This window comes from Eptatretus burgeri, chromosome 13 (genome assembly GCF_056783735.1).
Source record: "Eptatretus burgeri isolate ZD-2024b chromosome 13, Ebu_testis_v1, whole genome shotgun sequence".
In the NCBI taxonomy this organism is placed as follows: domain Eukaryota; kingdom Metazoa; phylum Chordata; class Myxini; order Myxiniformes; family Myxinidae; genus Eptatretus; species Eptatretus burgeri.
The window spans coordinates 75,378,351-75,450,439 of record NC_140973.1 but is presented as its reverse complement, the minus strand read 5'-3'; the positions used below and the strand labels follow the sequence as shown (position 1 = coordinate 75,450,439).

General features: G+C 45.7%; 3 protein-coding genes across 7 annotated transcripts in view; 1 reads left to right on the top strand and 2 right to left on the bottom strand.

The window, feature by feature from the left end:
• The window catches only part of LOC147014819 (prospero homeobox protein 1-like), a 159,647-nt gene extending 152,958 nt beyond the window's left edge, over positions 1-6,689 (bottom strand). Inside the window, exons 1-2 of the mRNA XM_085850616.1 lie at positions 6,128-6,689; positions 5,763-5,854 (exon numbers count right to left, since the gene is read on the bottom strand). The gene's annotated coding sequence lies outside the window, so the exon portion shown is untranslated. The remainder of the gene's footprint in view (positions 1-5,762; positions 5,855-6,127) is intronic.
• Positions 6,690-22,165: 15,476 nt separating this feature from the next.
• LOC147014818 (retinol dehydrogenase 12-like) lies at positions 22,166-44,847 on the bottom strand. Of its 4 annotated transcripts, XM_085853121.1 has the most exons (8): positions 44,679-44,784; positions 43,728-44,276; positions 40,788-40,906; positions 37,959-38,114; positions 32,606-32,710; positions 32,082-32,291; positions 25,980-26,169; positions 22,166-25,461 (listed from the first exon to the last, which is right to left on the bottom strand). In XM_085853121.1, the coding sequence occupies exons 2-8, from the start codon at positions 43,775-43,777 to the stop codon at positions 25,359-25,361; spliced, it is 933 nt and encodes a 310-aa protein (XP_085709247.1). In that variant the 5' UTR covers positions 43,778-44,276; positions 44,679-44,784; the 3' UTR covers positions 22,166-25,358. The 4 variants fall into 4 exon arrangements, with proteins under 4 accessions (XP_085709247.1, XP_085709246.1, XP_085709245.1 ...); XM_085853120.1 differs by lacking the exons at positions 25,980-26,169; positions 43,728-44,276 and adding an exon at positions 25,730-25,919 and having other exon boundaries at positions 44,679-44,847; XM_085853119.1 differs by lacking the exon at positions 43,728-44,276 and having other exon boundaries at positions 44,679-44,846.
• A 24,378-nt stretch (positions 44,848-69,225) lies between these two features.
• Positions 69,226-72,089, top strand: part of DUSP11 (dual specificity phosphatase 11) — a 34,924-nt gene continuing 32,060 nt past the window's right edge. For both annotated transcript variants that reach the window (XM_085853115.1, XM_085853114.1), the window contains exon 1: positions 69,226-69,517. In XM_085853115.1, the coding sequence (XP_085709241.1) occupies positions 69,366-69,517 (152 nt within the window). In that variant the 5' untranslated portion in view covers positions 69,226-69,365. The remainder of the gene's footprint in view (positions 69,518-72,089) is intronic.

The window sequence follows — 72,089 nt, the reverse complement described above, 5'->3', positions numbered from 1 at the left end:
CTCAACGGCTAGGATAAGTTAAAAAGAATGTTATTTCCTATTAATCATGTTTGGGAGGAGGAGGGCCGGGTGGGAGGTATATGTGCTGTGGAGGCCATTATATATCTTCTTCTTCTTCTTCTCCTCCTCTTTCCTTTATAAAGGGTGAGGTCCGATGGTACCACGCTTCTGCCCGGCCTTGACCACGATACTCCTCCAACCCCTCTGTCCTCAGCCAACTCTCTCCACTCTTCAACCACCCCTACCTTCTGGATATCCCTCCTCACACAATCCTCCCATCTCAACCGCAGTCGACCTCTTTTCCTCCGACCTTGCTCCCTCAATCTATCCGCTCTCTTTACCATTCTCTGTTTCCACATCCACACCAAGTGTCCAGCTCATCTCAGCCGGCATTTCACCAATCTCCCATCAAGCTCATCTGCACACCAATCTCCTCCACCAGTTTATCCATCCTCCTTCTATCCACCCTCTTTACTGACACAAACCTGCAGCCTCTGTTGTTGTGTCTGTCAGTGCCACCATCTCCAGACCGTAAAGGTAGGCCAGCATTACACATGACATCAGAATTTTCCATTTCAATTTTCTTGATATCTTTCTGTCTGCTATTATTTCCTCCACCCTCCTCCATGCATTTGCATCCACCTGAATCCACCTCTACACCTCTGCCTCAGAATTCCCATCCCCAGTCACTGTTCCTCCCAGATACTCAAACATATTTCTCTGTCTGATCTACTTCCCCTCTAACTTGATATTCATTTATTTTCTCTGCTGCCCAACCCACTGAGCAGTCTTCTCCATACTCATTTTCAGCCCATGCTTCCCAAATGCCTCTTTTCAATCCCCCAATACCTCCTGCATCTTCTGCCCACTCTTCACCACAACGGTCAGATCATCCGCGTGCAGCATCCTCTCCATACTACCCCACAACCTCACCTTCCTGCTTACCAGCTCCATCACAATGATGACCATGAGTTGGCTGAAAGCACTTCCCTGCCTCAAACCAATGTTCACGCTGAATTATTCAGACATCCCAGAGCCAACCAAGACTCTTCCTCTTTGTTCCCTTGTACATCTTTTCCACCAACCTAACTTCTGCTTCCGGTACTCCCATCCATCTCAGTGTCACCATCACCATCTCTCTCGGGACAGTGTTCTAGGTCTTCTCCAGGTCCACAAATCCCAATGCCATCTCACCTTGCATCTCCAACCTCTTCTTCACAGGCTGTTTCAGCTTGAACATCCCATTCAACATCCCCCTACCCTTTCTAAACCCCTGATGCTCTTCTCTGATCTCTGTCTCTACCCTCTTCCATATCCTCCCATACAAAATCCTCTCCAGCACCTTCATTGCATGACTGAGGAGCATAATACCCCTGTACTTCCCTGGATCTTGAACATCGCCTTTCCCCTTCCATATCGGCACAATTAACTGTCCTCCACTCCTCTGGAATTTAACCCTCTCTCATACATATGTTCAACAGCCTCTTTGTCCAACTGACTCCAACTTATTCTGCTGCAATTATCATTTCTGTACACACCTCATCAATGCCTGGCGCTCTTCCCTTCTTCATCATCTATAATGCTGTCCGCACTTCCTCCTCTGTCATCTCCACCAACTCCACTTTCCCCTCTCCATAACATGGTAGCTCCAACTCACTCGAGCTCACCGTTGCTTCCTTCCCGATTCAACAGCTCTTTGAAATACCCCCTTCATGTTCTTACCACTCTCATCCCTATCACAAGCCAATTTATATATCATCTTCCTCCTACCATCCTCTTCCAACTTGTTATAGACCTCCTCTTTCATCTTATTCCTCACCTTATCCACAAGTCCCCTTGCTGCTTTCTTATTCTTCCCATACAGGTGTAGCAACCCCACATATGGCTGCCTCCCCCTATCCTTGATCTTCTCCATGCTCTTCCAAACCTTCTTTTCACCAACTGCCTTTGTTCCTCATGTGTCCACCATAGCTGGTTTCTATCCCTAGATGATGCACCCTTTCCTGAAGTCCTGCCACAAAAAACTTCAACAATTCCCGTAAAAGCCTCTCCGTACTTCTTCCACTCCTACAAATGTTCCGCTTCTTCGCTGTCGCTCAAACCTACCCCTCAACCTGTCCTTGTACTCGATGACGACGTTTTTCCCTACACTTCCCCCAAACTTATAATCTTCTTCCCCTTGCTCTTAACCTCCCTCCTTTTCTCCATCCATACCACAAACACCACAGGCCTGTGCTGGGTGGTAACATGCTCTCCCACCACTGCCTCACAATCCTTAACCCTCTACAACTGCTGCTTCCTTACCACCACTAAGTCCAGTTCTGTTCTATGATGTCCACTGCTATAGGTAATCATGTGGCTTTCTCGCTTTTGAAAGAATGAACCAGCCCTGGCCATCTCATTTCTCGCCACTTGCTCCACCATCTCTTGACCCTCTCTGTTCCTTGCCCCCCAATCAAATTTACCAACACATTTCTCTTCACCTGACTCTCCTACTCCTTAATGCACATTAAAGTCCCCTGCAATGCACAGCATCATGTCCAGCTCAACCATTCCCATCAACCTCTCCAGTGCGTCTCTGAATTCCTGCTTCTCCGCCCAAGTCCTTCCCGTTTGTGGCCCATATACTGACATAACACAAACCATTTGCCTCTGTACCATCACCCATGCCATCACTATCCGTCCCTCCCATCTTTCCACTCTGACCACCTGCTTGCTGATCTCTTCCGATACAATTATTCCCACGCCATTACTCCTTCCATCTCCACCCACGTGCAACAGCTTGCATCTTCCCACCAACCTCCTCGCCCTGTCTCCTTTCTATTTGGTCTCCTGCACACACAACACTTCCAACCTCCTTCTCTGCATAATCTACAGCACCTCGACTCCTCTCTCTCTCCCCCCCCCCACCAATGAACCCACAATCAAGCTACCTAGCCGAACCTCGCTTCTGAACCACTGCCTACCTGGCAGAGCTAGTACCATCTTGATCAGTTCGGGACGGCCTGGTCATCAATCGGTAGTGCTGCCTGGGATGCTCTGCTGGACCCATGACCCTAAACTGTTCTCATAATCTTGTGTGCGCGCATGCACACACCCCACTTTCTCTCTCTCTCACTCCCTACCTTCCCCCATGCCTACCCCTTGGCTCTCCCACCACACTTGACTCCTCACCCCTATCCTCGAGGCACTCATCCCTACCCCCACTTCACTCACTCCCTCCCCTCTTTCTCCACTTCGTTATGTCTCACTCTTCCTAATAAATTTAATTTGTGCATATTCAGCTTACACCAAATAAATGCTTTTCACAAAAGTCAAATCAATTCTCTCACAAAATCTCCAAAAATTTTTTTTTACCTCAAAATTCACACTTCAAAATTAACTCAATGTCTCAGTTCGACGTTCATCACGCATGCAGAGTCCGAAAGCACAAATAGTATGAGCAGCATCAACTGTCAATTCACTCCACTGCACCGTGGGCCGAATCAAGCCCGTGCGCACAAATAGCACCCGCAGCACGACCCGCTGATCCTTTCCATCACACAGCAGGTGGAATCGAGCCCATGGGCACAACCAGCACCCGCTGACCCTCTCCACCACACAGCAGGTGGAATAAAGCCCACGGGCATAACCAGCACCCACAGCACGACCCGCTGATCCTCTCCACCACACAGCAGGTGGAATAAAGCCCATGAGCACAACCAGCACACGCAGGTCCTCTCCACCACACAGCAGGTGGAATAAAGCCCACGGGCACAACCTGCACACGCAGGACCTCTCCACCACACAGCAGGTGGAATAAAGCCCACGGGCACAACCTGCACACGCAGGACCTCTCCACCACACAGCAGGTGGAATAAAGCCCACGGGCACAACCAGCACACGCTGACCCTCTCCACCACACAGCAGGTGGAATAAAGCCCACGGGCACAACCAGCACACGCAGGACCTCTCCACCACACAGCAGGTGGAATAAAGCCCACGGGCACAACCAGCACACGCAGGTCCTCTCCACCACACAGCAGGTGGAATAAAGCCCACGGGCACAACCAGCACACGCAGGACCTCTCCACCACACAGCAGGTGGAATAAAGCCCACGGGCACAACCAGCACACGCTGACCCTCTCCACCACACAGCAGGTGGAATAAAGCCCACGGGCATAACCAGCACCCACAGCACGACCCGCTGATCCTCTCCACCACACAGCAGGTGGAATAAAGCCCATGGGCACAACCAGCACACGCAGGTCCTCTCCACCACACAGCAGGTGGAATAAAGCCCACGGGCACAACCAGCACCCGCAGCATGACCGCTGATCCTCTCCACCACACAGCAGGTGGAATAAAGCCCATGGGCACAACCAGCACACGCAGGTCCTCTCCACCACACAGCAGGTGGAATAAAGCCCACGGGCACAACCAGCACCCGCAGCATGACCGCTGATCCTCTCCACCACACAGCAGGTGGAATAAAGCCCATGGGCACAACCAGCACCCGCTGACACTCTCCACCACACAGCAGGTGGAATAAAGCCCACGGGCATAACCAGCACCCACAGCACGACCCGCTGATCCTTTCCATCACACAGCAGGTGGAATCGAGCCCATGGGCACAACCAGCACACGCAGGTCCTCTCCACCACACAGCAGGTGGAATAAAGCCCACGGGCACAACCAGCACCCGCAGCATGACCGCTGATCCTCTCCACCACACAGCAGGTGGAATAAAGCCCACGGGCACAACCAGCACCCGCTGATCCTCTCCACCACACAGCAGGTGGAATAAAGCCCATGGGCACAACCAACACCCGCTGATCCTCTCCACCACACAGCAGGTGGAATCGAGCCCATGGGCACAACCAGCACACACAGGTCCTCTCCACCACACAACAGGCTTAAACAAGCCCACAAGCAAAACTAGCACCCACAGCACGACCCGCTGATCTTCTCCACCACACAGCAGGCCAAAAAAACGAGTATATATATATATATATATATATATATATATATATATATATATATATATATATATATATATATATATATATATATATATATATACAAGCATGTAAAGCCCGTCAAAAATGCTGGGGCAAAGGCCATCCTACCCCCTCCCCCTCCCCCACCCCAAACACAGCACATTTGTAAATAATATAACTCCAATGCTTACGGATTTATTTTTGTTTTTAAAGTACTAGTGCGTGCCCGTAGGTGCGTGGCCGTGGGTCCAACCCCCCCCCCCCACCCCAAAAAACTTTCAAACCGCGTGCCAGAAACAACAAACACACAGGCCATTCCTTCGCTCTCATGTGCCATACGTGCGTGGCCGCACGTGCAAAATATATATATATATATATATATATATATATATATATATATATATATATATATATATATATATACACTTTAAAACCTCTTGTCAGAAACAACCACAGGCCGTTCCTTCGCTCTCGCATGCCCATACGTGCGTGGTTGTACGTGTGTGACCGTATGTGCGTGCAAAAAACTTTCAAACAACCACACAGGCCATTCCTTCGCTCTCATAAACGACGACTGGATTGGGGCATTGTGTTTATCTATAAGTGCGCATAAGAAATCGAGAAATTATTAGAAAACAGTAAGTCATCACTATCCAGAAGGAGTGCGTGCCCGTATGGAATGTTCACATCATTCCACGAATGATCGCTTATATTGAAGTAACAACTGCTGTGATACTTACACACACAGAGTTAATTAAAATCCAAATTAAAATCAAGTTTACCTCCCTGTCTTTGCTGGCCATGACATTCGCTGCCATTGACTATTGCCACTCCTATGCCACGATGAGGAGACAGGGTAGGATTTGTAGGAGACCTGAAAGTACAGTGTCATTAGGTATTCCATGTTCGAATTGTTTTAGTTTGAAAATAGTTTAAAAAAAATAGTTTGCAAAGCATACTACCAAATTGAGATGTATTTCGTTGGCAAGCATGGTGAGAAGAGCTGAATTCTTTAACACTTCCAAAGGCCACACCGTTTTGACAATTGGAAACAAAAAAAAGTTGTGCACTTTTTTTGATAAATTATGTTCAGAACAATTTTTCTTCAATAAATAAATAATAATAAAAATTGTCTCCATGTACACACCTTTATCTCGTAAGCACCTCTTCATAAACAACATTGCTGAGGAAACGGCGCTTCTTTGTTTCCTCATCCAGGGCAAGAATGCAGAGGCTGCTGAATCTGCCAACGTTTTGATAAATTATTAGTTTTAATGGTCAATTATTCAATTAGCGGCAACGTATTTTGCCTTTTCGCAAGGAAAAACACAAATAGAAGAGCAGAGAAAAAACCCGTAATGGCGAACGCGGCTCAGGTTCTCTTCCCCATCGGCCACGCCAACGCAGCGTGTCCTGTCATTGGTTGGTAAATAAATGGCCACAGCAACGTGTCCGGTCATTGGTTGGTAAATAAATGGCCATAACTTGGGAAGCACTTGTCAGATTAATATCAAACCTTGAAAAGGCACATCCTCAGGTCCCCATCAATATACCTGGCAAGTTTCAATTAGATCGGACCAGTGGTTGTCGAGAAACAGCGGTCACAGACACGCACACACAAACACACACACACACACACACACACACACACACACACACACACACACACACACACACATACACACACACACACACACACACACAAACACACACACACACATTGCTGGAATCATAGATAGATGTATGTACGAGATGTGTTCAAAAAGTATCCAACCTTAATTTTTCGTGCGTAAACAAATGAAGCTTGGGAGGCGTGGTTTGGTGCACGTATGTCGGCGATCCTAATCCATGAATATTATCCCGCCTGCAGAAGCTGTCAGTCGCCGACAGACCGCCGATGAGTGAGGAAGTGTAAGTGAGCGCCGTCGGATTTTGGTTTTTGACAAAATGATGGATCACTGTGGTCTCATCGCCAGTGATCACTGTGTTGAAGAAGTTGGGATCGCTGTTCACAGTCTCCAGCATGTCCTGTGCGATCTCCAAACGGAGTTGCTTCTGCTCGATCGTTAGCAGCTTTGGCACGAACTTCGCTGAGATTCTCCATAAGCCCAAATCCTGTCACAATGGAATGAACGGATCCAATGCTGACGCCCGCCTCGTCTGCAAGTTCTCTGATCGTGATTCGACGATCCTGCATCAGCAGGGTCCTCACTTGGTCAATGATGATCTCATTTCGGGATGTTGAGGGCCTACCGGAACGTGCTTCACTTTCCACTGATGAGCGACCATCTTTGAAGCGGTTGTACCACTCTTTTAGATGTGTGATGCCCATTGCTTCATTCCCAAAGGCCTGTTGAAACTTGCGGATCGTTTCCACTTTGGAACCGCGAAGCTTTACACAAAATTTGCTGCGGTCGCGTTGTTCGAGTTTTTCCTTCATTTTGTCAAAAACGAAAATCCAAAAACACGCACACTTACACTTCCTCACTCATCGGCGGTCTGTCGGCGACTGACAGCTTCTGCAGGTGGGAAAATATTCACGCATACGAATTAGGATCGCCTACATACCTGCACCAAACCACGCCTCCCTAGCTTCATTTGTTTACGCACAAAAAATTAAGGTTGGATACTTTTTGAACACACCTCGTATATATTGTTGTAGATTTCCGCCCGCCGGCGTGCGAACGACCGCGTCTAACCAATAGCGGTCGCTTCGCCCACCGAACGGAAAATCCAATCGCGGCTTTCCGGATCAACGCTGGAAACCAACCACATGTGTGTTTTTAACCACACCACAACCTTGTCCGCACTCTACCCGTGCGCTAACGGATCCGATCGCCAAATCTTCCATTTACCTAATTATTCGTGCGGGTAGGTTACCGAGAGATTGTACCTCAACGGGACCGCTTGGAAACGAAACGAAACGACCGCTTAAGCAGCTCGCTTCCTTTTGGGATAACCGAGCGGGGTATTATAGCGTGGTCCCGTTGGACCCGATCACTTTACCAGCTATTAAGAAACCAACTATTTATTCCGATCTCAATACGGCAGTTGAATAAGGGAATGGACGCAACGAACAGGTTTACATTCACACAAGGACATTTATTATAATAAAGCACGTATACAATTAAACAAGGCAAAACACGTATGCAATTATACAAGCAACAAAAGCACGACAAAAGAACTACGACTGTCTATACGAAATGCGATGCAAACATTTACAGCACACGAAGCACTTAACAATTTCCTACTTATTAGACGGGCCCACGGACACACGTACGCACATACCCAAGAAATGGTGGCAGAGGCCTTTAATAACGAGCTCCAGCTCGGAGGACAGGTGAGCTGAAACCCAGAACCTATCTCGAACCTCTCCACCTCGTGTGATCTTCAAGTTGTTCGGACCCGGGCTCCAGCGAGAGCGAGCTGGATCTAATCGCCGTGAGCCGCGATCCTTCCCGAGCTCCGCGAATCCTCCCACGCTTCTCAACACGTGCTGGTGAGACGAGGAACCGATCCGTCCCGTTGATGCGTCGCTTCCCCGAGGAACCACGTCCAAGAAGCGGTCGATGAGTCGCACGAAGCCGGGAACCAAAATGGAGAACAAAGAGCTCCACGGACCAAGAAGAAGAAGAAGCCACCAATCGCAGCTCGAGCCGAGCAACCGGATCAACTTTCTTCCAAAACAAAGCAGCTCGAAGCAAAAAGCTCTCCCGAGCCAAGCAGAAGCCGAAACTCACTGAACCACCAAAGCAAAAAGCCTCCAAAAAGCCTCCTCCCAAGCCAGGCCTCAGCCGAAGCTCACTGAGCCAGCCGAAGCAAAAAGCTTCCGAAGGCCTCAACTCTAACCCAAGCCAAGCAGGACCCAAAGGTTTGCTGAGCGACTACTCTCGGCCGAAGCAAAAAGCTCACTACTCGACTTCGCCCACGAACAAAGAAAATATCTCCTCTTATCCTTCTCCCGCCCTTCCCCCGCTCCCGGCGTGACTCATGACTCGTGCCCTCGTGCTCCATCCCCCGCTCAACCACGGTGGGAGGGAGTTGTTGACATCATGAGTCACGGGACGGCAGGGTTCTTCTTCCTCTTCGCAGAAGAGGGGGGGGGAGGGACGTCTCCATTGTTTTGTTCCCTAACTATTAAATCGATCCGCAGTGCATCTAATCGATTTCTGAACATTTAAACAATGGAAGGTGAGCTATCGAGAGAACAAGCACTTATCGACATAGCTGACTAAAGGAACCTGTATGTTGTGTGCAATCGAATTCCAAATTCGTAACACTACCCCCTCGACTTTTTACAGACTCGTCCCGATTCGTCAAATTTTCGTGTAACCAGCATGTGTAAGTTTTCCCCGAGTACGTTCGACCTTCGGATCCCTGAGTGCGACATTTCTTTATACGTCCCAAAAATAAATAACCTAATGCGCTACGCAACTAACTAAACAAGCTCTCACAGACTCATTCGGACAACTTAACTAAAATTGCCGGCGCTAAAACAAACATGCAGGTGAGGTTCCACGTATTTACAATTTTCACTCAACTTATCCATTACTTCACCATGGCCCAGGACTTGTGATCTGTGAAAGGGGGGAAGGTAAAAGTCGTTTCAAAGTCCATTGATGCAGGGGAATGGATGGAGATGGTCGCAAAACACAAATGAGCATGATGGATGCACGGGCTGCCTGCAGGGCAGTCCTTGCAAAACTGGATGGTCCTGGCGCACATGGTGATGGATGGACACAGGGGCAAACGCAAACAAGGGCTTGCAGGCATGGGGTCATGGCAGAGGCAGGCAAACTAGGCATGGCAATGAAGCTGGCCAGCCTCTGGTGTGGTTCCATCAGGTCTGGAGGGAGTGCAGTGGTGCCGGCCGCTCTGAAGGCGGGCACGGACCAAGCCTACTGTCTCCCCCCACTCTATCGCCTTTGCCTGTCTCTGTCCATACCCACTCCCTTAATTTGCCACACAACACAACAAAATTTATCCCCTATTTATTTTTATTATTTCCCTTTTAGAATTGTCTCCCTAACCCCCTTATCGTCATTGTCCGGCTGGCCTATCATGTCCACCTCGCCTACTCCCAACCCCTAAAATCCTTTTTAGAGGGGAATAGGGAGAAACTAGTGTCCTGTCTCGAGGCCCAATGAAGCCTCAGAATGGCCTCCTCAGAGTTCAGCAATCTACCCAGGGGAGTCCAGCGGCCTACAACGAGCGAAGGGATGGATGGTGCGAAGGGGTACATCTCCTATCTACCCTAACATTCATTAACCTGAAACTACCCCGGGGCTTTCCAAAAAACGCCTCACACTTTAAAACTATCGGTTATAAAAACCATGATTTCCGTCGCCTGTGTTGGTGTCCATGATAAATTTGGGCCTTGCCCTCAAATTTTCATTCGTGCCCTTGCACAAATTCCTGGCTGGGCAGCGTGGCTCAACTGGCAGGAACTCCCCCTCTGCCGAACTCTAACCATGGCACCCCCAGGCCCACAGGCTCCCTCCGAGCCTTGCTGCTCCCTTCAACGCGGGGGGTTGCCCTCTCTGGCATTGCCCCCCTCTGATGCCCACGTGGTGTGTCTATGCCCCGGGTCCCTTTCCGAGGGTCGCCTGTGCCCACGACACTGCCCCCGTGGCATTCTGGCGCTACAGGTCCCGTTTCCGACGGGTCGCCCGTGCCCACTACACTATCCCGGCCCCTCTTGGGCCCTTGGCCTAATCTGGCCGACTAGTCCGGTGCCCGGGGTGCCCACTAAACAAAACTCACCTTTCCACAGCCACGCTCCCAGCCAGTCCATGAACTCTTGCACCCCTACAAACGGGTTTCGTGCCTTCTCTCGACATCAACAAAACGACCTCCTGTTAGTAAATTTGAATAACCCACGAGCTAACACTAAACTGACCCGGGGTCACTTGGATGGGAATCACTCCTCCCCCCAATCAGTCATCGCACCATGCGTACCACATTCGCTCCACTCACACACTTGGGCCCACTGTCCCACACTCATTCCTCACACACTTTCCATTTCGCAACTCACACCAACACTCTATACTGCCATCCTCTAACTAAATCCGCTGACTAACTCGTGCTCCCTCGTCATCACTTAAAACTCATGCACGTTCCATTTACTCTACGTTGCTAAGCTACGTTTCCACTACACATTTCCACTTTGTCCATGTCTCCGAAAATCCAACAATTCCCATTTCCTAAATCTAAACTGAAATCCCTCTAACTCATCCATTCCACGGGCTCCATGAGGCCTTGTCCTGCCCTATGAAGCCAGTCTAACTGTCGCTAAACCCATCCCCCTAACTAGTAGTTCCTCTGCCCCCTAACAGGGGGTCTTCCCCCCCCCTGCTTGGGGCTCGTGTCCACTCGAAGTGGTGAGGTTTGCTTTTCTATTTTTTTATTTTTCAATGCGCCCACCAGCGCGGCAACTCGCAACCTGCGCTCTTTTCCGTGACGTCATGGCAGCTGCTCACGCTTCGCGCACTTCGTCCCTTCTTGGACAGTAACATCCAGCAGGGATTCCCTTCTGCCGGATTTCAACCATGCAGCCACGACGTCACTGCGCATCCCAAAGCAAGCCCCGCGTTCGAGGGGTTCCCCACGCGAGCATATGTGCTCTGCCTGTCCGTAATCCGCGCCACGGAATCCCCGATGACGTCACTCGCACCCCGAACCTGCATTATTTCTCGCACAAGCTGGGGTACGCATAACGCATCGGGGGACCCCCTTCGCACGCTCTGCGAATAGAACGTGCAGGGCAGGCCACATGGAGCTTTACACACACGCTCGCTTGGAGAACCCGTCCGATCCGAATTCCCATTTCCAGCCTAACTTCTGTCCGTCCCGTGGGATCGGCTTGTATCCACGAGGACGTTTTCGGACCGGATTTCACTCGCGCAGACGCGCACGTGGCGGCCTTGTGCGTAGCACAGCACGGACCCCGCGCGAGCTGATGTGCAAACCCGGAACGGTGCTCAAAACAGCTACGGCCACTACCCGGCTTTTGTCCCTCATCTGTCGCAGCCGTCGTCACCATTCAACACGCACACTCCTGCGTGCCACGACGCTCACACACCTCACCATTACACTAGGACATGTGGTTGCGGTCTCCCGCATGCTAACCGCCATCTCCCTCTCATACCGCCACCTCACACACGCGGTCTCTCTCACACACACCATACTACTCACACACGCAGTTCCTGTCACACCCGGTGTTTCATACACACGCGGTGTTTCATCCCACACCATGCGTGCTGGAAACCACGCATTTCGGCACACTCGCAAACACACATTTCGACACCACACACACCGGAACAACCACGCTGGGAATTAGCACCACCACAAGGGGTCCCAGGGTTTCCATAAGCCCCAAGCTCCGCATGCACCCTTTCGCCTCATTCATCCACTCCACCTCGCAAAGCTCGACCGGACCCACCTGGTCGTGATCTGCTTCAAGGGGGCACATTCCCTCCCCTCGTTCCTGAAGGAGGCTATCCAGCTGCTTGTACCGGGTCACGACACCTTCCCCGAGCTCCCCCTCATAGTCCCTCGCTACGTGTGTGTGTGTGTGTGTGTGTGTGTGTGTGTGTGTGTGTGTGTGTGTGTGTGTGTGTGTGTGTGTGTGTGTGTGTGTGTGTGTGTGTGTGTGTGTGTTCGTTTTTAGTTTCTTCCACCCCGTCCAATTCATCCTCTATCTCCGGTGTCTCTGTTTCCGTGACTATTTTCGTTCCCGTCACCTTGTTCGTTTCCTTCGTCTCCACTATTATTTCTGCCGTCGTCACCTCGTGTCTCGTCTTCCTCGTTTCGGTCTCCCCTTTTAATTTATCCCTCTCCGTCACTCTCTCTGCCGTTACGAGTCTCGTCCAACACGTCTCCCGTATTATTTTGTCCTCCACCGCGGGGCCGACACAGTCCACACTCCCCCTCAGCTCACTCGCTCCAGCACGTGGCGTCACCATTTTGAGCTCCACTGCCCGCGTTTCGCTCCTCGCAATTGCCACGATTGTCTTTTGCCCAGCCTGGAGATCCAGCCCCATGCGCTGCATTTCACCCCGCATTTCTTTCATTTCGTTTTTCATCTCTTCCTTCATGCCATCCATTTTGCTTTATATATTTGTCTCCATTTTTCCCATCAACGCCTCGAGAATGTCTCTTACGTCAAATAACCACGTGGCAGTCGATTCGCCATTATCGGGCGCGGATCTGCCGGGGACTGAGGAGGGATTTTGACGGAGGAGGGGAGGGGGGTGTCATACACCGCGGCCCCCGCCACTGCGCCCATTGCGGACTCTGCATTTGTTGGTGGGGGGTGTTAAACCTGCATAATGGGCATGGTTCTGTACGGTCATTTCGCCCTGAGCCATGATTTCTAACATTTCTATATTCATTACCCCCTGCTCCCGTTCGCCTTGAACTGCCATCTTGCGTTTCGGAAATAATTTAAACTCAGAATTTAATGGAACCAGATCCGGTTCCGTTAATTTAGTGTGGTGGGGATGAATCTGTATCCCACTCCTGACACCAGTGTTGTAGTTTTCCGCCCACCGGCGTGCGAACGACCGCGTCAAACCAATAGCGGTCGCTTCGCTCACCGAACGGACAATCCAGTCGCGGCTTTCCGGATCAACGCCGGAAACCAGCCACGGGTGTGTTTTTAGCCACACCACAACCTTGTCCGCACTCTACCCGCACTACAGGGTCCAATCGCCAAATCTTCGATTTACCTTATTATTCGCGCGGGTAGGTTACCGAAAGATTGTACCTCAACGGGACCGCTTTGAAACGAGCCGCTTAAGCAGCTCGCTTCCTTTTGGGATAACGGAGCGGGGTATTATCGCGCGGTCCCGTTGGACTCGATCACTTTACCGGCTGTTAAGAAACCAACTATTTATTCCGATCTCAATACGGTAGTTGAATAAGGGAATAACGCAACGACCAGCTTTGCATTCACACAAGGACATTTATTATAATAAAGCACATATGCAATTAAACAAAGCAAGCCTGGTGTTGGCGCAGTGGTTAGGGCAGTGGCTTGGGACCCAAAAGGTCCTGAGTTCAAGCCCCGTTGGGCCACTGAATTAATACACCAGGGGGTTGACTCAGCCTGTCATCCTTCCGAGATCGGTGAAATGAGTACCAGTATACTGGGCCGGTGTATAGCCTGGTTAAAATAGGTGTACCATATCCCTGTGTCGTAAGAGGCGACCAGGGTTGCGTCAGGAAGGGCATCCGGTGTAAAACATGTGCCAAATCACTATGCGGATCATACGGATGATCCGCTGTGGCGACTGCAATCGGGAGCAGCCGGAAGAAGAAGACGAAGAAGAAGAAGAAGAAGAAGAAGAAGCAATTAAACAAAGCAAAACACGTATGCAATTATACAAGCAACAAAAGCACGACAAAAGAACTACGACCGTCTATACGAAATGCGATGCAAACATTTACAGCACACGAAGCACAAAATTTCCTACTTATTAGACGGGCCCATGGACACACGTACGTACACACACACACCCAATAAATGGTGGCAGAGGCCTTTAATATCTGGCTCCAGCTCGGAGGACAGATGAGCTGAAACCCAGAACCTATCAAGGAACCTCTCCACCTCGTGTGGTCTTCAAGTTGTTCGGACCCGGGCTCCAGCGAGAGCGAGCTGGATCTAATCGCCGTGATCCTTCGCGAGCTCCCGCGAATCCGCCCGCGCTTCTCAACACGTGCTGGTGAGACGAGGTGCCGATCCTTCCTGTCGATGCGTCGCTTCCCCGAGGAAACACCTCGAAGAAGAGGTCGATGAGTAACACCAAGCCGAGAACCAAGATGGAGAACAAAGAGCTCCACGAACCAAGAAGAAGAAGAAGCCACCAATCGCAGCTCGAGCCGAGCAACCGGCTCAACTTTCTTCCAAAACAAAGCAGCTAGAAGCAAAAAGCTCTCCCGAGCCAAGCAGAAGCCGAAGCTCACTGAACCACCAAAGCAAAAAGCCTCCTCCCAAGCCAGGCCTCAGCCGAAGCTCACTGAGCCAGCCGAAGCAAAAAGCTTCCGAAGGCCTCAACCCTAACCCAAGCCAAGCAGGACCCAAAGGTTTGCTGAGCGACTACTCTCTGCCGAAGCAAAAAGCTCACTACTCGACTTCGCCCACAAACAAAGAAAAGATCTCCTCTTATCCTTCTCCCGCCCTTCCCCCACTCCCGGCGTGACTCATGACTCATGCCCTCGTGCTCCATCCCCCGCTCAACCATGGGTGGGAGGGAGTTGTTGACATCATGAGTCACGGGACGGCAGGGTTCTTCTTCCTCTTCACAGATGAGGGGGGGGGAGGGACGTCTCCATTGTTTCGTTCCCTAACTATTAAATCGATCCGCAGCGCATCTAATCGATTTCTGAACATTTAAACAATGGAAGGTGAGCTATCTAGGGAACAAGCACTTATCGACATAGCTGACTAAAGGAACCTGTATGTTGTGTGCAATCGAATTCCAAATTCATAACGTATGTATGTATGTATGTATGTATGTATGTATGTATGTATGTATGTATGTATGTATGTATATATATATATATATATATATATATATTTATAAATAATGGAAAAATTACGGGCCCAGGCTGGGAATCAAACCCAAGTCCTCCGGCAAATCATACCAGTGCTCTGTCAACTGAGCTATCTGGGCGACAACGCCCGAGTTGTCGCCCAGACGGCAGAGCACTGGTACAGTTTGCCAGAGGACCTGGGTTCGATTCCCTGCCTGGGCCCGTAATTTTTCCACATATATTTATGATGTTCTATCCTGCTCATTTCTAATCATCTCCGCACATTATCCAATCCAGCCAACATGCCTATATTCCGAATGACAGCAAAACATGTATTGACGCCTGCAAACTATCCCAGTGTGAGTTATCAGCTCGTCCTCGACTTACGATTTTTCTTACTACCGAAACCATTCTACGTGCAATGTGCCGGTATCAGGTATGCGCCTTCGTGTTCAGACTGGAGGATGCTACTTACTGCCCTCAACATCACAGTTAGAAACGTAGTCCTGGGTTCCACATGCTTACCTTCAATGCCTCGACCTCCAACAAACTCGTGCCTACCTCACACAGAGCGCTATACCATCCAAGAAAGTCACAAACATCAAGGATATGAAGTGGGATCTGTGTCACTACAATTTCCAGGAACAATTTACAAGTTGTACATCGCAACGATTCGTTGTCACCATGCCGCGAATGCGTCGTCATCCTGCTTCAGTCATCGAAGGACTGCTGCCATCCACATTTGCTTTCAAAATCCTACATGACATCAACTGAAGCACATGTTCATGAGGTATTTCTATGCCTAAGACCTTGACCAGTCAGCAGAAGTTGTCACCTCTGCCCCTCACTATGATGTCTACCTCCACATTGTTGAGCCGTCTACAGCCTCCTACCCCTGCTTCCCCCTTCAAACACTGTTGGTATTTCATTCACGGCTGATCTCATGACAATTCACCGTCAACTGATACTGGTCATCTGCGAGACAGTGACTTCCTACACAGTCGCGTGTATCGTCGATGATGAACGTGCAGACATCTTGACTTGGGCTCGAACTCAGCTCTACATGCGTATCCGAACGATCGATGGTCCTGCAGTTAAAATCAGGATCAACCCAGGCCCTGGATTTACTGCCATCGCGAAAAAGAGACTGAAGAGAGTTTTTTGATTCATGTTCTGAATTGTGTCCAAAATACAACATTCAATTGAAATTAAGTTGTTCCTCGATCATGAAGTGACATTTTTAGATAGACAGAAGTGAACCAATTGCTTCACCCCACTTTTTGCTTCGCGAGTGTGGGGGAAGACACAACTACAACGACACTCAGTCGGGTGCATCCTTCCGCCAGGCTGAACAGTTTACGTTTTTGTATCCCACCGATAGGCCGGATCTGCATCCAGACCATTCGTCCTCGTCACACACCAAATTCCAATCAGCTTGTTCTGGTTACCTACCTAACTCATCCAATCAAGTTGTCATAACCCATCCATAACTTTTTGAAATATCATGCTTTGACTTTCCTGAATATCGTTTTTGGCCCCATCTCTTAATGGTCACCAAAATTTCATCAGTTCATCCTTTTCGCACACCCAACCTGTCCACCATGTTTCATCCAAATCCATCCACAACTTTTTTGAGATATCCTGCTTACAGATAAACAAACAGACAGACAGACAAACAGGGGTGAAAACATAACCTTTGTCCATCTGTGGCAGCAGAGGAAATATCTCAGCCCTTAAATCTGTAATCGGGTCGGTGAGTAATGTGGCGTTTGTGTGCTAGAGCAAGTTGGTGCTGGTTGGAAGATCATGGGAACAAGGCCAGCTGGGGAAGGAAAAGGATTTTTAGAAGATAGTTTTGAGCCAACCGTGTTCTGTTGGTTTCTTGCTTTTCCATCCACTGACTGAACAAGGGAGGAGACAAAATGGTCCACATACATGGATGACTAATTGTCCACCTGAAAGTATTGCTGACAACTCTCCAAAAGTGAAAAATGGTCACTTCTGAAGCAATTCCCTGACGGTCTCAAATCATCAAATCACAGCTTTGAGCCACTCTAAACTCGCAAAAATTTAAACCAAGGTTTACTCAATTGAACCTCAAAGTTACGGATTGTTTAAATAACCAGCTTGCTCAGAGCATGTGCTTGTGGAAACACCACGACAGAGAAGACACAGACAAACCTGACTCCCAACACATCGAACACTGTGCAACGAATGCCCTCTCTCGGTTATGGTGGGCACTGATCCCAACTGAATCCCTTTCATTGCGATCCAAGAAATCGGATCTTCCACAACACCATTCACATACACGTTTCTTCTCTGCTCCACTCATGTCTGTGTGACCATTACAAAATGCCCTTTTGGGTGGTGGTACATGATCATTGTGACAATACACTGTGGAGATCGCTCCCTGGATAAATTTCTCCCGAACTAAATAAATCTTTCTTGTGAATGGTTAGTCCACTCACGAATCCAATGAAATGTAGGGACTGGAAAAACAACTTTGCAAATAACAGATACAAGAAGGGGAAATTTGGCCCATTATGCCTTTGCTTTATCAGCACCATATTAAGTCAATGCCAGTTTGTCCACTTAATTTAATGAGAAAAGGAGTAGGGGGAGGGGTGAGAGGGGGGAGTAACATGAGGGTGTTATTTATTTGGGAGGGGGATGGGGCAGGGTGAAGATGGAGTAAAACTACGAATTAACAAACTGACAACAGATTAACTTTTTCACGAGACCCTCACAATCACTACACACGTATACAATCACCCATCTATAACCAAACTTCCGATCACGGGGGGGGGGGGGGGGTTCATATGGATGTACATATCCACAAAGTTAAGTTACATTTGTATTCAGTCCTTTTCACCTTAATTATACATTTTTCATACTCACTTAGCCTATGATGTTTTAGACTCAGCTGTGTTATTACAATGTTTACCCTGCGCATGCAAAGCGAAAAAGTGGGCTGAAGCAATTAGTGAATGTGTGTCCGTTTGTCTGTCTGTCTTATTCTTTATGACTGACAGTTTATGATCGAGGAATAATTTATTTAAATTGAATGTTATATTTTGAACCCCAATCGGAACATGAATAGGAATACAAGTTTGCCGTTTATCAGTACTTTGGCTCTGAATTACTCCCAGACGTGCATGTGCAGAGAGGAGTGAGATGATGTTTTTACTTTGTCTGCCTGACAGTCAAACAAAATAAAAATAATAATTCGAAACAGGAACTTACTGTTTTTAAGGATGTTATAAAGGACACAAACAACAGGCACGAAGAATTAATGTAACATACGAGATAGGTTGATAGAATAGACGCTGGGTAAAACGGCGGTAAAACCCTGATTAATTTATTTATATGACTTTGAAGCTCTTTTAACTTTTTTAAAATTTAATTCTATACTTGAACACTGTAGAATATAAATCACCTTCATAATACTTCCAAGAACCATGCAATATCGATACATAGCATGAGAGGGTGTGGCGTGTGAGAGGGTACAGTATCGGGGGTGAAGAAACAGTTGCTGATGTGGCTATGCGGTGAGGTGGTAGTGAGAACAGGCAGTAATGAGGGGGAAGTGAGGGCAGGAAGTGGTGAGGGGTAGTGAGTGCAGCTAGTGGTGAGAGTGCAGCAATGCACATGGAAGGAATGAGGCCAAGGAGACAGTTTTTGTTGACATTGAAAATACTAAATGCAGTATGTTGATTCTTCTTGACACTAGTACTAGATAAGAAGGATTGCTGACATAGAATCGTGTGCAGTTTCGAAGGAGAAGCAGTTAGGGATAGTGAAGGAAGGTTTAATGACATCGTATCGGGTCAAGGTAGGAAGACATTGGTTGTGGTACACCTTGTTGGTGACTTATTGTTATTACCTAAGATTAGGAAATGGAATATAATTTATGAGCAAAGCCATAGATGTCAACCTCTGGTTGGAAGAATGGTGCAGGAAGAAAGGTTTTGCATTCAGGAAGCAGTGCAAATCATTTTGGGGGCAAAGGGATCCACTGGTGTTTCCAGGTTTAAGGAGAAAGGACTTTATACATGACAAAAGAGATGCTTATGAAGGGATAAGCACATGTTTAAGAGAATAGCATGGTTGCATAAAGCATTCTTAAGGAAATATTTAAGGATGAACTTAAATATTTCTTCAAGCTTCCCCTTAAGGACATCTTTAATTTGAGGACTGTTGCATATCCAAATATTGCTCAATTTTCCTCAAAACCTTCCTTAACTTAAACACCAACCTTTGGGTTCCCAAATTGTGCTCTACATGGAAATTGGTGACGAATAGGACGATTATGGCCACACAAGACGTCGCGAACATGTTTTCAGAGACCTCCTCAACCCGCTTGACATCTATGATGATACTTCTCTAATCTAAAAACACGTACTAAAAGAATAACTAGAATTACACAAAGGATCTTTGATCCGTAATTGGGCCGTTCAGTGTCGGGGATAATATCGCACGTCAGACTTGAAGCCATGGCCAGGAGAAATCACATACGAGGCCCCAATATGTAAGACTAAGTAATAAACAATCCATATACAGTTCACATATAATACGATGGCAAGAAAAATCACAGGCAATGGGAAACATCATTCATGTGTATAGACTCAGTTAAGCACCTGTATTAGCTAAAGATCATTGTGGCAAAGCTAGCGAGCGGCCTACCGAGAGGCCAAACAAGTTGAGGCAGCTCGGGTCCATTAGTCTGTGGGGGATGCGATAAGCATAAGATGCCTCAAGGACGTGGGGTTCCTCAAATTTTTCCAGTTAAGTGTTAAACAACAGTTGTGACTGTTTAAAAATGTAATCATACATGAGACAAGATTGACTGAATAGTTTGTTTGTGGTTGTAATAATTTTTATTTCCAGTAGGTTTTGCCCCTGAAACGCCACGATAAGCTATTTATACACTTTAACAGAGTTTCACAAAGGCGGAAAACCCCCTTGGGGGAGGGGGGCAAATGAACACGCTATAATCTCCGTCGTGTGACCCTTAATCCATGTGGCAAGTTTGGTTGAGATTGGATAAGCTGAAGAGTTGTAACATAATGTGACTTCAGAGGGGGGGGGAGATATCGTTTTATTCGGGGAAGGGGGGCGGCCCATGACAAACAACTTGTGCGGAAGGCCTGGTTGTTTTAGGTCGGACTTTGTGATTGTTCCTGTTGTAGTCGGCTGGTCGTACACGCCTTGAAAAAAGGCCATAAAACCAAATCGAGACATTATTTCCTCAAGAGGAAAGTCTGTAGGGATTGAAACCCCTACAAAGTAATGACCGAATGTATCGCAGTCAGACAGACAAACGGACAGACAGCAAATTGTGTGTTTTGTATGATCTATTAGCTGCCACTACCTTTCCAAACAAGCATCAGATGCTTCTAATTTATCATTCCATTCATCAACGACTCTCGGAGCGAGACATCTTTACTGGTGTTTCTTTTCTATTTTTCTTCTTCTGTCTTGTCCTTTTATATTTTCTTTTTGAACAACTTTTATATAACAGCATGAGTTTATGTTTTCAGCATCTATGCCAGTGGTCTTCACTATTTTTAGAAGGGGGCCACTCTTGCCAATACGGCATCAGTGTGAGAGCCGCCATACTGCCTGCAGGACTTCGTGATGGCTGCTATTAGGCCCCACCCCACGTACTCTTCTTCGTTGTGGTTACTTGGGCTGCAAGCATAATTGTTTGTGCACTGTTGAAAAAAAACTGTAAACTGTTGTTTACACAGTCACACACGTACTTGCAAATCTTCAATTTCACCAATAACAAATGGACACTTATCAAATGAAATATAGTACAGTGCTGTATTATAATTTTATTGAAATATATTTTCTCCTCCTCCTCCTTCGTGTGCAGCACAAGGCTGTGAATAGCATCATTGGCTGAGGGTGGGGCTGTGCCGCTGATACAATGCCCCGACTACCAGCACACTGGTAACTTGTTTCGCCAACCTCGGAAGGATGACAGGTTGAGTAAACCCCACCTGGAGTGAATTCAAGGAAAGACAGGGGCTCAAACTCAGGACCCTAAGATCCCAAGCCAGCCACCCTCACCGCTAAACCAAAACCAGGCTGACAAAATATTTTTGAAAAGGTAAAACCTTTTGGAATGGTGGAAAGCAAAATTGTATTTACTCGCGGGAAATCCTGCCCAACGGGTGAGAGTACTCTACTCAGCCCATCCTCACTGGGCAATGTGCTGCAGAATGTTTTTGGAAATGCACTTTATAATTTTTGAAATACATTTTATTGATCACAACATGTCGTACTCCATGCGAACGCATTCGAAGATTGCAACACACTCTTGTGACGTCAATTGTGATGACGTTTTCTGCTGACACGAACGGCACCAGTGGCAACAAAATATGTTCATTAAACACTTCATCATATATCATATTTAATTATTTTCATTCTTAACGGTTTGTCTCTGAGCCCATCTTGGCTGACCTTCGAAGACACAAAGAACAACGCTGGGAAAAACAGGCACACCCAATTGGTCAGTGCCATAACCAATCGACGAGTGAATATTGTTGACATAGCTACAGCCACACAACTTCTATTTATTGATAGTAGATACTAAAAAATTGAATTCAGCACAAATGTGTTGATGGATATGCCACCACCTGTGGTAGATGTCAACCCCCTGTTACGTTTTATCTCAAATCAAAGGACACATTAAAAATTAAAGTCACATGAGCGAGAGCACAAGAGAGAAAAGAGATAAGTAGAGGAGAAACAACCATCAGATACTTCTAATTCAAGTTATGGTCTGCAGAGTTAATCTGAAATGGCACATGGCAGTTGACCTATTGAACCCAAGATTGAATCAGTTCATCTTTGTCGTACAGTGCATACTTGTGCACTAAGTTTGGTTGAAATCCTTTCATGGTTCTAAAGTTATCGTGGTTACTAAAAAAGCCTGATAATTATCGATGCATGGACGGACAACTCAAAAACATTATACCTCCAGCCTTCGGAGGAATAAAAACTTTAATATAACCATCACAATGAAAATCTTCTATACAATGAAAAAAATCATTACAATGAAAATCACTTTCTCAAGGAATCCATACAATAAAGCAGGACTGTCTGTATGTCTATTTGTTTGTCCATCCACAAACTACTCCCTCAGTTTTGGGACGAGCCCCGCCAAACTTTCTGTGGAACCTTTTGGGGTCCCAGCGTGTCCTAAGGTGCATGGCAGAAACATTCACTAATTCGGTCACATCTCAATACAATTGAGATTTTGCATTTCCACGCAAATGACACCGATTTTTCTCCACGTGTAAACACATTCACAGCTTCGGCAATTTCTCAATGTAATTGAGATTCTCGGTTTCCACCCGTGAGATGCCGCAATTTTTCACGTGTAAACACATTTGCAGTTTCGCCATTGACTGATTATGGAAACATTACCCACCTTCTGGTGGGGTCAGCTGCAGTAAGTTTTTTGCCCAAGTTATTCATGAACTGGCTGTCCATGCCTAACGTTCGACTGTCTCGCTCAACAGTCAACTCATTAATCTCGCTTAAAGAGAAGAAGCTATTGTAAGTAATCGTTTGTGTGTGTTGCAGTGAGTCCACATGCAAGTAAACTTTCATAAACCGTATTTTTCGGTGTATAAACTGCGGCCGTGTATTCACGGCACTCGTTTTTCACCCTCAAAATAAATTAATATATTAATAATTTTATTTTCTGATCTCGATCTAAATACGTTTGAACATTAACTTTTTTTGTTCCGAGAAAAAGGAAGAAAAGGGATTCATACGGGTATGATACATATTTATTGTGGATTTGTGGTCCTGAAAAAGGGCCGTTTGGGTTTGATGAAGCTTTTCAGCTAAACCCGAGGAAATCCTCGTCAATGCTTTCCTCGTCGAAGACGGCATGCAAGTCCTTGTCCAAATCAGGGTAAAGGAAGTCCCCGTCACTGTCCACGTCGTTGTCATCATCATTTGCAGCTTCCTCCTCCCAAATGATGTTGTCCTCTGTGCCGTCCACGTTGTTGGAGATGCAGCATTTCAGAATTGCTCGCTTGTTGATGTCCGACGGTATCTCCTCCCACACCTTGACGATCCACCCGCAAATCATCGGAAGGTCGACCTTTTTCATCCGCCCAATGAACGCCGGTAGTCTCCCAATGAACATAATGCTCAGCCAACGTAGCGATGGTAGTAATGGTGAAAGTTCAACCAAGATGCATGTGGCCAATGCTCCTCGGAATCCGGGTCGAAAATCCCGGCGGGAAACACGTTACGAAATGTTGATTTTTCAACTGATGAAAATACCAAGTCCGGGAAATAGGAAAGGTTGTCTGTGGTGATTCCACCTAGATGCAGCTAATGTTCCTCGAAACCTGGGTTGAATACAAAGGCCTACAAAGTAGGAAAGTTCGTCTGGTCGACGTGAGTAATTCACAGGAAGCAAGTTAGGAACCGTTGAGAGAAACGAGGGAAAACAAAGAGAACCAGGAAGAACGAAGAGAATTAAAGGAAGCCAAAAAGAACCGAGCGGCACTGGTACTTCTTAAAGCTTCACCATCCCACGCAGCTCCTCGCTCTTGTGATTCTTCTTCTTCCTGTTAAATCTATTTCCTGCCCTCGTATAGAAAAGTACTCTGGGTTGATTGGTTGATCCTAGTTTTAAACCATGCCCCGCTATCCAGCATTTGCTCGCATAGCATCAGCATGTAAGGAATAAGCTTGGTGGATTAATTCTGCCTGCATCGGATGTTCATGTAGAAAATGATACATGTAAAAAGAATCACCCTTACAAGTCCCTTGTCTATCCACCCCTTCTGCTGCGCACGAACAATGACGCCGACTGGAAAGTTGTCTTTGTGTCGTGTCTTCCTCTTGAACACGGCATAAGAGGGAAGCTTGCCACGCAAGCTTATTTGAGGTAGGTGCTTTGTTATTGGACTCTATTGTGAATAATTATTTTGATGCGAGACCAGGTGTTCTTTTGTGTTTAATGGTGTTTTCAGAGCCACGAGGCTCTACATAAGCCATGCCCCTAAACTCCCAGTGTCTCTGGGTGTCACTTTATTTAATTTCCGCATACAGTTCATAAAATGCTGTACAAACTCTTAACCTGAACCGATTTTCAAAATTTAAAGGGTGGAATTGAGCTTAATAGCAGTTCTGACTGCTGCAAAAGTGTTCATTTGGAATACAATTGAAATTCAGCATTGATCATTTTTGAGACTGATATTCTATACCCGTATAATTAACCGCACCTGCAACTTTTACCTTTTTTGCCAATTAAAAAAAGTGCGGTTTATACACCGGAAAATATGGTAGTTCCCTCCCCTTTTGAACCTCTCCCCCCACTACTCCCCCCCCACCTCCGCTCCCCCTCCCCCCGCTCTCTTCTGCCCAATCCTGCATGAAAGGGCTGTCAAGACAAATACCCTGGTCAGGCTGTGCATTGTTATATGCTCTGTTGTGCTAACGGATGTTTTACTTTTCAAAGATAGAATGGCAGCAAACTTGGAAAAAAAAATTGCTTGTTTCTTAATCACAATGGACTTGATATGCGACACAAATATAAATCGGACATCGAAAAGGGTAAACGAGATGCTTGCAAAACAAATCGACTGATTGTGTTCGGAATATCTTTGAGCAATGGTTTAATATTTTAAACAATCTAAGTAAAAATATAATATTGATATGCATACATATATTAAAATAAAATTGTAAAAAAATCAAACAATGATTTCAGCAAACGCAAATTATTGCAAACCTTATTCTAAACTCCAGAGCACATTTTCACCTGGACCCTCAGGACACCCTCCAATGATTGCCTGGAAATTTTTAGCTTAGTCCCACTGAATGCTCAGCTGACGGCAGCTCATGTCCCAGAGGCGAGAAGCAGCTTGTTGGTCGTTGGCACAGCTTCCCACTGCAGTTGGGACGCAATCGCTGAAACACAAAATGCAGGATGTCAGCTCAAGGTGAAACCACCGTCAGGGTAGTGACCAGACTTTCCTGACAACTTGTCCGAGTAGCAAATCACTTAGGTGTCTAAAAACGGCAATTCAATATCTGGAAAATGCTCAATGTTCCAAGCAGATATCCCCAGTTCTGCTGAGATAAAGTAACGGCTTGGTAACGACAATTTTGCATTCTGTCCAACAAACCAAATCCCACATCCATCATTTAGCAATCAGCCCCAAGACCCAGGCAGCACCTGAAATACAGGCCTGAAACAGTGTTCAGCTCCTCTGCCACGGCACAGTGGATGCTTGTCTGGGCTCCCTGTTTGGAGTTCTTAAAAATGAAATACAGGAAGTATATACAAATCCTGGATGCACTGTTGTGGCGCGTCAACTTGGTTCGTACCACACCAGGGTGCAGCGAGTTGGCTGTAACTCCTGAACCTGCCAAGGATACACACATACATAGAGCAAACTCGCCCACAAATTTATCGAGCCAAACACCTGAAATAAATTCCCGAGACAGTGGCGAGTTCCGGTGCAACGGCGCAGAAGATGGTTGTCTGGGCGCCTTCTGCGGGGGTCTTAAGGCAAAAAGCTACGGAGGGCGCGAGAGTTTGGAAAATGGGAACATGTCGAATCATCTCCGTTTGTACAACGCCAGGGTGCAGACAATTTGCCGTCACATCAGAACCTGCCAGAGGGAAGGTGGTACGCACACAAACATGCATACCAATCATATGGGAACCAATTACAAAAATTTCTGAACTGCATACAGCCACCCGCACACACCAAAACTAACAGGCCAAATTAACATCACCATATTCAAATGACAGGTCACAAGAGTAGCTTCTCACTTGCCTCATCTTTCCCTGCAAGGTACAATGAAACACAAGTATTGTATCCTCATAGGTAATTGCATGCACACAAATGAAAGTGAGTTACTCACAACATTGATCCTCGTTTATCTCTACCTGATGTTGACGATTACCACTTTGAAAACAATAACCGTGAATCTTTTCTGTGGAGCACTTTTTTTTTTAAATCAGCGTGTTTCACACTTGACCTTCTCAACATTGCTGCCAATAAATTATACAACCTCATTCTCCAAATATCACAATTCCTACAACTCAATTTTTGAAGATCATTCAGCACCTAATGGGCTTGAACTCAACACTATGTAAAATAATCAATTGACTGACAAAACGTGTCAGGAAGGGCGTTTCATTCATGTAATAGTTTTGTCTGGAAAATAAGCGTAACTTCTTAATGATGTCAAAGGTGGCTTCATTACGTCATAATTGCATACGTCAAACGATTTATCCGTTCAGTTTGAAAATTTTTTAAGGGTCATCTAGGAAATTATATGGGAGGGAAAAAACAACAACAAAAAATTTATCAGTCAAGTTGTGCAGCAGCCATATTTTTTATGTTGGCAGAGGCATATCTGGTGACATCACGACGTCAAAGAGTGCCCTTTTAGTGACTTCCACCACTGAAGATGAAGGAGGTTATGTTTTCACCCCTTTCTGTCTGTCTGTGTGTGTGCAGGATACCTCAAAAAGTTGTGGATGGATCCGGATGAAATTTGGTGGACAGGTTGGGTTAGGTGTGTGACAAGGACGAAACAATTAGATTTTTGTGAAGATCCGGTCCAGATCCAGCTACTATAATTTTTAAGTGATTCGTCACCATTGAGAGGTAGGGCCAAAAACGATATGCAGCATGATATCTCAAAAAGTGGTGGACGGATTCGGACAAAACTTGGTAGACATGTTGAGTGTGTGACAAGGAAGAATCGATTAAATTTTGGTGAAGATCCAAATCCGGATCCGGACAAGAGATAGACGGCCAGGTGTTCCAATTTTTCATTTCATTTCGTGACCTGAAAATCGGGTGGGCGTCAAATTGGTATGATAATATGGAAAAAAAAATATGAAATAATGTTCATGACTTTTCACAAGTGAGATTCTTGTACGTTAGCCTGTAATATAATGTTGAAATTTAGAATTTTATTTCCAAAATCTCTGTTTAGCCTCGAACGCATTTTGATGTATTGACCAATGAGGATCGCGCAACGAACATTGTCTGGTTGCTAGTAAACAATATGGCGGTCTCCAGTAGCAGCGACGACGAGTGTTGGAGCGAGAAACGCTGTTATATGTGCATTTATCCGGCCAAAAGATCAAGTTTAATACCTTTTCCTGACAGAACATGGCCGCGATATTTGCAATTTGTTCTTTCGTGGCAGAATTTAGAAGGTGATCAAGCTGAAATTGCGAGAAATTTCGTGAAGAACCACGCTGACGAATTCGACGAACATGGCAACAGTACAGTACCAATACTGGCTATAGCTATACCGCAAGATGCAGCATTTCATCAAGTGTGTTATTCACGATTTACCGACAAACAACGAGCGAGCAGGGTGCAAAGCAGCATGAAAAAGAGAGAAGAAAATGCAGCCAATACTGGTAGGTTGAATAACTTGAATAATAAATCATGACAATGCTTCAAAACTTAGTTTGATTTTTTTTTTGTGAGGTATATTTAACGTAAACTTATTTTGTGTGTAGTCTTGAACGATTTTGAACTTGAAGGAACTGTCCAATATTTATGCAAGGAGGTATGAAACAAATACATTTTTAAAAGGAAGTCTGAGGAAGGGGGGAAGGAATCTAGTCCTGCTAACCATGACTCGAGGTCGAGACATCTTTTAACTGTACTGACATTTTCTTGATGGATCTCGAGTCCTCCATTATCAGTACACAGACATCCACTGTACATTTATTTTAAGAAGTGAAGAGTTCAAGCATCAAAAATAATACACATACCTCTTGTGTAATGATCTGAAAGATGCTGTAGATCTTCTCTACACAGTCTAGAAGCACCACAAGAGAGTGCATTTCAACATACCAAATTCAAGGGATGAAAAATTAGATTTTTTCTGAGTACAATTTTGCCAAGTCTGCCAGGCAATATTGAGGTGAACTGTCATGTTTATCTCAAACATCATGAGGTGTGAAGCAGTACGTGCTGTGGGATTATAATTATCCACGACCGCCTGCTAAACCCTCTTCACTGTTTCCCAGCTAAAGCATTGGAGCCCAAAAAAACCACCCATGTTTGGTGCTATTTCTTATTTGTGCAGCAGATATTAATACACTTCCCTGTAACTCAGCATACAGCTGAGTTACAGTTACTGGAACTAGGGGGTGAGGGGGGAATACCAAGTAAATGCCGCAACAATTATAATGTCTTTATTTTCTTAAAGTAGGTCCTGTATTTAGAAGGTACAAATTATTTTGTGTACAGTATTTGTACGTAGCCTGACAGATGTTGAATGGACTGTCCAATATTTATGCATGGGCCTAGGGGCCGAGGTGATACAAATAAATTAAAGAAAAAAGAAAATCTGAGGGGGAACCGAACATTATTTTTGGGCGTTTACCATGTTGACTTTGATGATAAGAATGATGATAAAGACTCCAGATCTGAAGCTGAGGAAGACTCTAATGCTGAAGAGGATGAAATAACTGCACTATTTGTTTGATGTTTTGGACAAGGTTCAAGATGACCAAGCCGAAGAGACAAATTGTGGCTATCTCGAGTCTTTAAAACAACATTTTTACTACTTTTTGGGGGTCTGAATTAATAAATATTGCTGCCAAGACCAATGTGAACATGACATCATATAGTTTGTGTTGTTTTTTACTGTGTAAATGGGTTTTTCAAATGTAACATACACCTGGTGTATATTGGTGTTTTGGGGCAGCGGTTCTCGGTAACGTACCACGATATCGCTTGTGAAAAAAATAGGATGTTTTGGGGGTCATAAGGCTTCATCCCACACCCTTCTTGCCCAATCCCTAGGTTCAGGTCATGAAATCAAAAAAACAAATAGATATCCACCCGATGGCCCACGGTCTAAGAATTATTTAATTTTTAAAGTCATTCTTCACCGTTGAGAGATGGGGCCAAAAACTATATATAGCATGATATTTCAAAAATGTAATGGGCCCGATATGTTCTCATGGATGAGGCATTGCGTGGCAGAGGTATGCACTCTATTGAGTGTCTTTGTAGGTTTTTTGTAGTCAAGGCACACCGAGAGCTAGTGCACTGAATGGATCAAGACGTAACAGACAAAAACAGGATGCAAAACACACATGCATGGGGTAGACAAGATGGTTGCAGAGGATGCATAGAGTGGACAAGATGAATACAAGCACTCTGTACGATGGAGGATTCCCAGTTGGCAGCTGGCTTTGGAGGCCAAATTAAAATGTGGTTTGCCTAAGAAAGATCATGGCTGATAGTGAGACCCAGGAGTTTGAATGACTGAATTTCCTCAAGAGGATTGTTAAGAAAGTAGATAGGAGGGTTTGCCAGACAGTCCTTTGAGGGGGAGAGGGAGAGAGGGAGAGAGGGAGAGGGGGGGGAGAGGGGAGAGGGGGAGAGGGGGAGAGGGGGAGAGGGGGAGAGGGGGAGAGGGGGAGAGGGGGAGAGGGGGAGAGGGGAGAGGGGAGAGGGGGGAGGAGAGGAGAGGAGAGGAGAGGAGAGGAGAGGAGAGGAGAGGAGAGGAGAGGAGAGGAGAGGAGAGGAGAGGAGAGGAGAGAGAGAGAGAAAAGAGAGGGAGAGAGGGGAAAGAGAGGGAGAGAGGGGAAAGAGAGGGAGAGAGGGGAAAGAGAGGAAAGAGAGGGGAAAGAGAGGAAAGAGAGGATTGTTGAGAAAGTAGATGGGGGGGGGGTTCTAAACGGTCCTTTGGAGAGACATCGTGAGAGTGTGAGATTTGTCAGGATTGAAAGACATATTCCAAGTGTTTGACCAGCTTGTGGTTTTCAGCCTGCCTGTCTGAAGGATGAAGGACATCACGGCAGAGGGTGGAGACATCAGCAAATACTGTAGATAAAGAGGATTTTCCAGTCAGAGAGATCATTTATGAAGATCAGGAATAGGACTGAGCCCAGAATACTGCCCTGGGGGCACTCCAGCCTTGACAGGGAGAGGCTATGAAATGATTCCATCGAGTGCCACACGTTGGCTTTGAGAATATAAGAAGTCAGTCAGCCATGTGTGGAGTTGGCCTTGAATTCCATAGGCAGAGAGTTTGGAGAGTAAGGCAAGATGACAGACTGTATCAAAAGCATGAGATATGTCCAGAGAGACAGCCCTGATCTCATGACTGATGTTAAGGGCCTCCACCCATTATTGGATGAGTAGAAGCAGCACGTCCAAGGTGGAGTGACCAGGTCTAAAACCAAATTGGTGATCTGAATGAGGTTGATGGAGAAAAGGTAGGATTCATATCAACTGCGATGATGGATTCCATGCCCTTGCCATTGATTGGAAGTAAGCTGATAAGTCTGTCGTTGAGTAGATCAGTTTTTGCACCTTTTATGTAATGCAGTGATGGTGAATTAACAAGCAGATGGAAGATGACCTCACGCAAATTACAGGGTGAAAGGGGCAGAGACGATGTGCAAGAGCAGCAGAGCAGGTTTTTAGGACATGTGAGCTGATGCCGGCCAGTCCAGTAGCAGAGTGAGAGTCGATGGTTGAAATAACCTTCTCCTCCACCTCATGTGCAAAATAAACAGAGTCCATGAGCAGTTAGGTGCGACAAGGAAGGAGGGTATGGAGAGTGAGAGGATTGGGGACACAACATTTGGAAGTATACACAGAATTGAGGTATTCAGTTTTCTCATGAGTGGAGTCAACTGTGGTGCCATTTGAAGAGGGAAGGGATGCTAGGTGAGCATACACTAGTGAGCATACAATTTATATTCCATGCGTTTAAGCAGCTTTTGATTTTTTCAAGGTCTGAAGAAAGGGAAAAGGATGCAGCCTACCTATCTGAAGAATGGGGGATGTCACAGCAGAGGGTGGAGTCAGCAGCAAATATATAAAGGAGATTTTCCAGAAAGTCAGAGATAATTGATGATTAATGAGCTTTTGCTTCGTTACAATTTACCAGAAAACGTCACGATGTCATGCATACCACTCACAGATGCAGCGCTGAAAATACACATTCAATGAGCAGATAATTGAAGACCATGGGGAATAAGGAACACCCACTGAAGATTTAAGATTTAAATAAAGACTGAAGAAGATTTAAGAACAGCCTGGTCGTGATCTTTGGCAACCTCTAAGGATTCTCAAAATCTGATACATCCATGCATTTAGATTTGTGACCTTTAGCAAAAAGTCAAAGAGTATCCCTTAAAAAAAATGGCACTTCATTTGGATTTGAGGTACGACAAAGTGTGTTGCCTCTGGCTTTCAAAATAAAAACCAATGCAAATTGCGATAATACAGGAAATATACAAAGACCAGGAAGAAAAGAATAATGTACAATTAGTCTGGGCCAAAATGACGATCAGATTTTCCACGTGCCACCTTGGAGAAGAAAAATCGCACCCATGTCCAAAGGAAGCAGTGAAGTTTGGCATTTTTAATATGAAATAGACAAAGCCTAGAAACGAACGAAACATGGTGGTTTAGAAAGGTTCTTCTTCGTTTTTGAAGGATTGACAGATGGAGGGACACCAAATATTGAAGCAGTTTCACCGCTTAAAAGGGTATCGTCATGACAGATCTGCTCCTTACCGTGGAGACGCCGTGCCAGCTCACGCGTAAACAGCACGTTGGCGAGCTTGCTCTGACAGTACGCGCTGTTTCCGTTGTAGCCTTTCTCGCTCTGCAAGTCATCAAAGTTTATGTGGCCCCATTTGTGCATGATTGAAGACACATTGACAATTCTTGCTGGTGCAGAGCGCTTTAAGAGGTCCAGCAGCAGGTATGTCAGTAGAAAATGACCTGCAATGGATATTTTTCCCCCATTTACACAATATAAATTATTTGTTTACAAAATATATCTGGAATACAACACAAGGCCTAGAAAGAACAGGAAAGCAACAAATAAGAGAGATGAGACCCAGGCAATGCTTTTTAGTTACTCAGCTTCTGTGTTCACAGAGTGAAATAAATAAATCAAGCACATATTTAAACAAAAGTAAGAAATTGATGAAAAACAAACAAACAAACAAAAAAAACATCAAGAGATATCAGTATTAATTTTATGATCAGCGTTAACTATTAAACAAGCTTCTCCAATACTAACTTAAACCTACCAAAATGGTTCACACCGATCTGCATCTCAAAACCATCCTCGGTCTTCCAGTAAGGACACGCCATCACCCCAGCATTGTTAATCAAGATGTGCAGTGCAGACTCCTCTGGAAATAAAATGTAATCACTTAGTCAAGTTGGTTAAATATAGAAAATATTAAGTCCAGAAAGACAACGTGCCCAATTTCCAGTGCGCAATCCAAATTTTTGGTGTTACATAGACCGACTTTGAAGACAGATAATTCCTTCAGCTTGGCAATGAGCAGCTGTCCATAAAGTACAAGGCCTTCTTTTGAAGCAACATGGAACTTGTTTTTCCACTGTGGACAGAACTTTCAGCACGATGGTGGAATCTAAGGCCTTGAGCATAACTGGGTATCCGCCGCTGTGAAGTAAAATGGCAAAACCTACTACTTACTCGCCGAACACCAGTTGGTAGATTATCAAACTCCGTTCACATTTGTGCCAACTTTTCTCATCCCACTGCTCTCTCTATCCTTGTGTCCTATTCCATCTCCACCAGGTAAACCAATGTTTATCTGACAATTGACTCTGAGAAACTTGTCCTCCCACACTGTGCTCCCTTATCATCCCAACTGACATGTCTCAGCGATCTTTTGTTCCTCTATTTGGAAAACTCCACTCAGTCATGCTTTCACCAGCACCTTGTGCCCAATCGTACATCCAACGAAGATACCTTTTATTCCGCATTACTCGTCATCCCTTCATGTTTGTCAGATAATTTTCATAGTCGGCTGTTCATCATCTTTAACGCAGCCAACAAAATAATAACTAGAGCAAAGTCTATGGTTTACCATCGCAATTCCCCATGCTTCCCACCGAAAGCAAAGTTGGAACATGGCAAAAGGTTCCACCAGGATTGACCCAATGTCAAATTTTGAGTTAAAAATAATTTTCCATTTTGACCCCTGTGACCCCAAGTCCCCACCCCATGGGGCATGAACCATAAGGCATCCAAAAAATTGTTAGGTATTTCATGCGTCCCCCAATGGTGATTGCATATACAAAGTTTCAATAGAATGTGTTTGTGCCCGTAATTGCATTTTTCGGTATTTGACCTTTTGACCGCATCCCAGGTGGCAGAGCTAAAAATGATAATGCTCTTGCACATTTGTGCCATGTGGTGATTATAACTACCATGTTTGGTACATGGGGCAAAGATGATCACTCAGTACCGTTAAGTAGGCCTGGGTTTGGCTTAACAGTAAAGGTGGCTGGCTTAAGATCTTAGGGTTCTGAGTTTGAGCCCCTGTCATGCCGTTGAAATAACATCAGGTGGATTGACTCAAACTGTCATCCTTCCAAGGTTGGCAAAATGAGTACAACCAGCTTACTGGGGTAATAAGACATCATTTGAGTACTATGTGGCGGTCCAGGACTACTCCTTAGCCAAATGAAACTACCTCGGAAGCCCGATGTGCCTCACGGAATTAGATGCAAACCAGCATCCATAGGCTGCACATGAGATAGCTTGTACTATACATAGTTTGTACATTTCCGCACAACCATTTAGGAGGAGATAGCATGATGGGCAGACAGACAGACAACCGATTACAATATCCCATATCCCCCCTTTAGCTTTATTATTTTTTTTAACAACATCTCCCATCAAAAAGCTGGGAATAAAAATGCTCTTTCGAAAGGTGGCAGGGAATGCATAGTTGGTGTTTTTTGAATAGTCAAGGCTAATGGAAGAGCCAGAACACAGAACGGATCAGGACACAACATAACAAAAGAAACAGCAGAAGGGGGATACGCCAACAGCAGGGCAGGGGAGAAAATAGACTGAGATGGACAAACAAGGGTTCAGATAACGATGAGGGGTAGGGGAGAACACAAGGGGTGGACAAGATGGATACAGAAGCAAAATTTTGGGAGGGGTGGGGGGTGGTTTCACAGGTGTCAAAAAGATCATTGTTTTGGATGGGGGATGATCTGAGATGGTGGTGAATAGCTGTCTTGAAGACCTGGAGGGAAGAATGACATTAAGGAGAGTGTGGAAGGTGGTTCCACAGGCAGGATAAAAGAGGAACCAATGAGTGGAGGTGAGCAGTGATTCTGCATTTTGGCAGTTTCACAAGGAGAGGGTTGCTGGTGGACCGCATGCATCCTGCAGATACCTAGGACAAAGCACAGAAAGGGCAGAGGTTGCAGGACCATAAAGGAGGCGGAAGAAGACAGAGACTATGGACTGAGCTTCATCGTGAGAGATTCCAATGATCTTGGAGATCTTGGTTTCCATGACGTCAAACTGAGCAAGATATGAGGAAGGAGAGCCAGCCCAGAGGAGAGAGCAGTACTCCATAAAGCTGCGCATGAGAACTTTTTAGGTGGATAGGAGCTCAGGTGTGCCAAGGAAGGACTTTTTATGACGGAGGATGCCCAGTCGGCATCTGGCTTTGGAGTCCGACTTTGAAATGAGGCTCGCCCAAGAGAGATCATGGCTGAGAGCGAGACCCAAGATCGGCCGTGGGCAGTCTGCCACTATCATTTCATTTCGTTCCGTGGAAGTGCGACTTGTCAAGCAGAGAATATGGATAAAATCGTATTTCCTGCTGTGTGTGTAAAGTTCTCCACGTGAACAAAGCCCAAGGATGAGCATTGGGTAGGAGTTACAAGCACTCATTTCTCCAGGTGTTAACACGTCAGTTGGCTGTAAGCAGCAGGGTAAATAGGCCAGCCGGTGCAGTAATAGCACTCCAAGCCAATCAGGAACCGTATTTTTGTAAACACGTGCACTACTTGTACTGCAATGGCAGCCCCCCCCCCCCCCCATGTCGGCGTGAGGAAATTCATGTCCGAAGCAAAATCCAATGTGAAGTCACCCTTATTAAAGCAGTGAATTTGAAGGATGTGGGTTTGGGGTGGATAAACGGGGTTAGAAAAGGTCGTGGTTTTGGATGGGGGAAGATAAGAGGTGGTGGTGAACAGCTGTTTTGAAGGCCTGGAGGGAAGGATGGAATTGAAGAGAGTGTGGGAGTTTATTCCAAAGGCGGGAGAAAATAGGAATGAAAGAGTGAAGGGTGAGCAGTGATATGTGATTTTTGTAGTTTTACCAGAAGGGGGTTGCTGGCGGACCTTGAGCGTCCTGTAGAAATATGGGGGGGGCATATCGCAGACAGAGCAGGGGGGGGGTGGGGGGCGAGACCGGAGAGGAGACAGTGGAACACAGAAAGACCACCGACGTGCCTGCGGTGAGAGAGCGAGAGACCCAAAGACTCAGCCTTACCGCGGGAGATACCAATGATCCTAAATACCTTGGTTTCCACAGCGTGAAGCCATGAAAGATGAGAGGCAGGAACACCAGCCCAAAGGGGAGAGCAGTACTCCATCAGGGTGCAGACGAAAGCTTTGTATGTGGTCAGGAGCTCAGGTGGGCCGAAGAAGGACTTTGCACAACGGAGGATTCCCAGTCGGCGACTGGCATTGAAGGCCAGGTTGGAAATGTGACTTTCCCAGGAAAGATCATGGCAGATAGTGAGACCCAAAGCTTGAATGAAAGGACTTCTTCCAGAGGATTGTTGAGAAAGTAGATGGGGGGGGGGGGGTTCTAAACGGTCCTTTGGAGAGATATCGTGAGAGTGTGAGATTTGTCAGGATTGAAAGACATGTTCCACGTGTTGGACCAGTTTGTGATTTTATCCAGATCTGCAGAGAGTGAAGAAGCTGCTGCTTGCCAGTCTGAGGGATGACAGATGGTATGGCAGAGGGTGGAGTCATCAGCAAATAGATAAAGATGATTTTCCAGAGTCAGAGACATCATTAATGAAGATTGGGAATAGGATGGGGCCCAGAACACTGCCTTGGGGTACTTGACAGGGAAAGGAGATGAACGGATTCATTTGAGGGAAACAAATTGGTGACACGAGTGGAAGAAGTCAGTAATCCAAGAGTGGAGTTGGCCTTGGATTCCATTGGCAGACAGTTTGGTGAGCAAGGTAGGATGCCAGACTGTATCAACAGCTTGATATATGTCCAGAGAGATGACCCTGATCTCATGACTGATATTGATGGCCTCCATCCATTGTTGGGAGAGTAGAAGCAGCATGTCCAAGATGGAGTGACCAAGTCTGAAACCGAATTGATGATCTGAGATGAGGCTGTTGGAGAAAAGGAATCATTTTATGTCAACTGTGATGATGAATTCCATGACCTTGCTGATGATTGGAAGAAAGCCAATTGGTCTGTCATTAAGGGGATCCATTTTTGCACCTTTTTATGTATTGCTAAGATGTTAGCTGATTTCTAAGCAGATGGAAGATGACCTACAGCAAATGTTAGGGTTAAAGTAGCAGACAGAAGAAGTGCAAGAGCAGCAGAATAGGTTTTTAGGACACGTGAGCTGAAGCTATCCAGTCCAGTTGCAGAGTCAGAGTCAGATTCAGAGTCGAGGATTGCCATAAACTTTTCCACTTTCTCAAATGCAAAAGACAGTCTCGGAGCTGACTAGAAAGTGTGGATACAGAGAGGGGGTTAGGGACAAGATTTTTAAGCAAACAAAGAGTTGAGGCATTCGAGCTTCTCATGAGCAGAGTCGGATGTGGTGCCATTTGAAGTGAGGGAAGGGGTGGAGGGGAGCATACACCAGAGACAGACTTGACAAGGTGCAAACAGGTTTTAGAGGTTGGAGACAAATTTGAAATATCATTCTTGAGATTGGACAGATGCTGTTTTGGGGCTCTCCTGAGAGTACACACACTTGTAGGGAGTTTTGTGGAATGATCGGAGGTTGCCTTCGAAGAGGAGAACGCAAGTTGTTTTTAGGCAACTGCCTCACCACAGGCATCAGAGTAGCATGGGTGGGAGGATGGGTAAGATATCTGAAGATGAGATGGGATGAATCTGTGCATAAGAGAGAGCAGGCTTGTGTGAAAGAATTTCTGGGCTGAATTCATATCAAGGGTGGTAAACATAGGAGACCAGTCCTGAACTGTGATGGCTGCTTGCAGTCATTGCAAGTTTGCCTGAGTAAAGTGCCAAACTCGCTGGCACTGAGGCTGTTCTCTGAGAATGGCCAGAGAGATGTTGACCCTCACAATGTTACAAATATAAATGTCATGATAAAGCTTAAGTTGGCAAGAAAAAAAGAAGTTGAATATCAAGTTTTAAGTAACAGGATTGAATGAACATTTCAAAGCCAAAAATTACTTTTTGTCAATCGATTTACCCAAACCTCCCCACAGTCAAACATGTAAAGCTACATATCATCGACCTGACGATGACCAAAATTTGGATACAACTTAACCATTTCAGTTTGGAAATAATGAAATCCAACACTTCTTCCCCGCTCTTTCACATAAAGACGGTAAGGGTGAACAATCACATTCAAAATACCTTTGTTGACTCGAGCAGCCAAGTTGCGAATGGACGTCGTGCTGGCCAGGTCCAGTTTGCACACGACCACATCAGTGTTACCCGTGTTGGCTGTGATCTCGGCTGCAACACTCTCTGCCTTGTTCATGTCACGACACGCGAGGATAACTCGTGCACCTGCGGGGCAGCACAGCTGCTCGTGTTCCTCCTACTCAACCCAGATCGTGTATCCTCATTCACAATGGCTCTGTACAAGCACTGGCAAAGGGATGCCCTGAACGATACAAATACTGCAAATGCAGCATCGTGGCTATTAGTGCTTTCTGAAAAATTCACACAAACTTACGAATGCTGGTGCAATGACTTGATAGCATCTTTCTTGCAATCTTAAACGTCAAGGACAAAACATCAACGAATAAACATATATGTTCTGATTAACTTCATGCCTGGTGTTGGCTCAGTGGTTAGGGTGGCGGCTTGGGATCCGAGGGCCCTGAGTTCAAGCCTCGTTGCCCGCTGAATTAATTCACCAGGGGGTTGACTCAGCCTGCCATCCTTCCAAGGTCGGCAAAATGAGTACCAGCTTGCTGGGATGACCGAGTCATTCAAGTATCCTGCGTCAGAGTGGTGACCTGTCCAGGATTGTGCCCAATAGCCAAGGAGACTGCTTCGGCAGCACCAATGCTCTGTGCAGAGTATGGTCCCAATGGACTGGACTGATTAACTTTGCTCAGAAAGAGAAATAGTTTTAGAGCCCGAAAAGACATGTTGGGCATTCAGGATATTTTGGAGGAAGCTTACTTGCCTTTCGGCTTCCTAGTCCGGGTTCGTTCCCCAGCCCAACTATAAAATGTCAGACTGATGCAAGGAGGGTGTTCCATCATCGATTACACAATTTTTCGGATGGCACATTAAGATAGTAATCTTATCTGCTCTCATTTGCTGGTGAACATTAAATATCCCACAATGCTTTTCATTAACGAGTAGGTCATCGTGTGCTGATACCCAAGCAAAATCCCAAATTTATACACAGGTTGAGAGTAGCCTTGGCAACACCCTGCAATGGAATTGCAACCTCTCCAGGGACAAATTCTCAGCCAGTCACGAATGGCTGCTCCGATCAGTTGTGAGTGCTACAATGCCCCCCAAAACATGCATGGAAGTCACAACAGCACCAACAAAGCAGCCATGACAGTGAAACAATAACCAAGCAGCTGTCAGCCAATTGGAGTCCACAATAAGAATGGGTCACGAAATGATGGTGTTAAACGCATGGAACTTAAACTTTATCGGCTCATTTTTAGCTTGTCCACAATGGAGTCGAGATGAGCTGTTAAATCCATAACAACGTCCTTCAGTCGGTCCTTCCTTCCAGCAATGACATTTTTTTGTTTTTTTCCAGACTCCTCCGAGGTGGCTTAACGCAACATTATGATTCATGACATCGATGTGCAAAAAACGAATGAAGCCCTTTTAAAATTCCCATCCAGGTGGTGAGATAATTAACTCAAAATGTAATCGCTGTTTGTAGGTCCATCACACATCACGAGATTCCGTCATCTCATGAGATTGTGAATTCAATAAAAAAAATGAAGTTTTATCATCGTTTAATTTAAACCTCTTCATTTAACCTTTCAATGTAATGTGATCAAATGATTAAAATTTAATTAAAACAAATTAAATTTTAAACCAATATTGTCAGAAATGCGCTCTTGCTTTGAATAACGGGAAAGAAAGAGGGAGGAGAGGACAGAGAGTTGAGGTGGAGGAGAGGAGTGGTAGAGAGGGGACAGTTATTTCAGTCCTCTTAGTCCTTTTAAGACCCTTTTGACACTTTGCACCCTTTAATACCCCATGGGCCCCTTTAGACCCCAACTACTATTGGAATGTACCTTTGGCCCTTTAGACCCCATAGATCCTTTCTGACCCCTTCAACACTTGACACCCTCGACCCATGTGACTGCTTTGACCCTTTAAACCACTTAGACTTTTGAAGACCTTTTAAAGACCCTTTAGACATTTACATCCTTTAGACCCCTTTACACCTTATTGACATATTAGACCGAAAATACTATTGGAACGTACCCTTTAGACTTTTAAACCACTTAAACCCCACAGACCTTGAGACCCCTTACACCTGTATACTATTTGACCATTAGCTTGTTTAGAGCCCTTTAGACCTTTTAAGACCCTTCCAACGCTCTAGAGCCTATAAACCCCTAAATAGATCCTTTAGAACCCTAACTGGTTTGGAATGTACCCTTTAGACCCCTGAGATCCCATAGATCCTTTCGAGAATCAATTACCCTTTAAACCCTGATAGACCCTTTCGACCTGCAGACCCTTTCAGTTATTTTAAGATCCTTTCAACACTTTAGACCCCTACACCCTTCAGAGTTTAAATGTCTTAGACGCTTTACATCCCTTTAAGGTCTAAAAAGGTTTTAGGGCCCTTTCACTGGACAAAAACGAATGGAATGTTTTTTCATGAATTCAGGATCCGCTCATCCTACATAGTTTTCACCGAGTGAATACAGTTGTGTTTTCAGACATTTCAGCCCACATGGGCCCATACTTTTCCATCAAATCAAACTGAAAATCAACTTTATCACCTAATGCACCTGAACTATAACCGCCCTCCACCAGAAGACGAGTGTCTGTTATATTTGGGACTACTAACGATATTTTACAGTGGCATTAAAGAACACTGTATATACGCCAATGAACCATCTGCATGAGTTTGTTCAAACGCTAATTATGTATTCCACACCCAGTGTTCGCTCACACCAATGAATGGTAGAACATAAATTACAAGTGATGAGAAAAGATCACAAGTAAAACAGCACGCACCACGCCTGGCCAGATCCCATGCAGTCTCTTTGCCTATGCCGGTGTTTGCGCCGGTGATGAGGGCAGTCTTGCCATCCAAGCGCGCAGAAGATGTGCAAACACCACCGGCAACGTACCGCCTGTAATGGCAGGGGACACGTGCTAATTTTGGCACAACATCCAACAACAATAGCAGATATTTGGATTGAAATAAAATTAAAAATATTTAAAATTTGTGTTAAACTTACGTTTAATATTCAATTAACCTTCGTCAAAATTATAGCTCAATCATCGTTAGATTTAACCAAGTTGTGCACAGTTGCCTGTTTGTTACCTTTTGTAACCCCTTAACTTTTGAATGTTTTGCTTTTTCCTTCTACTCCATGAGTGTCCACTTTGTATTTTCCTCTCATATTTGCAATACTACTGGTCCTAAAACTTTTCTATCATAAACAATTTCCTTTGAAAATAATTATCTAAGTTTACCAAGCCCATTGAAAAGAGATATATAAAACATTTTCATTACATTCCTTCAACCTCAGGAGCTTTTTTTGAACTTTTGATGTCCAACCTCCTTCACCCGAAATATCTGATGAGCAACAAGTGGTCAGAATTTCACAGCCAATGGACGCCACCGTACCATCACGCTCATCCAATCGGAGCCTATCCTTCTCAGTCACACGGTGTCACAACTCGCCCTCTGGGTGGAGTCCAAATGTAACAAGTGAGTTGCAAAACTATAGGCTGGTCTTGTTTCAACTGAAAGAACTGTGTGTGTACTTAGCACTCTTTGGAAATAGTTCTCTTGCACGTTCATGTGAGAAATGATTGCTCCGATCTTTGTTTTGTGTCCAAAGTCAAGGCTCATGGAGGAGCTAGAGCACAGAACGATTCAGAACATAACAAAAGAACAACATCGTGAAAAGGGGAGGGGGGGACACACCAACATAGAGGGATACTTGGAAGAAGAATGGGCTTACTTCCAATCATCAGCAAGGTCATGTAATCCATCATCGCAGTTGATATAAAAAGCTTCCTTTTCTTCAACAAACTCATCTCAGATCACCAATTTGGATTCAGACCAGGTCACTCCACCTTGGACATGCTGCTTCTACTCACCGAACAATGGATGGAGGCTGTTTATTGGAATCTCCGGCGATGAAGCTGAGTCGATGAAATTATCACTTTAAAGACATTAAAGACAAGTCGGTGGTCTCTCTTTCTTCTACCACCTCCTTTCTGGTTTTGCTCCCTTTGCTCTTTCCATGCTTTGTCCCCCATCTCCCAGGTTTCTGCAGGGATCCAACATCAACACCTTTGTGGTGAACCTACCGAAATCCAGGATCACTGCTCACCTGCACTCATTTGTTCCTCTTTTTTTTTCCTGCCTGTGGAATCAACTTCTGCATCCTCGTCAATCTCATTCATCCCTCCTGGTCTTTAAGGCAGCTGTTCCCCACCATCTCAGATCGCCCCCAATCCAACAATGATCTTTTCCAGCCTCGTTTAACACACCATAATCCCTCGTCCTCCCAATTTTCCAGTTTTCCCTCCTTGGAGTTTCCTTCTGCATCCATCTTGTCCACCCCATGCATGCATGTTTTACGTCTTCGTTTTTTTTTTTGTCCGTTACGTTCTGATCCATTCAGTGCACACGAGCAAAGTGCAGTCTGGCACAATGTCACAGGTTAGCATCATCCCTGAAGATTAAGAGTGAACAAACTGGGTTTTTAAACCAACAATCCGACAGCAACATGATAATTCTGAGTTTCACGAACAAATCGTTCAAGCTGCTGCCTTCAGCTGGATTTGAACCTGGATCCACCTCGCAGTCTGATGTCCCTACCACTCGATCAGTTTTTTCATACTCATTGCGCAATTTGACAGAGATTTTCACAATTTAACACACAGAGACAACTTTTCCGCTTTATCGACACACTTCAGTGTGTGTTTGAAAGGGAGGGAAAATGCTGCACAGGTGGAAAATGCAAGCAGGTGTTTGTAGGTGGATAAAATACTTCCAAAAAAAACAGTAATTGCATAAATCGCATTGACAGAATTTTTTAAGCTGATCCTGAAATACTAAAATCCATTAGGGTTGAGACCAATCCATAGCACAGCAGGTGCAAAAAAGACTTGCTGAGCATCAATTTGCTAAATTTACAGGTGAGGTGCATCAAAGTACCAAAGGGGTGGGGAAAAACTTCATTAAATTATTAATGTTTAAAAAATAATAATAATGATCTCAACTGACAGTTGAACACTGTGTGAACACTACGTATGAGCTAGTTAACCAAAGCAAGGATAATTTCTGCAAGAAGTTCACTTGAGAAGGTAACCTAGAGAGCAAAATTGGCCCAATACGAAACTTGGAAGAGCAGAAAATAAACAAGCCGTCACAGACAGGTACTTGCAAAATCAGAAATCAGTCGCTGCGACCTTGCCCTTTGTACCTCAAAAACAAAGGGCTTCTAATTTTTGATTTGTGAATCATTTCAGCGACCCAACGTGCAAATTCTGTTCATATTTCAAATCAATCGGATGAAAATTGACGATTATATGTGAACTTGACCTCTTGAAAGAGAATAGGCTTCTAACTTTTGACTAGCTCTACCACGCGGTTAAGTTTCGTGAAGCTCGGTCTCGAATCGCGACCTGTAGCTTAAATGACATACACCCAAACAGCCAGACAGACCAGATCAAGCAACATACTTGCAAATCTTTGATTTTACAAGTAATAAAAGAGTAAAACATCTGTACACGACGTTTTGCCTCTGACCGTGACAAACATCCCACAAGGTGATGGCACGCACAGTCATGTTCCTTCAGCCTCCAAACTCTGACAAATAGGTTCATCTTTAAGGCGCTGATTGTTGATCGATCAATCGATTCCCAATGGAACTTGTGATGGCAGATCAATAGTGTACGAGACGCAATAGGCGAGTGTCGTTGACTACGAACCGTATCACGATGGTGAAGCACAGAGTTAGTTGTTCGGCCTCCAGGGGCATCAAACTGCTCAAGGCTAATGGTGAACGGTTCCATAGTTGAGATGTACCCAAGACAGGTCGCTTGTTCACTGCAGGATGCTGCTTTGAACCAGGAGAGGAATTCCAAATTGAGCTCGGGTACCGGCACAATGGTGTACTACTTTTGAAAGGCACCACGGGATCTTTAACAGCCACGGGCAAATGTTTGCGGACGTCCGGATATGGGATGGCATGATATCCCCGACATAGCCTGGTGTTGGCTCAGTGTTTGGGGTGGCGGCTTGGGATCCTCGGGTCCTGAGTTCAAGCCCCGTCGGCCGCTGAATTAATACACCAGGGGGTTGACTCAGCCTGTCATCCTTCCGAGGTCGGCGAAACGAGTACCAGTTCCAGTGTGTGTACTGGAAGAGGGGCACTGCATCAGCTTCACAGTTGCGCTTCAAGAAATGATAGCTAAGCTGCCATACGACCACCATGTCCCCCGACGAAGAACGGCGAACTCAACAACGAAGCATCCTGCCTGAAAAACACCAGGGTGGCAGTTTACAGTCGGGTCGGGAATCGAACCTTCACCATGGTAACACACACACACAGCTCAAAGGGGGAAATTCACTTTCTCCAAGCTGTCCTGTCAGCCCGGGAAACGGTGGTGGCAAAAAGCACCTGAAAGTTTAATTAACAAACGCAAAGAAAACGCCGATGATATGATCGACTTGGATGAACCGCGGTGCTGAAGAAGCCATGAGATCTCTTAAAATCGACCCGGGGAGGACGTGGACCCGTGATGGCCATTCGGACGGAGAAGTTGGGAACTCACCCTGAAGGGGTCCACAAACCCAGGGAAGATTCAAATGGACAATTCCGCCGAGTACGGATAGGCGGTACCCACGGACCGGACGAGGTTATTCCCCTTCAAGCCTACCTAATGGCGGGCAGGAGGAGCCAAACGAGTCCTCCGAGCGTCGAGAGCCCGAGCAGAACGAGCAAGAGCGCCATGAAGAGCAGCTTCAGCACCGAGAGCAGCACGCCAATCCGACTACAGTGCGCATGCGCAGACTAAACTCGGCTTACCACAACTCACTCCCTCATTCGTTCTTTAACTCATTCTTTTCACCTGACAGGATTTACTCGGCGCATGCGCAGACTAAACTGGGCATACCAAAACTCACTCCCTCACTTGTTCTTTAACTCATTCCTTTTCACCTGACAGGATTTACTCGGCGCATGCGCAGACTAAACTGGGCATACCAAAACGCACTCCCTCATTCGTTCTTTTACTCATTCCTTTTCACCTGACAGGCTTTACTCGGCGCATGCGCAGACGAAACTGGGCATACCAAAACTCACTCCCTCACTCGTTCTTTAACTCATTCCTTTTCACCTGACAGGATTTACTTGGCGCATGCGCAGACGAAACTCGGCATACCAAAACTCACTCCCTCATTCGTTCTTTAACTCATTCCTTTTCACCTGACAGGCTTTACTCGGCGCATGCACAGACTAAACTCGGCATACCAAAACTCACTCCCTTATTCGTTCTTTTACTCATTCCTTTTCACCTGACAGGATTTACTCGGCGCATGCGCAGACGAAACTGGGCATACCAAAACTCACTCCCTCACTCGTTCTTTAACTCATTCCTTTTCACCTGACAGGATTTACTTGGCGCATGCGCAGACGAAACTCGGCATACCAAAACTCACTCCCTCATTCGTTCTTTAACTCATTCCTTTTCACCTGACAGGCTTTACTCGGCGCATGCACAGACTAAACTCGGCATACCAAAACTCACTCCCTTATTCGTTCTTTTACTCATTCCTTTTCACCTGACAGGATTTACTCGGCGCATGCGCAGACGAAACTGGGCATACCAAAACTCACTCCCTCATTCGTTCTTTTACTCATTCCTTTTCACCTGACAGGATTTACTCGGCGCATGCACAGACTAAACTGGGCATACCAAAACTCACTCCCTCACTCGTTCTTTAACTCATTCCTTTTCACCTGACAGGATTTACTCGGCGCATGCGCAGACTAAACTGGGCATACCAAAACTCACTCCCTCACTCGTTCTTTAACTCATTCTTTTCACCTGACAGGATTTACTCGGCGCATGCGCAGACGAAACTCGGCATACCAAAACTCACTCCCTCACTCGTTCTTTAACTCATTCCTTTTCACCTGACAGGCTTTACTCGGCGCATGCGCAGACTAAACTGGGCACACCAAAACTCACTCCCTCATTCGTTCTTTAACACATTCCTTTTCACCTGACAGGATTTACTCGGCGCATGCACAGACTAAACTGGGCATACCAAAACTCACTCCCTCACTCGTTCTTTAACTCATTCCTTTTCACCTGACAGGATTTACTCGGCGCATGCGCAGACTAAACTGGGCACACCAAAACTCACTCCCTTATTCGTTCTTTAACTCATTCCTTTTCACCTGACAGGATTTACTCGGCGCATGCGCAGACTAAACTGGGCACACCAAAACTCACTCCCTCATTCGTTCTTTAACACATTCCTTTTCACCTGACAGGATTTACTCGGCGCATGCACAGACTAAACTGGGCATACCAAAACTCACTCCCTCACTCGTTCTTTAACTCATTCCTTTTCACCTGACAGGCTTTACTCGGCGCATGCGCAGACTAAACTGGGCACACCAAAACTCACTCCCTCATTCGTTCTTTAACACATTCCTTTTCACCTGACAGGATTTACTCGGCGCATGCACAGACTAAACTGGGCATACCAAAACTCACTCCCTCACTCGTTCTTTAACTCATTCCTTTTCACCTGACAGGATTTACTCGGCGCATGCGCAGACTAAACTGGGCACACCAAAACTCACTCCCTTATTCGTTCTTTAACTCATTCCTTTTCACCTGACAGGATTTACTCGGCGCATGCGCAGACTAAACTGGGCACACCAAAACTCACTCCCTCATTCGTTCTTTAACACATTCCTTTTCACCTGACAGGATTTACTCGGCGCATGCACAGACTAAACTGGGCATACCAAAACTCACTCCCTCACTCGTTCTTTAACTCATTCCTTTTCACCTGACAGGCTTTACTCGGCGCATGCGCAGACTAAACTGGGCACACCAAAACTCACTCCCTCATTCGTTCTTTAACACATTCCTTTTCACCTGACAGGATTTACTCGGCGCATGCACAGACTAAACTGGGCATACCAAAACTCACTCCCTCACTCGTTCTTTAACTCATTCCTTTTCACCTGACAGGATTTACTCGGCGCATGCGCAGACTAAACTGGGCACACCAAAACTCACTCCCTTATTCGTTCTTTAACTCATTCCTTTTCACCTGACAGGATTTACTCGGCGCATGCGCAGACGAAACTCGGCATACCAAAACTCACTCCCTCACTCGTTCTTTAACTCATTCCTTTTCACCTGACAGGATTTACTCGGCGCATGCGTTTTCTTCTTTTTTCGTCATTTTTCCACGTCATCGTTTCGCATTTTCCCTGTGATATCTTCGTACACTTTTATATTTTACACATTTTTGTTCAAGGAACGAGTTTTGTAAAACGTTTCGTTTACGTCATCATGAACTATTAACTAGTTAACTTCAGATTTTATCACCGTTTACTTCTTATAGTGGGCCTATCATTTTTTTACATGATTATTTGGACCAACACTGGTGGATTAAATTATTTTCGACAGTAAAAGGGGTTAAACATATTTCTGTAAATGTGAAATTTCATTTTTATCTGTTCTCCAATGTCCATTAAATACTGCACTGCTCAGGTTTTATGAGATTCATCTGAGAGTTTGCTTTGGTGGATGAGGATGATTCATGACGTCATATGGGGCCCAAATTAAGACTGATTCATGACTCATATGGGGCCCAAATTAAGACTGATTCATGACGTCATATGGAGTCCAATAGTAAGACTGATTCATGACGTCCTAAGGGCCCATGAGTAAGACTGATTCATGACGTCATATGGGACCCTGTAGTATACGGATTAATGACATCATATGGGGCCCAGCAGCGACTGATTCATGACGTCATTTGGGCCCAATAGTCACTGATTCATGACGTCATATGGAGCCCAGCAGTGATGATTCATGACGTACTAAGGGCCCATAAGTAAGACTGATTCATGACGTCATATGGAGCCCAATAGTAATATTCATTCATGACGTAATATGGAGCCCAACAGTGATGATTCATGACATCATTTGAGACCAATAGTAACTGATTCATGACGTCATATGGAGCCCAGCAGAAGGGTGATTCATGACGTCATATGGGGGCCCAAGAGTAACTGATTCATGACGTCATATGGAGCCCAATAGTAATATTCATTCATGATGTAATATGGAGCCCAAGAGTGATGATTCATGACGTCATATGGGGCCCAAATTAAAACTGATTCATGACGTCATATGGAGTCCAATAGTAAGACTGATTCATGACGTCCTAAGGGCCCATGAGTAAGACTGATTCATGACGTCATATGGGACCCTGTAGTATACGGATTCATGACGTCATATGGGACCCAATAGTAAGACTGATTCATGACGTCCTAAGGGCCCACGAGTAAGACTGATTCATGACGTCATATGGGGCCCAGCAGTGACCGATTCATGACGTCATATGGGGCCAATAGAAAGACTGATTCATGACGTCATATGGGGGCCCAAGAGTAACTGATTTATGACGTCATATGGAGTCCATGAGCAAGGCTGATTCTCGTGGGTCTTGTGTGGTTGTGCCGGCTGTGCAGCAGGATAGACGGTTGTACAGCAAGTCTTGGCATTCAGCAAGTTCGAGGTTCATTTGCTTTTCCTGCATTGATCATCCTCAGTAATTACGGATAGTTCACTGTCTAAATCACCATTCGATTTCGACAAGGACCATCCACCATGCTGTTTGGAGTACAAAGGAGCATCGCTTCATAAGCTTGTAATATCATTGAGCTGTTAGTCATTTGTAGCACATTGAACTCAGTACACGTTTAAACATACACCCACAGTACATACACACACACCCACAGTACAGAGTACACACACACACACACACACACACACACACACACACACACACACACACACATTACACACACATACACCCACAGTACATACACACACACACACACACACACACACACACACACACACATACACACAGTACACACACACACAGTACACACACACACACACACACACACACACATTACACACACACACACACACAGTACACACACATTACACACACACACACACACACACACACACACACACAGTACACGCACACATTACACACACACACACACACACACACACACACACACACACACACACACACACACACACACACACACACACACACACACACACACACACACACACACACACACACACACACACACACACACACACGCTAACAGACATGCATGGATTTGTTTTTTCTGCTTTGTGCAACTTATTCATTAATTCCAGAGATAAAGCCACAGCAGTCATGGATTAACCATTAAGTAAAATAAGCACGTGCTTAGGGTCTCAAGGGAAGAGGGACCCACAGAGTTTTTTTGTAGTGCCGGATTTACAATGGACCATGGTGCAAATGTTGCAGCTAAACTAGGGCCCACAAAAAGGGGGGCCCACAAAAAGGGGGCCCACAAAAAGGGGGCCCACAAAAAGGGGGCCCACAAAAAGGGGGCCCACAAAAAGGGGGCCCCACAATAAATGAAAAAGAAAATACAAGTACAAGAATATCATTTTTTTACACATTTTTTATACAATGTAATACTGATGCCGTAGCGTTTACTGTAAATAAACCTTACTGTAAGTTTTGTTTCATTTCGACAAAATAAAATTCCATTTTACGGTTTAGTATTGTTATTATTTTGGATTACATATATATGGGGGTACCATAATCTTTTCAGTGCTTAGGGCCTCGAAAGGTCTTAATCCGGCCCTGAGTCATAGAGACCCATTGTTGTTTAAAACTGCTTAGACTGAGAGCTCACACACTGTGTTTGAACGTACTCGTCATTCCTCAAGCAAAAACTCATCCTTTGTGAGTTGTGACCCATTACATGGTTGTTTAAATTGTTAAGTTGGCTTTGCCGATAATGAATTAATCCTTGGCAATAGTACACTTATGTCTTTCTCTTTTCAATTTTATACCCATGCCTGGTTTTAATCTTGATCTCTGAATGCTGTGTATGTATGTATGTATGTATGTATGAATGTATGTTTGTATGTATGTATGGATGGATGTATGTATGTATTTTATGTATGTATGTATGTATGTATGTATATATGTATGTATGTATGTATATATGTATGTATGTATGTATGAATGTATGTTTGTATGTATGTATGGATGGATGTATGTATGTATTTTATGTATGTATGTATGTATGTATATATGTATGTATGTATGTATATATGTATGTATGTATGTATGAATGTATGTTTGTATGTATGTATGGATGTATGTATGTATGTATTTTATGTATGTATGTATGTATGTATATATGTATGTATGTATGTATGTATGTATTGGTGTTTGTACTGTATGTATGTTTGTACGTTTGTACTGTACCTATGTATGTATGTTTGTACTGTATGTATATATTGTTGCGGAAATGGCCCTTAGTGTGTTATTAAATATAGGATTAACCCAGATCCCCCATTAAATGCATGTTTAGCCAGGTTGTTCGGTAATTGGACATTACATGTGTGTAGGGAGGTGTCACAGGCTGTTATTTGTTTGTGCAGTGGTGGTGTACCGAGAGGTTCTTCTTCTTCCTTCCTCTCTCCGGACAATAGTCCCCGCCTTGTGCTCTGAGAGGGGGAGTGGCCAAGAGAAGGAAGTGAAACTGAAGGGATGAGCCAGTGGGCTTCGAGGCAAGCAAACGAAGGAAAGGCAGTGGTGGATCTGCCGGGAGAGAAACTGAACCTGAGCGCGCCGAGTCTGCCTGCACGTCGAGTCTGCCTTTTTGGCAGTGGAAGAGGCTGCCTGCACGTCGAGTCGGCGATCGACTCTTATGAGGAGGTCCTCGACACGTTTGTCGATCCGCCTGCCGATCCCCCTGCGGAGCCCAACACCTTGATTTGGTCTGATCTGATGAACAGGCCAGGCCTGGACTTGTATGCTGGACCTTGTGAAAAGCCAGCTGGAGCATACCACCGTGGATCTTTCGCTCTGGTGCAGTCGACTTCGCGGGGTCTGAACGCGCTGAGGCTGCGTGCGTGAGGGCTGCAATACATGGACGAGCGCCATTTTGCCACGTGGTGTGTTCGAGCTTGGGTGCTCGAATCCGTGGACATCTGCTTGTCACGAGCCACATTCGTGCTTTGACACTTTCCTCTCGTCCATGAAACATCACCAAGTACTCTGTGTCTTGTCTGCATGCTGTCCATGTCTTGTCTGCATGTTGTTTAAGGCTTATCTCGTTAGAGTCCCCTTCGAAACCCATAATCCGTAGCTCCCCAGTTAAGAACGGGTAATAGATTAATTATAACATTGTCGTGAATGCTTTGCTTGTGATGTGTTTCCCCGATGTGTCCCCAATAAATCTGGCTGATTCGTATGAAGTTGCCGCTTTGAATTAATTTGTGCCGCGCCGAGGAACGATCTGCTCGATTTGCATATCAAAACCAAAAATGGTTACAGACTGGCAGAATTCGCTGGGTCTCTGACAAAACCAGTCTATAACCGGGGTCTATTCCCCAACTGGTAAGGTCCAGGGGTACGTTGGTATCGCGATTCGAGACACGTGACCCAAGGCCTGTGCTGAACCAGCCGGCGTTTTAACCCCGGAGACGGTGGTGGTTAGGGTGGCGCCGAATCTGTAACATTTGGCTGTCGAAAGTAGGGTGTGAAAACCCAAACTGGTTACGGACAGTGATTGACGCACTCGTTCGAATTCCCCGCCACCGCCGAATCAGTAACAGTATGTATGTATGCATGTATGTATGTATGTATGTATGTATGTATGTATGTATGTATGTATGTATATTGTTACGAATTTCGGTCCGCCTGGCGTGCGATCGGCCACGTAACTCTAATCGCGACCGCGTCGCCCACTGGAACGGACAATTCAGTCGTGACCCTCCTTGGAACTACCGCCAGGAGCTAGTCACGGGTGGGTCTTTCGACCTCACCACAATCGTGCCAATCGGCCACCCGCGCAGGATAGGGTTGTTCGCCAAACTCGACCTACCTAAGTACCTGCGCGGGTAGTTAACCGGGCGATCGTACCTCGCCGCTGGCCGGCCGAGGACACGAACCGCTTAAGCGGTCCGTTCCGTGCTTCAGTGATAAGCGAGCGGTGTTATCGCCGGCCCCGACGGACGTGATTATTTACCGGGTGCTTACACCCCTCTACCAATTCCTTCCGTGATGCAAGATGGAACTTTCAAACAAGGGAAAGGATGCAACGAAACGGGGAACAGTTCGCCAAGCACATTTATTGCACACGGATACATTTATTATACAAGCACATATGCAGTCAGGAATGCAAAACACTAACATGCACGTATACAGAACAAAAGCAAAGCAAAAGGTGCTACGACCGTCTATAAGCAATTATGTACAGTCACTTATACGGTTTTACTTACGGGACTCGGCGCCACAACACGCATTCAAACAAAAAGCAAGAAAAGACCCCCTCATAGACAAGGGAATCAAACTGGGTTCGTGGACCAAATGCGCGTGGAACCTGGATGAGCGGCCAGGTCCACGAGACCGAAGGGTCTTACCCACGCCCTCGTGGTGCAATGGTGGGCAAGCCGCGATGTCAGCGTAGCTGCGCATGGCTTCGTGCCCCTGGCATGGTCGGTGAGCTCTCTCCGGCGCTCCCCATCTGCCTTTCCCGTCGGCTTCGAGCTTTGTCTCCCGACTTGACTGCCCTGCCGACACTGCACTCGACTTGACTGCCCCGCCAACACTGCACTCGACTTGACTGCCCCATCTCCCGATTCTCCAGACTGCCACTCCACCGACTCCGGACTTGGCTGCCGCGACCGACACACTTGACTGCCGACGCTCCTGCTGCCACTCCACTGCTCCCACTTGACTCTCACTTGACTCTCTCGAGCTGTGCCGTGCTCGCGCTTATATAGGCCGGGGGAGGAGCGTCTATGCAAATTTGTGGATCACAGCGGGTTCGGAGGCGGGGCCACACCACCCGATGCTCAGCCATTGGGTGGAAGAAAAGTGGGCGTGAAGCATTCCTGATCCGCTTTTCGAGGCGAAAGGAACGCATTCACAACCCATGGTACGACGTGTGGTAGAAAGGCGGAGGTAGTGGGAGTTTGCTGCGGTGGTTTGGGAAGGGTGTTGGTGGTGGCGATTTGGTTGCTGGCGGGCGTCGTTTGAGAATGGCAGTGAAGCGATGTTTGCGGGGTGGAGTTGTGGAGGTAAAGAGGCAAAGGTGGTGGTGTTTTAGTTGTAGTTGTTTGAAAATGATGTTGGTAGTGGCGATTTGGTTGTTGGGGGATGATTGGTCCAAAATAATGATAGAGAAAAGAAAAACGGATAACTCAAAGGATCACAGCCCTGTGAACACAGAAATTCCCTCTAAACAACGGTGGGGAAATCTAACTACACAATTACTTATCGTCATAACTGATCTAAGGACCCTTTATGGTGTATTGCGAATTTCCACAGCCGTAACAATATATTGTTACGGACACAGGGTCTGGTGTTATCACAAGGGGAACTCGTCGAACCTTGACCCGACCTCTGGTCCTGAGGCTGCAAACCACAGATAACTCTGTAATCCGATGGTTTGCTAGGCTACCGTGGGCCAATTCGAACCGTCGAGCTTAGCAGGGTTTTCTATCCTTGGTTACATGTTACCTTAACGTTAGCACAGCAATCCTAGTTCAGAGGTCACACCCTCAACAGCCACCCATCTATTTATCATGTACGGCTGGGCGAACCGTGGATGGCTGTTGGCTAATCACGGAGCCAATCAGTGGAGCAAAACTTCCCGTCTGACTAAACTTTACACACAATGTCAGACCAATGGCAGAAAGGACAAAGCGAACAGGCTGGAAACGTTTAACAGTTTAACAAGCACATTTATTTAATAACAAGCACAACAAGATGTATTCAATCAGCAATGGCAGGTATTTATGACAGCAATCATGAGCATGTATATACAATGGATGGACGGAAATCACAATGAAAAGGCACAAGAGAAAAGGAATTATTCTTAATGCTTACGGAGCCCACTTATACGTTCTTATTTATGCTAGACACACACCAGGCGTAGTAGCGTGTGCCTGTAATCCGGCAACTCGGAGGCTTGGGTTGGAGGATCGCTTGAGGACGGGAGCTCTGCGCTGGGCCGTGCTATGAGAGGGTGTCGGGCAGCCCGGAATCATGACGAAACCCAATCCTTATCCCTGTGTCGTAAGAGGCGACCAGGGTTGCGTCAGGAAGAGCATCCGGCGTAAAACCTATGCCAAATCAGGATGCGGATCATAACGGATGATCCGCTGTGGCGACCCCTAACGGGAGCAGCCGAAAGACGAACAACAACATTTATGCTAGACACAGGACATGGCTACCAATCATTCCGGAGAAATGTAGAGAGGAACAAGAGAGTAGAAAGAGTGCAGAGCAGAGCGTGGGTATGGCTCCCCATCACCTCACACAGATGCGTATAAGCCCGTACCGCATGCAGACCCAAGTAGCGTACAGTGTGCACGTTCGTACCGTGTACAGACTCATCCAGTGCAAAAGCTTCCCCTTGGTAGATCTCGCAGTCCGAACAGGCAGACGTGAGCGCAGGCTTGGCCAAAGGACTTGTGGTAAAGAGAGGTTGATGGTGGAGAGCGAGACGAATCGAAAGTCCCGGCACATAAGATGAGTCGAGAGCAGAGTTGAGACCGTTCCTGGTAAATTGAGTCGAGACTGCTCCTCGTAGGCGACATGTGGTGGATCGGAGCATGACGAGACAAAATCTCCCAGCAGACAGGGCAAGTGGAGTATCGAATGCTCGGCAGATCGAGACGCACGATGAATCAAGACGAGAGCACTTGCCGATTCACATGCAAAGGTTGCCCGATTGTCTCTTGTTCAGAGTCTCTCCTATGGAGATTAAAACCATCCACTCTGCACAACCAACTTGATTCACTCATTTGCACATCCATTCTCGCTACGGAGGTCAAAACTATCTGCTCTGTACCAAGGTTAAGTTGTTCTGCTTTCCACAACCACGTGATACACTCTGTTTCTACATCCTCTTGCTATGGAGGTCAAACTCAATCTGTTGTTGTTTTACATGGAACACACAGTGTTGAACGCACATGCACAATGATGTCAATGGTCACAAACAGCTGCAGCGTTAACAAGAAAAATATCAATCAGAGATGATTGCAGACCCTCGCCAGGACTTGTTCTGTGTGGTGTTTGTGTAGTTTTGGGTAATGTATTTTGTGTGGTTTTTAGCTCACCTGGAATGTTGTTCATGGGAGCTGATGGGATGGCAAATCGTCCATCTGTCCGTTTGTCAGTCCACAAATACTTGCAACTTCTTCTCTGAAAGTACACCTAAGATTCTGATGAAACTTTACGACAATGTTTATCACCGTGTATGTACCAAAGTTTGTTCAAGTCATTTAAAAAATCGGGCCCTCAGGGGGTATACTGGGGCTGCCCCCCCCCCACCCCCCAAATAGGTATTTGCTTTATTCTCAGAAAACTCTTGCAATTCTGATGAAATTTGACCACAACCTTCATCAACCATGATGTACCAAAGTTAGTTCACGGTATTCAAAAAAATCGGAGTCTGAGGGGGGTCTACAGAGGGAGTTAACAGGGGGGGGGGGTTGCCTCCCAAAAGAGGTATTTCCTTTCTTCCCTGAAACTACACACAATTTCGATGAAACTTCACTCCAACCTTCATCACCAATGATGTACCAAAGATTTGTTCATGGCAATAAAAAGTAGGGGTCTAAGGTGGTGTACAGGGAGGGGGTTGCCCCCAAAATATGTATTTGCTTTCTTCTCAGAAAATACACACATCATTCAGATTAAACTTGACGACCAACTTCATCACCTGTGATGTACCAAAGATTGTTCACATGATTTTTAAAAAGCAGGGTCTAAAGGGGTCTATGAGGGAGGGGGGTTGCCCCCCAAAATATGCATTTCCTTTCTTATCAGAAACTACACACATAATTCCGATGAAACTTGACCACCACCTTCATCACCCATGATGTACCAAAGTTTCTTCAAGACATTAAAAAAAAAATTGGGGTCAATGGGGTGGTTGCCCCCCAGAATATGTATTTGCTTTCTTCTCCGAAACCACACACACAATTTCGATGAAACTTGACTACAACCTTTATCGCCCGTGATGTACGAAAGTTTGTTGACAGCATGAAAAAAAAAATCCATCGGTATTTACTTTCTTCTCCGTTACATATTTTGTGGGTCATCCATGTTTACTAGTGGTTCTCTGGTTATCTTATGCAGCTGCTACCAGGTGAGCGCCCAGGAGTATTGCCCCAACATGTTTGTGTACTGGAGTGTTACGAAATTAATAAGTGACATAACTGTCACTTTATAACTGCTGCCAGTGATGACCGGGTACCAAGACGTCCGCTTTGATGCAACCCCGCTTTGATCGGACACCTGACGCTGACCGTTGACGTTTATTATTAATTAATTGAATTCAGAATGGGATTAAAATAAATTCAATTCAAATCAAATGGAAGACCAAATACTGTCGGTACAGTACTGCATTGGAGTCATCAGAAGGAACCCAAGCAAGCAAAAAGCAAAGATGGAGACAGTCATCAGGAGGAACCTGGAGAGGATTTGGGTTTCAGATGCTACTCCTCTACCCTCAAACCCATCCAGGGGCAGATAAGTGAGTATTATTCAAAAAAGAAAAAAAATCAAGAAGAATCCAGATTCCAAAAAATTAAATAGTTCTGCCTGCCAGATCATGCATATGATCAGGTTGAAATTTAAAACTTGCATTTCTCATCACTACAAGATCATAATTGTGAAGTTTCACATCAATCGATGAAGCGGTTCAAGATAAATATATATTTTAAGATTTTTGTTCAATAATATGGCTGCCAGATCATGTGACCTATGAATTATTCGTGAACACCCTGATATCTCCAAGCGTTGGTTAAGAGGTGTGTGACGTTTCCCTTCGATCTGTCCAGTCATTCTGGAAAAGGACATTTCTAATGGTTTTAGGGTAAATCCAATATGGCTGCCAAACCATGTGACCTTTGATGTCATAAGTGGGAACATTTTATTTCTCAAGGATAGGTGGTCATAACTGTAAAGTTTTGCCTCGATCTGTTCAGCTGTTTCAGAGAAGATTTTTGAAGGTTTAAAAAACATAAAATGGCTGCCAAACCACGTGGCCGATGACATCATCAATTCCTTTCTGTCCACCAATTTATCCAAAGATGACCCTCAAAATTTTTCATACTGATCGGATGTAGCATTCTACTCATGCAATTATGATGTCATAATGAAAGCACCTGTTAGCATTGTCAAAACATAGTACTTATTTCTCATGGGGAATACTTCACATTTGCCAAGTTACAATTTTTCCTTCGTGCGATTTCAGAGATACAGAGGTCCAAAGTTTTTCCTTTTTCCAACATGGCTGCCACACCACGTGGCCGATGATGTCATAATTATCATTAAAACATTCTACCTGCATAGTTGCTCCTATGGTGAAAATTTAGTGTCAATACTACAAGCAGTTGCAGAGAAAAACCGCACTCACATTCTGTGTGAAAAAATAAACAAACAAACAAGAAGGCGCCAGGCAGTAAGCAGCCTGACAGATATGACGAAAATCATGCAAATGACGTCACTGTCACTTTGACCTTTGACATATATCGTCAAAAAAAGCAAAGACAGCCTCACTTTTGTCCTTCGGAATCCTCTGGTAAAGTTTGACGAAGCTTGTTCGCGGAATCCTTGCGAGTGGTAAAGTCTAAAAGTGTGCGCGAGTGATCACACTCACAGACAAAATTACACACATACAGAGGACCCAAAATTTCCCACATACATACATACATACATACATACATACCCCAAACATCCAGAAAACCCCAAAGACCCCAAAAAACCCAGATGATCCAAAAGTAAGTCCCCGAAAGACCCCGAGGACTCAAAAGACCACGAAGACCCAAAATACCCAGACGACCCAAAAGACTCAAACGTTTCAGAATACTCAAAAGTCCCTGAGGATCCAAAAGACCCAGAGCACCTAAAAGATACTGAGGACCAAAAAGACCCAAAAGTCCCTTAGGACCCCAAAAAACATGAACACCAAAAAGACCCAAAAGGACCCAAAACACTCAGAAGACCCCGATGACCGAAAAGACACAAAATACCCAGATAAACCAAACGTTCCTGATGACCCAAAAGACTCAGAGGACCCAAAATACCCAGATGGCCCAAAAGTCCCCGAGGACCCAAAAGACCCAAATACCACATGGATCCAAAAGACCCAAAATACACTGAGGACTCAAAAGACACAAAAGTCCCCAAGGACCTAAAATACCCAAAGGTTCCCGAGGACCCAAAAGACCCTTAACACCATGGAGACCCTTTAAGACTCTACTATAAATGGATGAGGTGTGTGTGTGTGTGTGTGTGTGTGTGTGTGTGTGTGTGTGTGTGTGTGTGTGTGTGTGTGTGTGTGTGTGTGTGTGTGTGTGTGTGTGTGTGTGTGTGTGTGTGTGTGTGTGTGTGTGTAGGAGGGCATGTTTTTTGTGGAGTTCTACTGGAGCGTTCTGATGTGGAATGTGATGCACCAAAATGATCGTCATGACCTTCTGAGTTGATTAGGCTGATTAACTACAAAAAAATCCGTTGAAATTCCCATTTTTGAAACACACGCCATGTTAAGGTATATAAAGCAGCTTAATACGTCCTTCTTTTTTGGGTCTTTTGGGTCCTCGGGGTATTTTGTCTTTTGGGTTCTTGGGGACTTTTGATTCTTCCGGGTCTTTTGGGTCCTCTGGGTCTTTTGGGTCCTCAGGGACGTGGCATGGCATTCTAATTATAAAAACAAAAACAATGATAACATTGTAACAAAGCAAATATTAATTAATACTAATAATATTTACAACAATAATAAGAACAATCCAGGAGGCGACGATGGTTCGCGGGCATTATTGAACAATGCCACAATAGGTACAATTAAGTTAGTGGAAGCTTTTGAGGAAGCCTTACCATAAAAACCTATCTCTTCAGTCAAAATTGACCAAATCAAATCGGATTTTTTTATATGTTGTACTTATGGACATTACGCACAGCTTCTAGGAAATGAAATTGCGAGAAAAAAATCGAGAAAAAATAAATAAAAAGTTCAAGTGGGCGTGGCTCCGCCCACAAGGGGCGTGGGACGCCCCTCATACAAAAAGACGCAACTAGACCATGATATCTCGCTTGTGTCCAAGCTTCATCAAGATCACATCAAACGTCACGGAGCTATGCTCTAGAGAGAGTCACAAACAGACAGACAGACAGACAGACAGACACAACGAAAATAGTGGTCACTGGTCACTGCTGGCGCCCGCGAACCAATTAATTCCAGGAGTTTACCGCCATTGACGCAGTGTCGATTACACCACCTTATGCAACACGTGGTTACATTAGTTCTTCGTGCCTGTTGTTTGTGTCCTTTATGACGGCCTCAAAAACCATAAGTTTCCTGTTTGGAATGGTTATCAATTTTGTTTGACTGTCAGGCAGACTGAATAAAAATGTTATCTCACTCCTCTCTGCACATGTGCGATCGGGACAAATTCAGAGACATAGTACGTTAAAACAAAAGACTCGTCTTCCTAGTCGTGCTCCATTTCGTGTTTAAAATATAACATTCAATTTAAATAAGTTGTTCCTCCATCATAAATTGACGATCATAAACTGATAACACAGATGGACGGACATGAAGCAATTGCTTAACCCCACTTTTCACTTCGCATGCGCAGGGTACACCACCGCTATTGACTGAAGTCTTGTCTGTCCCTGTTTGTGGTCAAAGGGTGGAGAAACTCCTTATGAGCCAACGGCCATCCATATCTGGTGCCCAATTGTATCTGTGGACGTCCTCCTGCAGTTAGGTTACCTTTTTCTAGGAGGTTGGTGGCAGGTCCGGCCACCATAAACACTTCATTCTGCAAAGCCCATAAACACAAAGAAAACTGAAGATCCACTCCGTGGGAGTACCTCCTGTGTTGCAGCTCTTCGCAGGGCAGCTCACTGTATGAGGGGATTGGGGAAAAGCCTTCAGGACCCCTATTATTTGATGATAGGAGGAAAAGCACTGGGTAACCTCACTGGGTCGGATTGTGGTGGGTTGTGTCGGGATGGTGTTGAGGTAGTGTGACCACTCCTCATTTTCATAAATGCCAAGGTGAGCCAATGAAGAAATCCAAGAATTCACAAGGTTTCGGAAAAGCGATGATAATAGAAAACCGATATGCCAAAAAACCTATAGAAAACCAAGACGCCAAGGTGAACAACGAATAGCCAAGATCTTGTGAAAAAAGCCAAGGAGTGGTTACACTGTGTTGAGGTGTTGTCCACCAGATGGTGTGATCCTCGGAATAACCCAAGGCGGTCCCTTCAGATGGGTGCCTGGCTGGAATGTCCCTCACCTCAGAGAGGATGATCACCCACCTGTCTCTGCTACCATCTGAGCTCTAACATGTGAACATCGGTATTGCAGCATTCTCTGAGGTTCAGAGACTGGACAGTGGTGATATCGTGGTGGCGTGTTTACACCAACTACTGGTCTGGACGCTCTGATGGTTACCATACCCAAATGGGTTGCTGTAGTTGTGTCCAATAAGCTGATTCCCATGATAAATGAAGTAACACCGGTCAACGACGTATTATGAGACTGAGAATTCAACACTCCTTGGGTGTCGTTTCCCTCGTCTCTGTAAATGCTCCGACTGAGGCGAGTGATCTCACCGTGAAGGACGCATTATATGCCGCGCTCGAGTCTGTGGTTGATCAGTGCCCCAGGTGAGATACTCTTCTAGTCTTGGGGGATTTCAATGCATCGACTGGAACTGATAGGGTTGGTTGTGAGACAAGTGTTGGTCCCCATGGGTCAGGACCTGTTAACCAGAATAACACGAAGTTCCTTGATACGAGTGCAGGGCCAAGCTTAATGGCTAGCTGAGCTGTTCAGGGAGTTGAGGCGCAAAACAAAACGCATTCTGAGGGCGAACACGAAGGCCTATGTGCGAGAAATCTGTGAATGGGTAGAGCATCACCTGTGGTCGTGATTCTCATCCTGCGTACAGAGGAATTTGTGCATTGCGTTCTTCCAAGCTGTCCCTCGGTGTAATGCAGTTAGAGTGGAGGGTGGGGGGCTCTTGACAGAGGAGTTTGAAGTGAAGGCCTGCTGGGCCGGTTACTTTGAGCGGCTGTACCAGGCTGACCCACCAGGTGTTGAGTTGGACATCAAGGATGCAACTGTCCCTATTGCTGTCCCTCCAATAATCCGTGAACCACCTCCATTTGTGGAACCAGGCTGTGGTGAACCACTTGAAAGTCGGTAAAGCTCCTGGGATCTGTGGCATCCATGCTGAACTTCTCAAGGCTGGTGGAAATGCTCTACTCGTGTCGTTGCATGCAGTTCTGTGCTCTGTTTGGAACACAGGCATCACCACAACTGACTGGACGAGGAGCCTTGTTGTCCCTCTCTGGAAAGGGAAGAGTGATTGCCAGAAATACAACAGTTCCCGAGGGGTTAGGCTGCTCTCAGTGCTGGGAAGGTCTTTGCTCAGAACATTCTTGATAGGATTCCCTACCACCTGCTTGAGCACCAGTGCCCAGAGCGGTCGGGCTTCACACCAAAGAGGTCAACGATTGACCGTATCCTTGGTCTTTGGCTCCTCATCGAATGCAGATGTGCATTTTGGCAGGACGCTGCTCGCAGCCTATGTTGATCTCCGCAAAGCATTAGACTCAATGAATTGGGATGCCCTCTGAAGGATTGGCGGTCTTCGTGGGGTGCCACCAAAAGTGATTGATCCAATTTCTGAACAATACTTTGGAACTGAGAGTGCTGTGAGTTGTGGTGGTTCCATTTCCGACTTAATCCCAATCGTTACTGGAGATTGTCAGGGGATGTGAACAGGTCGACACACTTTTCAGCACTTGTATGAACTCAAGACTTTGCCAGAAAGATCAAGCTGTGGTGCATCATTTGGGAATGTAAGGATCTCTGACCTTGATTTTGCAAATGATTCAGTCATCTTTGCGGAGACGCTGGATATCTTTATGCGGACCCTAGAGGTGTTGAATGAGTAATCGGAGCCACTGGGATTACAAGTTTCCTGGGTCAAAACTAAGATCCAGGCTTTGAATGATATCTTGGATGCTGCTATCTTGCCTGTATCTGTTTGTGATGAGGGTGTTGAGGTCACCGAAAAATTCACTTTACCTTGGCGATGATATTCATGTCTCCGCTGGCTTTGAGCCAGAAGTCAGTAGATGTCTGCCTCAAGCCTGGGAGTCATGGATTCACTAGATCATGGGATGTGGACCTGTCAGTACCGATGCAGGCCTATGAAAGTCCAAGTCTTTAAGTCCTTTGTGCTTCTAGTCTTACTCTAAGGATGTGGGATTTGGACTCTGACAAGGATCTGAGACAGACACTTCACTCCTTCAGAAGCAGCTCTCTTTGGAGAATCCTTGGCTATCGCTGGTCAGACTTTTAGTCCAACGAGCGGTTGCTGAGAGAGACTGAGATGAGATTCATTACCTGTATAGTCTGTGAGCGTCGACTGTGTCTGTATGGACATGTGGCTCGTCTTCGTGACGTTGCTCCTGCTCATCAGATTCTCTCAGCGAGGGAACCTTGTGAGTGGAGCAGGCCAACGGGTTGACCACGTGCTTCGTGGTTGCAGCAGATTGATCGGCATCTCAAGGAGATGGGGATGGGCCAGGCATCTGCCTGGGGAATGGCCAGACGGAGGCCCCTAAAGTACTGACGGAATGTGGATGCAGCAATCCGCTCCTCCGGCACATACTCCCATACCTGACCTGATCTGATGTGAAGGGTAATGAAGCCATGAAGTGATATTGTTACGAATCTGGCAGCCATTTGCACACAACAGCCAGAGTCCCCGCAGTTCAGTTATTTCGGTAAGTATGTGTTTATAGTTAGGGTCCCGTCCCTATGTTTAATGGGTGATTAAGTGTATGTGCGCTATGAGTTATTTTCTCCTTAGTTTTCTACAACAAAACCCTCGCTTCACTCCTCCTCCCACTCTGCGGGCGAACAAGCACTTCACCCGCCCAGCTTTCACTTCACACCACAGCGCCATATCCCACGTGTTCAAGGCTACAGATGTGGGCGGAGCCCCCTCACCTCAGGGCTGACTCCGCCCCAGCCAGAGGGACGTCCCCCTCATCCAATCGGGGGTGGGATCACCTCAGAACCAGCCCCGCCCCAGGCAGATGGGATGTTCGCCTCGTCCAATGAGTGGAGGACACCGATCGCCTGACGCCCCACGACCAATCCGGAGGCGAGTTACCTCAGAGCGGTTCCCTCCCCCCGTGAGGGGGTGGGGGGGGAGGATAAGAAAGGTGGTCGTGTCGGGGGTCGGGGCTCTTTGCTCGTCTCATTGGTCGTCGTCTGTGCTCTTTGGTCTGCAGTCGTCGTCGTCTGCGGTCTTTTGGCGGTCTGCGATCTTTTTCGGGTTTCTCGTGGTGGTGATGGTCATGGCGGAGGTGTTCCGTGGAGCTTGTATCGTCGTTCGTGGCAGCCAGGATCGTGGGCTTGTTGGATTCCGGGTCATGGGTTTGAGTCCCACCGTGGTGGGTTGGAGTCTGTGAAACCGCACGAGGCGCCCAGATACCCGGCCAGATTCTGACCCCCAGCTAAACTATCCTCCTCGGCTGAAGGGCGAATAAAGACCCACGAGGTCCATTTTTTTGGGGTGTGTGTGTCTGTCTGTGGCCAGTCTGTAAGTAGAACTGTTTAAGTGATTGCCTTTGTACATTTGCTTATATCTTATTTGTGGTTCAGTCTGCTCTGTGTCTCCCTTCCCGATTATTGTAAATAAACCCGTTAAATGTACCAGCTCGTTGCCTGTTGTTTCTACCATTGACTCAGCACGGTGCGGGCTTGAGAAATAGTGAGGCCGTTTGTGCCGTAAATTGTTCATTTGGTCCGGCAGGCTTTGGTAATCCCCGCTCGGTTACGCCGTATCTGAGTCAGTAACAGCGACTCGGTCCGGACAAAGCCGGCCAAGGGTGTGGTTTCCCCGGTAGCTAGACGGAGTGGGTACTTAGGTAAATTGGAATTAGACAACAAACCCTACCCCACGCAGTCGAAATATTGGCGTCCACGGTCCACTTAAGGACCCGTGACCTTCGGAGTTATCTGAAGGTTACGACCTTTCAATTCCGTGTTCGGTGGGAGACGGCCCGACTGCTCCGTCTAGTGGTCGTCCTCGCCACCGAACCCGGCACCACAACAATATGTCGTACACGTCATACAGTAGGGGTATGTTCTGTTAGCAAGCGGCTTGCATGATTCAAAGCGCTCAAGAACGCACTCCAACTAAATGGAGAGCGCAACTCCCTCTTAACATGGCGGTCTCCATCAAAACAATGCTGTCGTGGTCCTCAAACAAATGCTGTCTGGGTGTCGTTTTCAGTTTTACTTGATCCTTTTCTGACGATAACTTCCCCAATCTTATTTAGCAGCAACTATATAGTACTTGGAAGAAGAAAAGAAAGATAGAGAGATGTGGAGTCAGAAGGAGGAGCACCCCTCCGACCCCAATCCTCTCCTGCCATGGTCGTCTTTGGACGCTACCATTGTTCATTTTGGGGAGGGTATTTTTTTAATCTTGGTGGATGTTGAAAAACTAAGGTGAAAAGTAGAGTAATGTAACAATTTGTGTCTTCTTATTCTTCTTCTTCTTCTTCTTCTTCTTCTTCTTCTTCTTCTTCTTCTTCTTCTTCTTCTTCTTCTTTCGGCTGCTCCCGTTCGGGGTCATCACAGCGGATCATCCGTATTATCCGCATAGTGATTTGGCACACAAGTTTTTACGCCGGATGCCCTTCCTGACACAACCCTGGTCGCCTCTTACGACACAGGGATAAGGTACACCTATTTTTTTTTTACCTGGGGCATAGACTGGGACCAGTACACTGGTACTCATTTCGCCGACCTCAGAAGGATGACAGGCTGAGTCAACCCCCTGGTGAATTAATTCAGCAGCCCAACGGGGCTTGAACTCAGGACCTTTGGATCTCAAGCCCGCCGCCCTAACCACTGCACCAACACCAGGCTTACTGTAACAATTTAAGTATGAAATGCAAATTCCAATAATATTGCTGTATGAGTATGCATAACAGGGGTATGCCTCTGAACATTTCATTGCTTGTAATATTGCTGTGGGCCGGGTATCGGCGGCGAGCACGACCGCAAGATGGAGCAGTAGAGTCGGCTCCACCAAACACCTGGAATCTAGATCGTACCTTTCCGATAACTCCGAAGGTACGGGTCCCTTACAGGACCGTGAATCGTCAATAATTCAGCCGCGTGGGACAGGGTTATATGCCAATCTTCAAAATACCTAGAGGCCCATGTGGTGAGCTACCGAGGAATCCACACCCTCGACGGAGCTCGAACGGGACGAGCCGTTACCGTGCTCGACCCGTGCGTAACCCGAGCGGATGGTTACCGAGGTCCCGTCGGTCCAAATGCACAACTATGGCAGCAACGGCCTTTTTAACCCCCCAACACGCACCGTGCTAAACCAATGAAGGAAAGAACAAGGACGAGCTGAAACATTCAACAAAATTGATATTTATTTACAATAGGGGTGAAAGGGAACACAGAAGGAGCAGACTCAAACCGCCTAAAAGAAATGCAAGTATGTACAAGGCACTTAAACAATTATACTTGTAGACCGGCCCACAGACACACACACGCACACACAAATACCCAAAAGAAGTGATGGCCGAGGCCTTTATTCGGCCCTTCAGCTCGGGAGGGAAGGGGAGAACCTGTCTCGCACCTCTCCGCCTCGTTCGGTTTTCGATGATCCGGTTCAGCGGGATTCGAACTCGTAACATGATGTAATGATGGACGCCAGCCAACGCGAAGGTGGATCGGACAGAACGCCGGCAGGCAAGATGAGACGACCAGGCGACGAGGCTCACAAGGCGACCAGGCGACGAGACGACGAGACCTTGACATTCCAGCCAGAATGCCCTGAACACTCTGTCTCGCGAACGCTCCTGCCACGAGCACACCGTCTCTCCCATGCTGGTCCAGACAACCACACTTTTTCCTCAGGTGGGAGGAGCTTCTTTCCTGGCCACTCGCCTCCTGATTGGACGGTTGCGTCGCGCGATTCGTTCGTTGCCCCCGTGATTGGCCGAAAGGGGCGCCAAGTCTGCTGATTGGACCGAGGGGGGGGAGGCGTGGCGGCCGTCGCGGCAGACTGCCCCTCAAACAAGGAGAGTAACATTGTCCTGCGTGGGCTGCGCTTATTGGCCGTCCAACGGCAACCTCGCTCGCATCCCCCGGATTGGGCGAGAGACTTCAGGTCCTCGTGAACTCCGCCCACGTACGTGCTGACACACACGCGTGCAATGGTGCCGGTGTAAAGATTTCAAGCTACCCCCCTTTCAAGTTACTTCCCAGTAATCTGAAATCAATTTCAAGTTACCCCCGGGGGTAGCTTGAAATCGATTTTATCCTACCCCCTACGATTTCAGATTACCCCCCTCAAAACATTTATTTATGTATGTTTATTTACAAAAAATAGTAACTTAATTGTTATTGAAAACTAATTAGGGAAAAACCATTGACCACATGACAGCCTTTAAAGAGTTTGCAATGAATTTTGATTTTATTATGAATGATTTTATTTTAATATTGTTATTAATTGAAATCAGCATTTCTCATACAGTTATAGTTTTTGCCATATTTTTATGAAATCCTTCTTCGATATAGTTGATACAAATGGACATACTGGTGTATCTTTTTAACCAACTCAGACTATATTTACAATTACGGTAACAACGCAATAAAATCAATGTATAACAAAGGCAATGAAAACAGCTTATTTTTAATTCACAATTTCGTTGTGGTGGTGGTGATCGTATGGCAGCTTAGCTGCCGGGGTAGCTCTCATTTCTTGAAGCGCGACTGTGTCGCTGATGCAGTGCCCCTCTACTGGTCAGTACACACATTGGAACTGGTACTCATTTTGCCGACCTCTGAAGGATGACAGGCCGAGTTGAACTCAGGACCCTAGGATCCCGAGTCACCACCTGAACTACTGAGTGAACACCAGGCTGCACACTCAGCCTGTCATCCTTCCGAGGTCAGCGAAATGAGTACCATTGTGGGGCAGATAACAGCAATTTTTGAGAGGAATCGTGCAAATGATGATAAAAGCATCAAATTTGGCACATTTGTTCTCCAGGGGATTCTAATGAAATCTGCCCAATTGGCCATTTGAAAATCCAAATTTTGAAAAATTTGAAAAAAAAACCTTCAAAAGAGTCAAGATCACGAATCAATGTTGGATGCTGCCTGGGATTGGTGAATGTTTCAGAAACATCATCAAAGACGTTCCAAGTCTGCCATGCAGTTTTCCTCCCTTTACTGCGGAAGGCAGAAACGACGTCACATCCAGTGAATTCATGGAAGTATGGGATCCCTCCAGCTTTATCAGGCCCTATTGCAGAAACTACTTCATGGACTGGAATCCATCGCGCATTGGCTCCTTGGCCAAAGGCAATCCACATGTTCTCAAGACCTAGTTCCTGTAAGGATGGCAGTACAGATATTGCTATGACTAGTACGTCCGTGTCATTCACCTTAATGATAACGGACTTGCTACCATCCATCGTTGCATCCCTGGCGTGTACAAATATTCGAGTGTCAGCTTCTTCATGACAACATGGAGATACAGCATCCAGTGACTTCCTTGTGTTGCTCATGGCATCTTCTCCTTTTGTGACAATGACTGTGCTTGTCGTCTGTGCTTCACACATCTATTCTGCAAGGAAGTGAAACAGCTCAGTCTTGTTGCTGTCATCTCGAAGAAAGCTTCTCCAGTTACTTGGGGTCTTACTGGTTCCTGTCACTCTTCTTCTGATTCCTTGCCCCCTTTTCGACCTTGCCTCGGACTTCAGACTTGACTTCTTGTACACATCAAACACGACGTCCACCCTCTCGTACCTGGTACCATAGGATTCCACCTTTGGGATGATTTCTTTAGCATAGTCATCAAATATCTTTGAAGTGCGTGGAGGTAGGGCATTGATAAGTGCTGAGCCATCAATGATGACTGCATCTCCCCTTGGTTCTCTGTCTGGGATGTTCACTTGCGCTTCAAGAATTTCAGCCAGCTGTGAATTCAAATTTTTTTGAATTTTTCAAAATATGGATTTTCAAATGGCCAATTGGGCAGATTTAATCAGAAAGCCCTGCAGAACAGAAATGCCAAATTTGATGCTTGTATCATAATTTGCACGATTTTTCTACTATCTACTGCACTACAGTTCCAGTGTGTGTCCTGGTAGAGGGGCACTGCATCAGCGACACAGTCGCGTTGCAAGAAATGATAGCTACCCCGGCAGCTAAGCTGCCGCACGACCACCACCACCACCACCACCACCACCAATAAAATAAACATTTTTGTTACATTTTTTATGTTTCCAGACTTTGAGACGAGCTTTCAATCTTGTATGTTTTACGTGTTCTATTCAATAAACGTATCATCAGTTGTGGGCATAAGAATTTATCATTTCAGCGAAATCAGGGAGGGGGGTAACTTGAAATCTTTACACCGGTGGAGGATGGTGGAAGGAAGCGAAGGCAGGTGTCGTCGTTAAAAAAGTTGTTGTTGTTGTTGTTGTTGATATAAAATGTAAAAGAAAACCCTGACTCTCAAAATAATTTCGCAGCGCATGAACATTTAATTCCCATGAGACTCGGGACGGGCTCCATCTATAAACACACACCTACCGATATAACTGTTCTTTCGGAACCGGAATGTTGAGTGTCGTAAGCTTCCAGATTCGTAACAATATCGTTTTGAATCCGACTACGGCGGCCATTTTTCCTCACAGAGCGAAGCAATTACTTGCCTGCCGAGCTGCTAGGCGAGCGGCTTGCCAAGCGGTTGATACGGACCGACTCGCTTACAATGTGTTCGCAACATACTTGCTGATAGGTACCACAGATATTGGAAAATAAGTAAACTCTCGTTTACGATATATGCATCGAGGGAAGTGGAGTATATAGATCACGGATGTTTTTTTTTTTTAATCGATAATTAATGCGGTAAAAACTGAAGGCGTTACGGATCGCCGTAACGCAATTCTACTATAGATGGTCAAAATAAATCCCAAAATAAAAGCTTACTCTGCGGAACTGTAAAATCGTAGCGGAATTGAGTGTGTCGTCACTTCCGCCGGAACAGCCTTGTTTTTAACATTTCACTATCCGCCGAAAAGGGAGAATTCAGACAACGTTGTTTTAATATTTAAATTACTCAGCGTGTCATAATTGTCGTGTTTGCAACCTTTTCGGGAATAGAAAAAGTGAAATGAACGTTTTCCTTTTCCTCGAAAGGTTTTCTTCACGAATAAAAGTCAGAGCACTTCCGGGTGACGTGAGTAGATTCACATTTTTACAGCGCACGTCTGTTGGAGGCAAACGTGGCAACACCAGAAGAATGAAATACACTGTTCCTGATCGGTAAATGTCTTCACTATTTGCTGTTCGCCTGTCAAAAACACCAGGACAGTAGTTGCTGTGTGGTGCAAGTAGCATAACCATCTGTTCCAACATTGACCTCGTGCCGGTTCCAAAGTTTACAAACTTGTTTTTCTTGTCCCAGCCTTCCTCTTTTTACACATGGGAAAGGAGAATGCATGACAACGAAGATCGACTTTAAAGATTTATTTTTATTTCCATGGTCGTTCGCTTTTTGTGGTCTCCGCTTGCTCTGAATGATGAACATGGGTCTTGGGTTATCGTGTACGTTTGGTTTGGGTCTGGTTAACAAAACAAAACTAACCATTCTCACGGATTTCCTATTTTGTTGAGCAACACGCGATGGTAATATAGCCACCTGCTCGTTTCATGATCCCAATGCAATGGATTTCCACCCCCCCTTTCTTTGTCCCCCCTTCATTTCATTTCCCCCCCCCTTCATTCTCTCCCCCCTTCATTCTTCCCCACCCTCTTCATTGTCCCCCCTTCATTGTCCCCCCTTCATTCTCCCCCTCATTCTCCCCTCCCCTTATTCTCCCCTCCCCTTATTCTCCCCTTCCCCTTATTCTCCCCTCCCCTTATTCTCCCCCGCCTCATTCTCCCCCCACATTCTCCCCTCTCTCATTCTCCCCCCCTCATTCTCCCCCCTTATTCTCCCCCTCCCCTTATTCTCCCCTCCACTTCGTTCTCCCCCTTCATTCTGCCGCTTTCTTCGTCCCCTCTTCTTCGTCCTCCCCCTCCTTCCTCAACCCCCCTTATTCCTTCACCCTCTCCCCCATTTCCCCTCTTCCCCTTTCCCCCTTCTTTCTCTTTCCATTTCCCAAACAGTTATCCCTTCTCTCCTCATCCTACGTTCTCCATCACTTTTTTCTTCTATCATCTTCCTTTTGTCACTTTTCTTTTTCTCAATTTAACCACTTCAAACCCTCTTTAGTGTGTACCTAATAGATGGATCCAAGGGAGGCTGAGAACCCCTGTGTCACATTGATATCTCTTGGAAAAATCAGGTTGTGATTTGTGAAATTTCGAGTGGGGGGGGGGGGATAAAATTGATAGATATCATGGGGGGTTTTTTTTTTTCTTTTCTGACTTTTACAACTTGCAAGCTATACATAACAACAACTATATAAAGCTGAGAAGCCACATTACGATTTAAACTGGAAGGGCACTTGGAGCGCAAACCTCCAATCCAAACCTCTGCAATGCCTGATGCATGAGAACATATTGGACCCAATATATTTTTGAAATATCATGCTATAGCTATACAGTATTATATCGTTTTTGTTCCAATCTCTCAATGGTGAAGAATCCCTTAAAAAAACAAATAATTCTCCTCTCCAGATCCAGATTCAGATCTTCACCAAAATCGAATCAATTTGTCCTTGTCACACACCCAACCTGTCCACCAAGTTTTGTCTGAATCTGTCCACAACTTTTTTGAGATATTGTGCACACAGACAAACAAACAAGCAATCATAGACTGGTACTTATGAAATCATCAACTTGACCTCTGACCTTGTCTAATAAAAGCTGTCTCGAGAGAAGGTAACGACGCAAACCAGAAGTTTCTACGATGATTCTGTACCAAACCATCAATAATCGAATGTTTGACCTCACTGTGACCTTGACCTTTGACCGATTTTGACCAAAATCTAATCAGCGCTAGCCATCACCCTCCTGAATCACCTGGTGTAATTTGACATTGGTAGCTTCTTCCGTTCTCGAGTTATTGTGCCTACAAACAAACACACACACAAACAAACACACAAACAGATGACGGAAGTCATCAATATACTTACGAAATCTAAAGATTTCATAAGTAACAAACAGACAGAGAGAGGTGAAAACATAACCTCCTTCACCTTTGGTGATGGAAGTAAAAACTGACAGTTATTTCCCCAACAGTTGTGGTGAACCCTAACCCTAACCCTAACAGTTATTTCCCCAACAGTTAGGGTTACCCTAACAGCTAACCCTAACCCTAACCAAGCTGTTTCTCCCAACCTATCTCCTTCCCCCCCATACATCAATTGTAAAATTGAGACTCATTTTCTTCCCCTCCCATACAAGCAAATGTAAAATTGAGATGATGAAAGATTGAGACTTACTGATTAAAGCACTTCTTCCCTTTCATATTTTCATTCCACTCAAAGAGCGAACCAACAAATATTTGCCCATGTTCTACTTTAGGGAATAACTTAATTTTCTTATAACATTCATTTCCAGCGAGTATATTCACAAAGAATAACTTGGAACTTGGTTATTGGGTTAAGTATCTTTGTTGAGCAGAAATGAAATGATAAACTTCTCTTAATGCTCTTATTTTTCATGGTCTTTCCAAATTCAACATTATGTGTTATTTTATGCAAGTTTTTCTCAAAATAGTTCAAAGCAGGCTGTTTCATTTTCGTGTTAAAATGAGTCAAACTGCTTGAGAACCGAAGCAAAAATGCAACTCATTTCCTATGTGAGACGCACCCTGAAAAACCCATTGTTGTGTAATCTCTCATGATGTCATCAACTCGAGGCTATTTATTACCAAAGCGACCTTCGT

Excerpts from the sequence above, each read along its gene's own strand:
- LOC147014818 (XM_085853120.1), bottom strand. The coding sequence starts at position 44,752 with ATGGCGCTCTTGCTCGTTCTGCTCGGGCTCTCGACGCTCGGAGGACTC. Across the intron at positions 40,907-44,678 it reads CTCCTCCTGCCCGCCATTAG|GCGGTACGTTGCCGGTGGTG; the intron begins GTAGGCTTGAAG and ends CTGCCATTACAG. Across the intron at positions 32,292-32,605 it reads GATCGGTGTGAACCATTTTG|GTCATTTTCTACTGACATAC; the intron begins GTAGGTTTAAGT and ends TATCCATTGCAG.